Here is a 56,417-nt window from a genome sequence, read left to right as displayed (position 1 = left end):
ACTTCACCTTTGATGATGGGGGGGGCACGCCCCCCCCATCATCAAAGGTGAAGTCGACAGATATAAAATGCAGACATCAGCATCATCTTGCCCCCCCCAGCAATAATGATCGTGCCCCCCCCCTCCCACCATCAGACTTCCAAGTTTATCTCCACCTATGTGCCCACCCTGTATCTACTCCACATCTGCGCTCTTCCGAGAGATGTAAACATTTCGGAAAATAAAATTTCTCTTCATAGATAAAGGCCCGCATGCCATCAAGAAAACGCGTGGCTCTTCTCTGCACCTCCTCGACCAACTCAATGTCCCTCCGTAAGTATGGTTTCCAAACCTTATGGCATACTCCAACCAGGACGAAAAATATATTACTTTAGGAGAACACGAAGAGACCATTTTGAGTATGATTGATTGCTATTCGTGATTGAATTGATTTATTGCATTGAGTTGTGCTCATTGTCAATTAATATTTCCCAGAGTTTCAAGGTAATTTGTGGCTGCTTACGTATTACTATTATAATTTAATTTCTACTTTGTTTTCAAAACTAACGCCAATCTGATTAAACCAATTCGAGATTTGGAAGCGGGTCCTCAAACTTACCTCAAAATCACTGAAATGTAATATAAGGCAATAAAATCAGTGTTGAGTAGTGTGATTGCATAGCAATTAACTGCTGCAAGAACAATATCACATAATGTGACTATCACGAAATCAAAAGAACATCTTTATTTGGTATTTCGAGTTGAAGCATTCTGCTTAGCACATTTCCAAATGAAGCTGTCAACCATCTTAATCACATTATTGAACTGAAATTCAATGTTTCTTTACTAGTACATGTTTCTGTATCGCTGCTACGTAACGTTTTAAAATTTCTGATGAAGATGGCTATGAGTGTTTGCTTAATGATTCTGCCTACGAGTGAGTTTCGGATGAGCTTTCATTCCATGATGTCGCCCATGTTTAGCAGGGCTATGCAAAGCGTTATGAGAAGATGATGGTTGTACTCTTTTGCAAGGCCACAGTGAGGAGAGACGCCTTTTCTTCTTGATGACGTAATAGTAGTAAGCCCAAGCCGCAATAGCAGCCAACGAAATCAGTGAAACAAAAACGTATGCCACAACAACTCCGGCATTGATTGGATACACGCCTGTGGGTGAAATACAATACCCGGTGCCATTGCACTGGAGTTGATGACCGCAGATTGTACCATAAGGCAATATTGCTGAAATACCACTAGGCACAAATCCCAATTTCTCGGCGGAAACACACACTTCATCTTTCAAACAGCAAACTCAGCAGCTATTTTCGTACGAACAAAAGCATACATCGAGATCGTGGTCTCGGCAAAAGCTGCTGTTGCACGAACCTGAGGAACAGGTTTTGACCCCACCACTTGTGCTTACGCAAGTTTTCCCATCAATAGCACGCATCTGGCTCTTGCAATCTTTGGAAACTCCATTGCAAGTTCCAATAATGCAACCTCCATTACCAGAAAAGCAATTCTTTCCAAACGCTGCCACTGTACAGTTCGTGCAGCATCCATCTGCCTCATCACTGCATGTGTAACCCTTGGTGCGGCGGTAAGTGCATTCTTTATCATTATCCAGATCACCTTTCGGCGTACAGCACCTGTCTATTCAGACAGACAGACAGACAGACAGACAGACATAATTTTTATTGTTAGGCCGTGAGCCTATTACAATGGTGGTGACATTTGAATATATATCATACGCTGAAGGGAGAGAGACAATACATCAATTTGAGATTGGGGATTATGATTGCATTGAGTTAGTTACATTCGTGACAAACGTTACAAACAATATATTGAATAAAGCAAGAAAAAAAAATGCATAAAAATATTTAAAACAAAAACGCATTGAATAGGAACATAAGAAGATTCTTTGAATAGGAAAAAAAAAAAAAAACACACACACACACACATATATGTCAAAGAGTGCATCAAAATATATTTATGTCTCGGATTCATTTGCATACTCGCTTTCTGTGAGAATAAAATTTTTTAGTCTTTGAGCAGCTACAATGAAATTGAAAATTGGATGATATTGTTTATGGGATAATTTTAAGAGACCATTCAAATCAAAATGACTTATGAGGTTAGACAGATATTTTCGTCTATATGAACGATAGATTGAACAGTTGAAAAAAACATGGTGCCAGGTTTCGAGTTCGTTCAGATTACACATATTGCAGAAATTGTGGGGAGATATTGCAAAGATTTTTCCATGAAAAAAGATTGAATTATGTTTTATTCTAAGTTGAAAAAGGACTCTTTTCACTGTGATATCAATTTTTGATGTCATGTAATCCTCAACAAATGTATGCGATTTGAGAAACTTATAACGAGGGTGGTTATTACTATTTTCCATAGCACTCATGTCAATTTGGAGATTCTGGTCTACAAGTGTTTGCAGAATCTGTGGCAGAAACTTAACAGCTGTGTTGGGATCCTGAGCAAACCAAACAAACTCAAAGCCAGATTTTTCAAGTAACAGTTTGACGTCTGAAGCCCAGTTAAATTTTGACTCAGTGGACGAGTTGCTATATTGGTGTAAATATGATTTCTTACTAAGTCTAGAGTCCGGCATTTTGAGAATACGTATCCAGAATTTAACAATCAACTTTATAAATGTAATAGATAAAGAGGTATATCCGAGTTCCAATCGCAATATGTAATTTGGAGTATATTTTGACAAATTAAATAGTTTCTTAATAAAAAAAGAGAAGCATTTGTCGAGTTGTAGAAGGTAATGCATTGACCAAATTGGTGAGCCATAGATCAAGACAGAGGTTACCATACCGTTAAATAGTTTAAACCAGCTATAAGGTGAATTAAGTTTGGCTCCAAGAAGAATAGGCCATAATGCATGTATTGCAGATATACCCTTCGCTTGGAAGTGATTTTTTGCCAGATGGTATGTTCCAGAGGAAGAAAAGGGAATTCCGAGGTAAGTATAAGAATTAACGGTATCCAATTTTTTATTTTGGTAGAAGAATGTATCGCTTTTGGACTTCTTCCCCCCCTTACGGAAGACCAAGACTTTTGTTTTGTTCACATTGACCGTTAGTTTATAGTCCTTACAAAATTGCTCTAGAATATCAATTTTTCTTCTTAAATTCATAGGGGAGTCCGCCAGTAACACTGCGTCATCCGCGTACAGCAAGATGTTGAGTTGTGTTCCATCAGGGAAAGACAAATCTTTTATTTCTGCAGAATTTAAGCGAATTATGAGGTCATTCAAAAACAATGAGAACAAAATGGGACTCAGAATTTCTCTCTGAAGAACACCATGTCCCTCCGTAAGTATGGTTTCCAAACCTTATGGCATACTCCAACCAGGACGAAAAATATATTACTTTAGGAGAACACGAAGAGACCATTTTGAGTATGATTGATTGCTATTCGTGATTGAATTGATTTATTGCATTGAGTTGTGCTCATTGTCAATTAATATTTCCCAGAGTTTCAAGGTAATTTGTGGCTGCTTACGTATTACTATTATAATTTAATTTCTACTTTGTTTTCAAAACTAACGCCAATCTGATTAAACCAATTCGAGATTTGGAAGCGGGTCCTCAAACTTACCTCAAAATCACTGAAATGTAATATAAGGCAATAAAATCAGTGTTGAGTAGTGTGATTGCATAGCAATTAACTGCTGCAAGAACAATATCACATAATGTGACTATCACGAAATCAAAAGAACATCTTTATTTGGTATTTCGAGTTGAAGCATTCTGCTTAGCACATTTCCAAATGAAGCTGTCAACCATCTTAATCACATTATTGAACTGAAATTCAATGTTTCTTTACTAGTACATGTTTCTGTATCGCTGCTACGTAACGTTTTAAAATTTCTGATGAAGATGGCTATGAGTGTTTGCTTAATGATTCTGCCTACGAGTGAGTTTCGGATGAGCTTTCATTCCATGATGTCGCCCATGTTTAGCAGGGCTATGCAAAGCGTTATGAGAAGATGATGGTTGTACTCTTTTGCAAGGCCACAGTGAGGAGAGACGCCTTTTCTTCTTGATGACGTAATAGTAGTAAGCCCAAGCCGCAATAGCAGCCAACGAAATCAGTGAAACAAAAACGTATGCCACAACAACTCCGGCATTGATTGGATACACGCCTGTGGGTGAAATACAATACCCGGTGCCATTGCACTGGAGTTGATGACCGCAGATTGTACCATAAGGCAATATTGCTGAAATACCACTAGGCACAAATCCCAATTTCTCGGCGGAAACACACACTCCATCTTTCAAACAGCAAACTCTGCAGCTATTTTCGTACGAACAAAAGCATACATCGAGATCGTGGTCTCGGCAAAAGCTGCTGTTGCACGAACCTGAGGAACAGGTTTTGACCCCGCCACTTGTGCTTACGCAAGTTTTCCCATCAATAGCACGCATCTGGCTCTTGCAATCTTTGGAAACTCCATTGCAAGTTCCAATAATGCAACCTCCATTACCAGAAAAGCAATTCTTTCCAAACGCTGCCACTGTACAGTTCGTGCAGCATCCATCTGCCTCATCACTGCATGTGTAACCCTTGGTGCGGCGGTAAGTGCATTCTTTATCATTATCCAGACCACCTTTCGGCGTACAGCACCTGTCTATTCTCTCACATACATGTTCATTGGGACCGCAGTCGCATTCTTCTTGTCCTTCCTTGAATCCGTTCCCACATTCAGCTGGTAAAGGCTTCATGCATTCTCTGACATAATCCAGCTTTAACACGGGACGAATATTATCGATACTGCACGGAGATAAGCTCCAGTAATTCTTCCCATGAGAGCCGAATGGCCTCATTGCGTAGTTGTAATTCCCTTGTGGTGAGCATGTAGCGTTATCGTCTTCGTCGTGTGGAGCTCCGAAAGAATGACCAAACTCGTGAATGAACGCTTGGTATGAGTAAGGATTTATGTAAGTTGTGACAACTCCGAAGTTTCCATTATGTTTCGAGCAAACAGTTCCTTCAATTGCCAATCCTTTAGGGCTTAATGCTGTTCCCGTCACGCCAAATATCAAACATGATTTATCGCTGCGAGCGGCGTTCATATCTTTGAAAGCAGCGAAATATTTGTACATGTCTTTTGTGTTTTTAGGGAATGGATAATCTGGTCCATTTTTGTCCTTATAAATTTTAATCTTCCACGGTAGTATTCGAACGATATCCTCTCCAAAATCTGTAGTGCGAAATGTCTTGTCTACCACCTTCAGCATTAGATACATAAACTGCAGAGCATCGTCTTTCAATTGTTCGTAAAATTCTACATTACCGATCATCTCGACCCTACACTCAAGAAAATTATCAGAACCAGAGATTTGTTTCTTCATAAATGAAATGTCTTCCGATGAATCAAATTTGTATTCAGTATCAGAGCGGTTGCCGTATGAATCGTTCGCGTTCCTGATTTCGTTTCCAGTAAACGTATGATTTGCTTCTGCATTGAAGTTTGGATTCAGGGCACAGATCGGAGTAGTCATCTCTTTCATATCGACATCTCTATACACAATCGTCTTTGGTTTCATGTAAGTGCCGTTAAAATACGTGGACGCTTCAATCAAATTATATTTGACATTCTGCACTGCTATTATTCCCACGAAACCACCATTTTGAGTTATGTATCCCAAAATTGAAGTCGTATCGTTTTCGAACTCGTAAAACTTGCCTTGGAAAGGTCCGATGTACTTTTCTCCATGTCCGTGTATTTCGACCGTAGTCCTGTTCAACAGAATATCCGGAGATTTATTGGCGGAAACTTCAACTTTTTGTCCAAAATAGTTGAAACCTATGTGCAAGATGTCTTTCGGCAAGTCCACGGATTCCCATCCGCCATCTTCATTTTCATCAAAGGATATGCGCAATTGTGTAATTTGATATCGGAGCAAAAATTTCTCCAGATCAAGTATTGAAGCATATGAAAGGCAACAGACGCTTAATATAATCAAAAAAACACTTTTTACGAATATTTTTGAAAAGCTCATGATTTTGAATGCGAATTTCAATTCAGTTTGCACACTAGCTCCCTTCTCACTAACAAACGCAACTCTGAAATAAAGAGTATACGAACACTACGAAATTTCTTGTTCTGTTTAGATTACGTAATTGTTTCTATTATGATCTCTTGTTGTCTCTTTATAATCAAATGAAAATAAACATTATTTACAAATTAGCCTTAAGGCTGAAACACAAGACGCTGAAGTGACGTGTTACCACCAGTGGCGTAGCCAGGTTTTGGTCCATGGGGGAGCGAAATTGGGGAAGGCGCCATTTTTTTGTTCGTGCTTAAGGCGCAGACTTAAAATTATGCATTAGTGTATAATCGAACTTTAAATTTTTCGATCTTCCGAATCGAACTTTAAATTTCCCAATTTAATAAAAATCAAATTTATTTCATTTTCAGTGGATGTTATTTTTCAAATTAAATTAATTATCTTTCAATTTGAACAATAAATTTTAATTTTTTAATTAATTTAAAAAAAAATGTAAATCCCATTTTATGTTTTGTGTACTTATACAAATGCAAACACAAAAAACAACTGGGAAGTCACCCTAACAGGTAGTTTGAAAAAAAAATTAGATTAACATAAAAAATGATAGGAGATAGTAAAAAAGATAAAAAAAATGGATGATAAGAAAGGAAATAATATATATTTTCTTTCTCTCTAAAATTATTCCAAGATATGAAAGTACAGAGAAATCTTCATGCTTCCATTTAATCGTTTTTATCATCTTACACTGTTATCGTAAGCACGTATCCCATGTACACTACTTCTACTCAATCGTGCATGTACTTCCAAGACATTTCTGTTATGGAATTTCTAACAAATTAATGCATGCCGGAAAGTTCTTTCTTATATTATGCGTGACCATACCGTATATATGATGTCATAGTTATGCATGGTTTCAGTTCGAGAGGTTTTGCCCTCTGTCTTCCATATTAGAAGTAAAACTGGCAGATGCCTGAAGTTTCGTGTTATGCAAATACCACGGTGGAAGCCTGTCTGCTCTCTGCGGGAAGTCTTTCCAAACGAAAGATGGGCCACCATTCGTACCTAGAAATTGAAGAAAAAGAAAAAAAGACTCGCTTCAGTCAACCGCTACTGTGCCACTAGTGGGGTTCAAACCGGAATGAATCCATCATGATGCCCACACGATCGCAGTGGTTATCACATACTACTAGATTGCAGACGCACAAGCGGAGGGTGGCCTGAATCCAAAAAGGTTTAGGAACCACTGCTTCAAACGAATTAGAGTGCCATAAATTGTCGCATGTGTCTGTAATCTATTTAAGTATCTCTGATGCGTGTTTGTAGTGCAACTGTGCTCATCTTCCGAATCGAAGTGAAAGTGGCAGGTGTATGAACAGATTGAAATATTTCTTATGTTTTATTATCAACCGGCTTCCTTTGGAGATACTATTTAAAGGGGGAGTTCAGCTCGAAGTTCAAAAACTTAAAAAGGCATTGCGCATAGTATATGTATATTTATTTCTAGTGAAATAAATTCATGCGATGTGTTTTATAACAAATCAGAGAAGAATGAAAATATATGAGTGATGAATGGTACAGACTAGCGCAGGGGTTTTCAAACTTTTTCCATCTGCGGTGCCCCGTTACTTTAATCAATGCTTGCCCGCGGCTCCCCAGAGCAGTTTAACAATCTCTTTGAAAAACCTTCGGGATGCTTAGTGGTGGACCCGACAAAGGTTTTTCGAAAATATATTTTGTTAAACAGCTCTAGGGAGCTGACGGAGCTCGCGGATAAGCATTGAATAGGGGAAAGGGGCCCTTCGGGAGGAAAACGTTCGAGACCCCCTGCATCAGGCTATTCTGGGCAGTCACGGATAAATTATGATGAAGTCAGGGGGGCCACGGATGCCGAAAGTTTAAGAAACACTGGATTAATTGGAGGGGAGATATACATGCCATGAGTTAACAAACACACCGGCCATAACTTTTTCCAGGGAATAATTTCTCCGATTCGGTTCACTGCTGTATATGCATAATGATGAAACACACAGTGATTCATAGAAAAGATAAATTACACCATGAAAAAAGACAATGTTTCTGAAATAGTCACATTTTGACATAAAACTATGCACTCTATCACTGTATATAATATAGTGCAATATATTATCGTACAAATATAGGAGACTATAATTTCCTTTCCCCTTCTCTGCATATCAGAGCTTTATTGACTAAAGATTATAGGTTTTTATTTACCCACCTTTAAGAAACTCTTCCCGAACCCCCTTTTGTGCCCCAAAATCTTGGGTTTTTAGAGCTCGAAAGCCCATAGCTATTTTCCGCCTTTTTCTAATATTTGACACTGCCCTATACACAAACTAGTAGCTCTTGCCAAGACACCTGCAGATAACGTGGCATTTCTAGGCACTATGAATCTAGCTAAGTCCCCCATACACAAAGTGGTATTTCTAGGAGCTCAAACTCTACCTAAAACGCCCAAAGAAAGGGCGATACTTCGTGGAGCGTGAATCCTGGCCATTACTTCATACGTTCAGTGGTCTGTCCACAATAGGTTCCTGTGCCTAATATCTTCAAAAGGCCCTCTTAGTCAATGCTGGCCCTTCAGAACAGAATGAGCCTTTCGTGAACGCCATATCCTCACACCTTTAAAAGGTATTTCTAGGAGCTCTACCGAGAACGACCAATAGCAAGAGAAAAAAGTTAGAGCTACAAGCGGGCAAGATTCTGCCTTTTTATAAAGGTGGGGAACAGAGGCTGATCTGAACATGCTTCCAAATGAAGAGCTTGAGAGCAATTGTCAAAAATTGTTAATGAAAAAACCTCCATTTTCTTTTTTTCCCTTCTTCTCTTAAGGATTGGTACAAACCCAATCACTGTGAAACTGCAAGAGGCGCAAATATAAATGTAGATTTTTTTTTTCCTTACTCAACACTTTAGTCAATGAAGTTAGAAAATGAAAAATTCAATACATATTTTTTTCAAGTTTTTTTTAAAGACCAAAGTCATTTAGAAAAATGGGCGCCAATGTAGACAAGACTTCGATTGGGGGAGCAATCGCTCCCTCTGTTCCTACCCAGCTACGTCACTGGTTACCACACGTTAATGCGTGTGATATAAAGTTCCACCAATGAGTCTTCTGTGGGTGCATTCAAACTAAGCTGACGTAATGTAAAGTATGTGATGATGTAATGTGACGTAACGCGCAAAAATCCGTGCACACTACTCTGACGTGACGTGGGACAACGTAGAAATGCGGGCGATATAAATTCCACCTATCAGTCTTCAGTAGGTACGTTCACACTGTGGGAATGTGTCGGATTGTGAAATCCGACGTTACACATCTTATTACGTGCCAAAAACAAATCAAACCTTTCAGATTTTCGTGCATGGCATGTGAAGACGCCATATTTGTTTTTATCGTTCTTTTTGTTTCGTTCGTGTTTTGATCAATTTTGTTTTTGGTTCGTGTTTTCATTTATTTGTTTGTTGTTCGTGTTTCGACGATGAAAGAGGCACTAATCGAACATGTTCGGTTCAATTCTCTATTGTATGACCCCCCTACCAACGGGTCTGGGTTATAAACCCGACGCAGTAAAGTAAAAATTCAATTTCGCCGTATAACTTCACGCTTTCTCTAAGGATTTGCATTTCTCGCGGCGTGGGGCGTTGATAAGAATAAATAAATTGCATCAAATACATTCTATTTATTTGTTCGCAATTTATTATTCTTATCGACACACCAACGCCCGTCACTGTAAGAAATGCAAATCCCGCCAGAAAGCATGAAATGCGGCTTATACGGCGAAATTAAATTTTTCAATTCGGCTCTGTCGGAATTATGAACAGAACCACCTACCAACTCCGTATATTGAACACATAGCAAGGAGCCATGAATAATATAATATATATGTTTTGCTTAATAAAATGGGAGGATAAACTCCATCATTAATAATTTTTAATGTTGCAAGAGGCAATAAGATATCCACCTTTTCTAGGGCAAAATATGATACAATTTTTCTTTTTATCCTCATCAAAAAAATTGTGAAAAGAGTAATGCATAACATTGTATAATATGCAAAAGAAGAACCTTTGAAAATTCCCTGAACAATTGCTCAATATAAAACACTATAAAAAAAGGGGGAAATTAGAATGGAATTGTGACATGAATGTCGCTCTTCACTTGTTAATACAAGATATACAGAAGACTGGATGTTGTGAAGATATTTATTATTTGAGATGTTAATTTTTTTTAAGCAAGGGAAAAACTCATCACTGCCTCTACCGTGAGTCGAACCCGGGTCCGGCAATCGAGGGACCCGAAACCGACCATGGCCCCCGCTCTGTCCCCATAGGGGATATAAGCTGAATCGAGGGACCCGGGTTCGACTGACTAGAATGAAATTGTAAGATTGACCGATATCCTACGTGATGGCTAAGAGCACTTTCAAAGGTGTACCAAAGCCAAATTTATATGGAGGGGTTTTAAATGACAGCAAGAAAAACCTAACGTTTAGTATTAGCTATCACGCCAATAGTGATCTCAAAAATGGGGATCTTTAAAAACTTATTTTGATCTGGCGCTCTGTATAACTTAGTCGTGGTAGTGGCCATGGTCCCGGAATCAACCCATGCGTTGAGATGGCTCTGCATCACGCCACCTTCGAATCGCACAATCAACTTGTATAATTTCAATTTGGCATGCCAGATCATAGTTTCATACGATCCCCCCTCCTATTTTCAGCTGCGCAACTGCCTGGTATAACTGGAAATTAGATTCCATGCTATTTCTTCCTGATTGCCGATATCCCTTTCACTAAGTTTTCTAGACTACAGTTTCTATAGATTCCCATTATAAGCACCTTAGTCTTTCTCAGAAAAATATTCAATGCAATGTCTTGCTTTCAGCCAAAGTATCCTTAGAGTTTGCGGCTCCTGAATTACATGCAGTCCATATACACCCATACCAAACATGGCTCCCACTCTGTCTTCTTATGGGATATTAACTAGATACCCCTAAGTATGTAAGCTATGGTGGAAAGACTTCACATGTTAACGCCTAAACCACACAAACACCCGAACGGAGGAGATGTTATGTCCGCCGCAGTTGTCATCCGATACGACCATCACGTCCGAGCCACCGACGCACAGCCAAACGGATGACTCACACCCCACCACCATGACCGGACACAACCACCACAGACAGACTCGAACGCCATCGCACAAACAACCCGACCGTGAGCCGAGACAACTTACAATTATATAACAAAAATTATTTCGTCAGGTTACAAAAAAAAATTTCTCCATGAGGTAAAATTTCAGTCAATTCAAGCTCTGAAGCCCCATCAGGAAGAAATCACCATTATCATCAGTCCAGGGGTATTTCCCGAGGGTAGTGCCAGATTTAATCGCATCTGCTCAATGTCGATCTGCTTAGTCCTTAGATGAATGGAAAGACAAGATGAAATATGTGCGTGGCCCCACATAGCCTTACATATATACTGACAGAAGAACTATTGCCAAGCACAATTAAATTTGGGAAAAGAACAATCAAAATATGATGCAATCACAGGATTATTCAAACATAGAAATTCATCACAAAATAGTGAGCTGGCTACATTGATGTGTGCGTATTCATTGTTTTGAATTGGTTTTTTAACTATTATGGGGAGCAGTGGATAAACGTTATAGCAGGAGAGCAAAAGTTTGGTAACCACTGCTTTACTGCCCTCCCAATAATTAATTAATGTAAAATGCAATGCACTTCATCCCCTCCTGAGTATGTGCTAGAGTCCCATATACACCGAACGACTTTCAACTTTCAGCTCCCTCCCTCAATGTTTTCTTCATATGTCAGCACCTATGATATTGCCCACTATGGGAGAAACACGGGTACTGACAACGTTCATAACAACCATATTTTCAACATGCGAGTCGCTGCAATGTATCTTAATTGTATTTCATTTTTACGTCCCCATATCCAAATCAAATGTCCAACACAACCCCCCCCCCCTACATACCAAGGTGGTACATTAGGGAGTCTTAAGGCTCCCTATAAAAAAGAGTGAACTCGTCATCCATCTTTGAGCAAAAACAGGTTTGCTGCTATAAATGATGTCCCGGAAATCGTTGAAGAAAAACCAGGATAGGACAAGCATAGCGATAATACTGACGTCACAATAAAAAAAAGACAGATGAGTCAGCCTAGTATCTCAAGGAGCTCAAAGGAGAATGTCTCAAATTTAGAAAGGGTTTCGTGTTATATATATTATTTGTCCTCAATTCATACATCGCAACAATTTCAATTCAATTAAATCATTTAATGTTTCCTTAAACTGCGCAAAAATTCACAAAATTCATGATTCTAACAAATTATAGGTATGTTCTAAAAAGTTCAACTTTTTTTTACCCACGCTAACGGGTACCTAGTCTCGGGTGTACAGAGATTCGACAAATAATGGAATTTTGTTTTTGGACATCAGTATTGCACAACGATGATATTTATTTAAATACGTAAGGTCTGAAAAAATTCAAGTTAAATTCGTAAAATTTGACATTTCGGCCCGAAATTCACATTTTTACGAGCACACTAGAGTCTATCACGGTACTCTGACAGAGGCTCACTGATTCGTTTCCACCCACAGGATTACCCGTAAGGCAACTTTCGGCGATGAAAAACGTCTCGAACGTTGCTAATCTTCCCCCAGGAAGACAACAGCGCTCGAAACCCCGAAAATCCTTACACGGTCTGTTGTATAGTTCCCTAACCATAGAATCACCGATGATTAAACCCCTATCACTATTCCCCCCTCTACCACAACCACCCATTCACCCTCTAAACTGTCGTTGTTCGTGGATATTGCTTCTTCATCTACAGGTGGCTCCGTAATAGCCGGGCCCTCTAAACCCCTAACTCGATCTCGAAACGCTTCGACCTCGAGTTCCAACCTTGCTCTATCCGAACAGCCCTTAAAACTAATAGTATCAGCTACTATCCGCCCCGATCAGGGAAACCTCCCGTCGCAAGCTCTACACAACACTTATCGTGGTCGAGGCATACTAACACTATTGCTACAAACTAGATAATAACACTTAAAAAATAGGAAAATGAGAGACGTTGATAGGAAATTAAAATAACGTGAATTACATTACAATGCAAAATATACGTAAAAGATTGCACGAAAAAAAAAAATGCTCAACACTAAATCAAAGAGAAAGAAATATATATTTATATAAGTATTAGCTAATTATCTATTCACTAGCCTAAAAGAATAGGACCCAAAATGGAAAAAAAAATTACTGAGAATACCCGCAAAAAAGTTCACTAACACTAATGCCCAAATACTCATGAAATTGTGTCAAAGAAACGGGAAAACCCCGAAAAATGTCGAAAAAAATTGATTATCGACAAAAAAGCAACGGTCACAAACCTGATGAAGGTACACTGAAAATGAAATGGGAGCGAGAAAATAAAATTCAAACCTACCAAAAATACCAATGAAAATTGAAGAGATTGCTCGCAATAAGAAAAAAACACTTCTCTTGCAAATTCAGCAATGGACGTCCAAAACATTTAGTGACAAAATCAAACTACAGAGAATAAATTCACAATCTAGAAAAATAAAGAAAGCACCGCAGTGTGTGTTGTTTGATCCAAAAAATAAACGCGCTAAAGAACGTTGAAAATACGCTAAAAAGACGTTCATCAACGGGACATATTACATCATCATTTGAATCTTTAGTCATACCAGAATGTTTACGAGTAGTGTGTGTAGTAGTGAGTAAATGTGGGAGGCATCTAGTGAAATGATGCTCTTGGACTGAAAGAACAGAATTTATTTTTTATGCTTTTCGATATTTTTTATTCGCATCACAGCTACTGCGATCAAACTTGACAACTCGAGTTATGAACGCATACAGTTTTTGTATTCTTAATCCCTATCGGACACGAGTATTGAAGTTTTGTAATTATCTAGATTTTTGTGTATGCATTTTGATTTTCAAAAAATACATTAAACATACTTATATGTCAGCAATTTTTTTTTTCAAATTTTTGATTTTTTACAGTATATATTTTATAAGTTTTATTTTTTTGTGAAGAAATATAATTCCCTTCATTTAATTTTTTTCATCCAAGCTGGTGCAGGGTATATTCATCTTCACATATATGATTTTCTTGCTAAATTTTATGTAATAAATCGCATTTTTCCCGGAAGCCATTTTATAAACCTTCTCAAAGTTCAACTTTAAGTGCTTTCTCATGAAGCCCCCCCCCCTTCCACCCCAAAGATCATATCACTTCATTTCGAACTCAAAACTTTCATAATCCTTCAAGTCAGGGCTCAATTCTCAGACGTTAAAAAATTGAGTGAGAAATGCAACCATCATATTTGTCATGCAGGGTCTGAAAGGGTTTAAAGCCCTTTGGGATGTTATCATAGGATAAATTTTAAGGCAGGGCACAAAAAGAATTTCTTTCAGAGAAATTCTGCTTCACCCCTTCATAAAAAATAAACCTTCCTTTAAATTAACAGAAATTGATTGAAATAGCACAAGCCTTTTCTTCCAGTAATCTTCAATTCAATTACAATCTTCAATATTAATAAAAATCTTTAATTTTAATAATAATTATCTTTAGTTTTAATAATAATAATCTTTGGTTTTAATAATAATATTTAGTTTATTAATAATAATATTTAGTTTATTAATAATAATATTTAGTTTATTAATAATATATTTTGGTCGACACGGTGAAGTTCCGAGAACCCTCATGCCAATTCCTCTTTGTACGCCTCCGTCCTTAACATTTTAGCTAATGGTAAGGTGCCTATTTCAGGATTTTAACCAGTGAGGCTCTTTTAATTTCATAGAAAATACTAAATCGTAAAGGAACTTAATTTATACTGACAGGGCTGTCGAATTTAAAAAAGAAAAAAATACACACAAAATTGGTATATTATTCACAATATTTAAGCTAAATACGGTAAATTTTATTGATTCGAACCTATCCCGCGACCACGGGCAAAGGGGTGTTTCGCACCTCACGCGAATATATATTACGAAATTTCTAACTTTTCTATTTTTTAAGTTTTTTTAACCCAGTGTAGCTGCTTATAATGTCATCTTTTAGTACGGGGAACATGCAAGATGCGAACTTTTCTCTTTTGTTCTCTTGAATGCAGCTACTTGGGTGTTAAACACCCCCTTGCGCGTCATGGTGTTACTTTACGTGTACCAAAATGTCTCTCTATTTGAGTTACGAAGATGGGATCAAATTCTTACAGAAGTTTTTGAAGATGTTTCTCCGCATGAAAAATCAATAAATGAGTTGGTATGTGTTGTAAGAGTTATACTCTTTCTTCTGAGAAAAATCTTGCAAAGACATTGTGGATGTCCTTTTTTTTTTTTTTTGAGTTGTGCCGGAAGTGTAAGTATGTGTACCTAACAGTCTGAGTGCGTATCTAGTGTTGTGTATGATTTTTCTGTGCTGCCATCGACATCTCAGAAGTGAAGTGAGTGAAGTGTAATGACTGAATATTTGTACTGTTTGTAGGACTGTGGCGAGACATTTTAACGGGGAGATCGGCTCGCATTTGCGCCTTGAAGTTGGGAACCACAGAAACCCAACTTCAGCCGACCACCACTGTGGTGACGGTGGGGCTCGAACACGGGTCCCCGCAATGCGAGTCCGTCACTATGACCACTCGACCACCATAGCGGCTCGTGGATGTTCTAGATGAAATGGTCGTTCCATATTCTACTGCTTAAATTTTTAAAAGATGGCTCAAAACCCTCAACGATATTCAAGTAGAAGACGTGGAGGCCCTAAATCTTGTAAGAAATGTATGTGCAAGCAAAGCACCAGGACCAGATGACATCTATCCCAGGGTTCTCAGGGAATGTGCTAATGAATTGTTGGGGCCAGTCGCACAGATATACAGGAGTAGTGTTGCTGAGGGTATCGTCCCAAGAGATTGGAAACTTGCTAACGTTGTTCCGATATTTAAGAAGGGTAGTAGAGAAGCGGTGTCAAATTATCGTCCAGTGCGTTTGACGAGCTCCCTCTCGAAAATTTTGAAAATTATCATAAAAAGATTTGTGAAGTGGATAGACGAGAATAATGTACTGTCGGATAATCAGCATGGGTTCTGGAAGTCATGTGTAACTAACCTCCTTTGCTTCTATGATCACGTGACTGAGGCTTTGGGTGAGAGCAAAAATGTAGACGTTGATTTCCAGAAGGCATTCGATCGGGTCCAACATGGCAAACTCTTGAAGCGTTTACACGAGATTGGAATTTGGGGCAACTTGCTGAATTGGATAGAATCGTGGTTAAGAGATAGGTCGCAACTAGTTATGGGGAACGGGGAATTCTCTGGTTGGACAGACGTCACAAGTGGAGTTCCTCAGGGAATTGTCCTTGGCCCCATACTTTTTTCACTTTTCATCGATAAACTCGATCAGGGTATCGATGGGATTACTAGCAAATTCGCAGATGATGTGAAGCTAATGGGTGTAATAGGAATGAAAGCGATAGGGAGTTGCTCCAGACCAACTTAAACAAGATTGCAGCATGGGCAAATGAATGGAGCATGACGTTTAGCGTTGATAAGTGCGTGGTCGCTCATTTTGGTTCGAACAACCCACGGTTCTCTTACGAGTTGAATGCTGTCACTATCCCGGATGCAACTAGGGTCACCGATTTGGGAATTCTCATTGACGAGCGACTTAAGTTTTCTGAACATTGTTCAGCGGTTGTCAAAAAAGCGAATAGAATGCTTGGTCTCATTTTCAAAAAGGTCTCTTCGCGTTCTCCTAAAGTCATTCTTCCGCTTTTTCGAGGCTTAGTTCTTCCTGGACTGGAGTATGCTGTAAGGTTTTGGAGACCATACCTACAGAGGGACATAGACTTCGTTGAAGGGGTGCAGAGAAGAGCTACGCGTGTCTTTATTGGCACACAGGGCTTCAGTTATGAAGAGAGACTTCATGTTTACATTGGATGAACGGCGGTGTCGAGGAGATATGATCGAAGTGTTCAAAATTTTCAATGGGATGGATAGGATGGACCATGAACTTTTAGTACAACGCCAATCGACTGCTTTTACAAGGGGACACCCGTATCGCTTGGTGAGGGACAATGCAAGGCTATACAAATATAAATACAAATACAACGCCACAACAGACAAAATGCCCAACGAGGTGGCTGATAAAAAGATGGCCATAAAAATATGGATGTGATATATTTCAAAAATACAGCAACCCAATTAAAAATGCAATTAACATTTATGGGTACACAGTTATGGTGTCGCAGGGAATTTTTCTATAATAGGGTTGCTAATAAATGGAACAGATTACCCCCGGAGGTAATAAATTGCAACACAATTTATATGTTTAAGAAGAAATACGATAAACATGTTGGGGTAAATCGAGAAGCTATCCATTCTTAGAATAAGACAACCGTAAGTATTCTTTATGGGCATTGTATAATATTTTAGCATGTGTATATATTGTTTATAATTTATGTTAATTGCAATTTTAATTGGGTTGCTGTATTTTTGAAATATATGACATCCATATTTTTATGGGCATCTTTTTATCAGCCCCCTCGTTGGGCATTTTGCCTGTTGTGGCGTTGTATTCTTATTTGTATTTGTATAAATAATATTTTTCTTGCATTGCTGACCATCGCTGCAATCAATGCAAGGGTGCTCTTGTTATCAACGAAAAAAACTTCCAAAAGAATTCAAGAAAAGAAGGTTGTCTTTCATGTAGAAAGAACCCACTCCTTAAACTAATCAGATCCCAAATAGTAAAAGAGTCTGCACTCCAACTAAAAGGCAGGTTCTGAACAAAATTTCCAGCTTCCAAATCATTCGCAAACAGCTAAAAACTTTATACAAGCGTTTTTTTTATGTGCATGAGTAAAAGACAAAAACAAAAACAATCTACTCCAAGTACAACAAGAATATTTGTCAATTTGTGAATAATATACTATCAGTCTTTTTTTTATATAAATAACGTGATCTTCACGTATTCCCAAGGGATCAGCATGATCCGTCCAGGGAATTTGTTAGTGTTAGTAGACATCTATGCCCGAACCGGGATTCGAACCCAGCCCTGCACAGTGAGAAGCTGGTTCCCTAACCACTCGACTGCCAGGCGTCAAAGTGTGTGGAATGCGCGGAGTGTGCGGAATAATGTACGTCTTCATATCAAATAAATGCTGGTATTTAACTCATGATCTCATTCATTTTGATCAAATGTAGTTTTCAAGATATTTATTACTAAAATTTTTAAATAAAAAATGCGTTTAAGAAGAAATTTACTTGTGGGGTTCAAAGCACCCCTTGTGCGTTCTCGTGTTCTCTCTGTAGCGCGCGTGCTCCCGGGTTAATAGATTCTGAAAGCAACAAATTTATGCTGTTCAGATATCCCATTTTCAAGCAGTGGTGGACAACAATCCCATGATGGATTGTTGTCTACAAACAGCTATGCTGTCCGTTATTTAGAGGGAAATTCTTCAAGAGTTAAAAAAATGACCACACAACATATATTGATAGCGAATTTACATTTCGTGACATGTTCAGAGTGATTGGTAGAGGGGAAAAAAATGGATATTTCAAAAATCTTTAGGAAAGCAGCGTTCTTGTTGTTGTTTCTGCTTTGTGGATTCTCAATGGTTTCATCTCAACTGGAGGAATTTTTATTTCAGTACAAAATTACGGAAGTACGCATATCTGTTGGTGAGTATGAAGAAGGACCAGCCCCAATGGATACTCCAGATAACATAAAAATAAGTTTCGACTATTTTCGACACAACGTTGAGGTATCGGCTGATAAACTTGCGGATTCACTGATGAAGAGAACCACAGTTGAAATACACGGGAATGGTACAACATACATCGAACCTTTCAGAGGTAAATTTTATGAATGTGAAAACGACAAATATTCTGTTTCTGGATATCTTACGGACAGCGGCAGTTTCGAAGGTATAATCAATATGCAGAGTTTTACATATACTTTGGTACAAGCATCCACGTATTTCAACGACATGCGGTCAAAGACGATTGTTTATAGGGATGTTGATATCAAACCTACGGGGACTCTCAATAGTTCGAGTAACGGACATTTTATTGCAGAACAAAAGTACACTCCGAGTGATCGTGAATTGAAGAGCATTAACGTTTCAAACTCGAGCCTCACAAATAATAAAGACATCATTGGAATATTTGAAAATTCAAAGATGAGAAGAAAAGAAATCTCGGGTTCTCATAACATTCTGGTGTGTAGAGTTGAGATGATCGGCGATGCAGGGTTTTACGAACAGAAGAAAGAAAATGCTCTCCAATATATGTATTTCATGCTGCATGAAGTCGACAAAGCGTTTCGCACTACAGATTTCGGAAATGATGTCGTCCGAATATTACCTTGGAAACTCATTATTTATGAGAGCAAAAACGAACCAGGTTATCCATTCGGTAAAGATCTCAGTCACATGGATGCATATTTACGTGACTTCAGAGTTATTTATGGTAATACTCATCATGCATATAACTCTTGTTTGACATACGCAGCTACTGGATACAGGTTAGAAGGCCCTCAGGGAATAGCAGTTGTAGGAGGACTTTGTTCGAAACATGGGGGGAAATTCGGTATCATAAGAACTAATCCGGATGTAATAATGAAGACAATTTTCATCCATGAATTTGGTCATTCCTTTGGATCAGATCATGATATAGACGAAAATGCAACTTGCAAGCCATATGGAATATACGACTACGTGATGGGAGGCGCATATGGGGAAAATGAATATCGCTTCTCGCCGTGCAGTCTCGATCACATGCGCCCTATGCTCAAAGAGGATTACGTAAGAGAATGCATGAAGCCCTTATCTCCAGAATGCGGGAATGGAATAAGAGAAGGCGACGAAGAATGTGACTGCGGCCCCGATGAACATGTGTGCGAGGAGTTAGACAGATGCTGTACTCCAAAAGGTGGCAACAATGATGGAGATAAAGAATGTACCTACCGTCGTAGTAAGGGTTATAAATGCAGCGACAAGTCGGATCTGTGCTGCACAAATTGCACAATATCAGCAAGTGGAAAGAATTGCTCCAGAGAAAATTTTGGATGTATTGTAGGGAAATGCGATGGTATTTTGAAAAACTGCTGGAACAAGACCAATGAGAAAGACGGAACAAATTGCTCAGATAGTGGTGGAGGCATCCATACCTGCTCTTCAGGCTTCTGCAACAGTAGCTATTGTAGAGATCACGGACTCGATACATGCATATGTAAATATGAATATAGATGCAGAGTTTGTTGTTTGAAAGATGGAAAGTGTATATCAAGCGATACACTAGGATTTGCTCATTACGGAGTCAGACCAAAATTACCTTATGGTACAATATGTGGACATAAACTACAGTGTAATGGCTACGGGTGGTGCACTCCACCCACAGGTGAATATCCGAGTGAAGCTGTAGTTTGGCCGTATATTCTTGTTGCGCTGATACTGATAGTCATCACTGCATCTAGTGGTGCATACTATTATTACATTATAAATAAGAAGAAACATTTGCCACAAATATGGCTCTGCTGCAAGCAGCAATCTTCTACTCGCCAGACATTGCATAGCACAGGAAGACACCACACAGGTCATTCTCACCCGAAACATAATGTTGGAACACATCGTCAACGACACAATTAAAATTTTTTCCGACCGAAAGTTGCAGAAAAATTCAAGATGTAGAGAAAATTTTTAGAGAACAGATGGATATATATATATATATATATCCATCTGTGTACAGAAGACGTACACTTATTATTGTTTTTAAAGATTTGATCTAATTTTCTGATATTTTCAAGTAACTGCAATTTGCATTCATTTTTACTTTAGCTTCGTTCGTCTCTTTTGTTTCCTCCAGGCCGTTCAATAAAAATATGATTTTTTGAAACATTAATGAGAGATTGTGCAATACTATAATTACAAAAAATGCTAGATAGATTGAACCGCTCACACCCCCAGACTGATACAAACATTCGTTACCTCATTTGAGGCGAGGTGTTTGCGGAGAAAAATTAGCAGTGTTTTATAACAGTGACCCTTGTCTCGTTCTTGCTTGAGTGCGTGCGCGCACACTCAGACACACACACCGTGAGAAATGATCAGAAACCACGGCCTGGCAAAGCAAATTCAGAGGAAGTGTGAAGGCTACTAGAGTAGGAATAAAGAACAATTTCTTTGTTAATATAAATATTGAAAGAGCAAATTTTTTTATCTCGGGTGCTTTATCCCAGTACCCATTGAATACCATCCATCCAAAAATTTAAATTTGAATCAGTTTGACGTCGCACGTAATTACATTCAAAATGCGTTTTTTCCTATTGCCGTTGATAGTTGGTGCAAAGTACCGAGCATTCGAATGTGGCGACAAATAATAAATCCACCCTCACTACCCGAATTACTACCCTGTTTTCTTTGATAATGCTAGACTTTTCTTGTGATATAGTGAATAGGTCATAATACCCGACGCCAACCATGCTTATATCAGACATGTTGCCAATCCATTCAGTCCATAGTGAATAACCAGGAAAAAATACGTTGAAATTCTTCTTAGCTCCCGATGTTGAGACTATATCAGATCGCATATTTGAAGAAGCAGCACAACTAAAAAATTTTACGCCAATTACGGTTCCCTGGGTGATGATGATCCGTTGTCGTTACATGCGTCAAAATTACAGAAAATCTTTACCTAATTTCAAAAATGCAACAGAACAACTTTTTCGTTGTAGGTTGATGGCGAATGGACAAATCAATCCAACTATTCAATGGCTTTTGAAGTTTTTTTAACCTGTGGGTGATCTTCTTGAGCTTTGTGTTAGAAATTTATTGGCGCAGGGATTATACAAGGAACTAAACCCTTCGCTCACAAGCGATTGGCAAGAAATTCAGATGCTCTCTATTTAAGGAATCGGCAATAAATATAGTAACCTTGTGCTAACCTAACCGCACGTTAAAAAACGAAGGAAACGAGAAAAAAAGTGTAAGAGAAAAGGAAGAAACAAAAAGGTACAACAGTATAATAGATATTGAATAAGGGAGTAAGTACAAAGTAGATTTCTCTTTTCACTTTCGCCCTATCTTTTCTCTTTCCGTCTTACATGTATATAGCAGAAAGATACATCATGTGTGGGGAAAAAAATCACTGTCAGGGATGAAAAAACGAAGAGGAAAGAAAACTATAAAGGTTTGCAACACAGCTTCGCGATGATGAGAAGAGAGAAAAGAAAACAGAGAACTTGTGTGAATTTAATCCACTGGTATTTGGATGTAATATTGTCCAAAGTAAAGTTCATATAGTTTAGTCCAATTACACACGAGTAAATAGGGTGTATGTGTGCATAAGTTTCGTACAAAGTCTCGAGAGATCTGGAAATGTGCCACTAACCACTCAATAGGATAATCTGCAAATGTATCACGATCCACTTAAGTGAACTGGAGGTGTGCCGCTAGTCACTCAAGTGATTTCGAAATGTGCTTGAGACCACTTGCGAGGTTTGTTGTTTTTTCTTTTTGTTGTCACGGACCACATCAAATGCTTCCGAGGGCCGCATTTGGAGCACAGGACATGGGTTAAGCATTTATGGCTTAACATGTTGCATCTGATGTGAGTACCAAATTTAAAATGTCTCCTATATTTTCTCATAAGAAAAACAAAAATTTTCGAACCGTTTTCTGTTTATATAATTTATGTTAAAACCAAAACAATGATTCATTTATAGAGCATCGGAAATTAAACCCAGTTACTTTTCCAAGTTTACATTATTATTTTAACAAAAATCTCCCCGGCAGAATTTCGTTATATGCAATGAAACATAATTTTGAACTTTGTTTTCCCATCAAAGTTGTGAAAATGCATATGTTTTCTACATATCACGCTAGTGCCACAGAACCGGGGCCAGGTGCGTCCAAACAATTTCGGGGCACGAAAAATGTTTAGGACACCCGTTCCCTTTAACAAGATTTCATATATTTTGTGGGAAGAGGGAATCGGCATACTGAATATACACGAACGCTAAAAAATACCCCCATACAAAAAAAAGAAAACAACAACTACACAAATGTGAATTAACACAAAAATTAATGGAGGTAATTTTAAACTAATGTGCGAAACCGTTTCCGAAATTAAGGAAAACTTTAGAATCGATGGATTAAAAATAATTGAAAGAAATTACTTTAGTACCAATGAAAATTAGAATTAACAAAAGAAATAATTTCGGAATTATATTGAAAATTCAGAATTAATGAAAATCAAGAGAAATAAATGGAATTAATAGTTCCGCTATTGAGAAGCGAAATAAAATAAATGAGCTCTTTTATAAAAAAATATATCTGCTCTCTCTCTCCCGAGACCACACCGTCAAATGTTAATTAACACAAAAATTGATGGAGATAATTTTAAACTAATGTGAGAAACCGTTTCCGAAACTAATGAAAAATTTAGAATCGAGGGATTAAAAATAATTGGGAGAAATAATTTCAGTACCAATGAAAATTCCGAATTAATAAAAGAAATAATTTCGGAATAGATTTTAAAATTTAAAATTAACGGAAGAAATAATCCCAGAACTATTGAAAATTCAGAATTAATAAAAGTAATAATGCGGAAATTGATTAAAATCAAGAAATAAATGGAATTAATAATTCAGCAATTGATGAAAATTGAGAAGCGGCATAAAATAGATGAGCTCTCTCCTCTTTTATAAAAAAAAATCTGCGCGCCCACTCTCTCTCCCGAGACAGCACCGTCACCGTAAAAATATAAAATAAACTAGTTGGTGACGGTGCGGTGACGGTGCTCGGCTACGGTGCGGATATGTGTGAACGGCTGCATTGCTTAGCAAAGAATTATTCTTTGACCGTGTGATGACCTACACTCGGCCGACGCACGTGTCGGGCACGGTGCGGATATGTGTGTCCGGACCTTAATGAGATGGGTTGGAAATGCAGGCGCTGTGTAGTGATGGTCGCCTCGAGTGCGTTAGGGAAAATATCTTGCCTATATATATTCTCCTTTGGGTTCTAACCGAAGACCGTGACAGCAACCTTCACGGTGGTAGCCGAACATCTAACCACCAAACAACTGTGGCGCTCACGATCGGGCTGCTGGTGCGCTACATAAATTCTCCTTCCCACTCAGAACATTTTACACTTACATTCTTAGTGTTGTGTTACATCTTCATAATCACTGTGTCACTCTTGTCGTATATATATGTTTGCTTCTAACAAGAACTGTTCCTGTTACTCGTGTACCCACAAAAACTGACCTAGCTTAAGTGACTGTGTTCCTTGATTTTGCATTGTCGCGCATCAAGTCGACTGTGCTTCACCTACTGAGTGGTAACTGTCGACCGCCGAATAATTACACATGTGATTCCTTGTGAAAAACTGATGCAGAAAAATGTTTTCTGTTTTTGCATCGGTCGAACGTTGAGTTATAAGGTTTTGAAATTTTGCATCCTCTGCGGTATACCAAATCTGGAAAACCAGGCTGCAATTAAGGTTTTGGTGACTCTGACCTTAAGCAGATACCTCGGATTCCGACATCATATGACTTCATACCATCCGCAGGTGAATGGACTCACCGAGAGAACACTGATCGCTGAAAGCTGCCCTAACATGCAAAATTCAATTGCATCCAGCTTGGGTTGACGCTCTTCTACAGTTCTGCTAGGCCTAAGATCCGCAGTAAAAGAAGATTTGGGATACTCTTCTGCAGAAATTCTCTACTCATCACCATTGCAACTGCCTGGTGAGTACTTCTCCGCAATACCAGACATCAAACAATTTGATTTCGTCCATCAACCACAACAAATAATGTGTTCAATGAAGCCCATACCTACAACAACTCACAGATGTCACCAAAATATGCATGTTCCTTCAGATTTACAATCTACGTCGCATGTCTTGCTGCGTAACGAAGCATTACAACATACTTATAAAGGCTCATTTCTGGTCAAAAATCGACGAGATAAATTACTCTACATCGACTTCAACGGGACATCCAGGAGAATCTCTATCGATCGGTCGATCCTAGCTTAGTGACCACCACACCCAAATGCCTTCGACGTCGCTCGCCCGTGCCCGTCTAACACGTACTGTACCAGCAACAGTGACTCGTACCGTTCGTCATGTCCGCTTCCTTGACAGAGACTCGATCACAACATTTCGTTGACAGTGGGGGGGGGGGGTGTAGCAATCTCTAGTTGAACTTTCCTCACGGTGGCAAAATGACGACGTCCCGCTTCGCATTTTTCCCCTGAAAATGGATTGTTACCTAGCAACGCAAGTTGCGAGAAAATATAATGGTTTTCGGAGGAGATGGAAAGAAATAATGTGTATGAGAGGTCCTAAATTTCTGTGTCCGTACTTAATAAATATTATGTTGTTTATTTATTTATTAAAACCTTCTGTGATCGCCATTATCTTTTATAATGGCGCTCAACATCCGTCAAACAGATAAGCACCCAAACTAGTGCCTATAGAAGGTGTTTGCAGGGCTATTGGTTAGATCATTTTCTTTCTTAATGGTGAAAGATGGAAAATAGAGGGAGTACACATGAAGAGTTATTTTAATAATTAAATATATGTTTCAACGCGTAAATATTATTCACGAGGATATTTCAGCATTCTAGTTGATTTATCGAAGTTCTTTAAGCCGTACAGTTCACAAAAATCACATAATTGTCACATAATTTATATTGTTGTCTTTCATTGCCTATTTTGATGGACTTGGCCTTGGGTGATTATTATTTTGCTTCATTTATTCTTTTTCATGTATATAATATACTTTTAGGATGATAATAACTATATCCATTGGAGTACGCAAACTGGGGGTTTAGAGTTCTAATTCTCCCCCAAGCCGTAATTATAGTATTATTTTGCAAGAAAGAACGTAAACCCTCTCCTTCAGAAGAAAAAGAGATTGACCCCCCCCCCCTCCCGAAAAAATTCTTCATACTCCTATGGTTATGTCATTGAGTAATATGCATTGAAATCTCAATATAACGATATTCTGGGGACAAAGAAAAAATATCGAGATTATCGTTATATCGAGAGGCAGCAATTGGAGTATAAGCATTTTCAAACAAGACTCGAAAAAATGTAGTTGCAGAGAGATTTATCGTTATATCGAATATCGTTGTAACGAGATTTAACTGTTTAATACACATCGTAATGAGTAGATTTCTAATTAAATCCAATCAATTGTAAAAGGCCGTCGAAATTGCATAGTTTGCTTCCAAGAAAAAAACACTATACTTATGTCATTCACGAATAGAAAATACTGTCATCCGATGCTGATGGAGTGAGTCTCCCCGATCTGTATGTTCCACCGAACATTCCGAGAAAAACAATACTTGTGTCCGAAGGGGGAACGCCGATAGTACAAAAATTTCCCTTTTATTCTTATATTGTCATAATCGGCGCGGATACGGATCGGATTCCTAATAAGCATGAGTAGACAGTTCAGCTCCTGTAAATATATATATTTCAATATCTTTATAAACAGCTGTCATCTCGCCATTGTGTGATTAATGTCTCTACCCAAGTAGAGAAACCAAGAAGAGAGGTACACGGAGCTCAATGCTCGGTACTTCGCAACAACTATATCAACGGCCATCTTAAAAATTACACGTTTAAAGATGGTATGGAATGGGTATGGAAAGAAAGAGCAAGCGCCAAGATAAAATATATATATTTTTTTCAATACTTATGTTCGCATAAGAAAACTGTTTATTTCTAGCATTTTTTGTAATTAGTGCACAATCTCTCATTAATGTTTCAAAAAATTTGATACAAAAAAGTATTTTCATTGACAGACAATAAAATCAAGAACAAATAAAGTCAAATTAGAAAGGGATATGTATCTGGGAGTTATTGGAAAACACATAAGAAAATTAGATCAAATCTTTAAAAAATATGATAAAAGATCACGTGTTCTCACAATGCTTGAGCACTATTTTCGATGGATTAGTTACACTTGTTATGTTCACTAAAATTTGTAGTCTTCGTTATAGATTATATACATATCATCTTCGCATTTCCTGCACAGTTTCTGATCAAAATAATATCATTTTTGTTGTTGGCGATGCGATCCAATATTATGTTTCGGGTGAGAATGATCCAGGCGGTGTCTTCCTGCGCTGTGTAATGTCTGACGAGCAGAAGATTGGTGCTTTTTTTTGCAGGGCCATATTTGTAGCAAACGTTTTTTCTTTTTGATAATGTAATAATAGTATGCACCAGATACAGTGCTTACTATCACTATCAGCACAACAAGAATATACGGCCAAAATACAGCTTTGATCAGATATTCACCTGTGGGTGAGGTGCACCATCCGTAGCCATTACACTGGAGTTTATGTCCACATACTGTACCATGAGGTAATTTTGATCTGACTCGGTAAGGAGTAAGTCCTAGTGTATCGCTTGCTATACACTTTCCATCTTTCAGACAACAAACTCTGCAACTATATTCGTCTTTACATATGCATGTATCGAGTCCATGATCTCGACAATAGCTACTGTTACAGAAGCCTGCAGAACAGGTACGGATGCCTCCACCACTGTCTGAGCAATTTGTTCCATCTTTCTCGTGGGTCTTGTTCCAGCAATTTTTCAAAATACCGTCGCATCTTCCTACAACACATCCAAAGTTTTTTTAGAGCAATTCTTTCCACTGGCTGATATTCTGCAATTCGTGCAGCACAGATCCGACTTGTCGCTGCATTTGTAACCTTTGCTACGGCGGTAGGTACATTCCTTATCTCCATCCTTGTTTCCGCCTTTCGGCGTACAGCATCTGTCTAGTTCCTCACACACATGTTCATCGGGTCCGCAGTCACATTCTTCGTCGCCTTCTCTCACTCCATTCCCGCATTCTGGAGATAAGGGCTTCATGCATTCTCTTACGTAATCCTCTTTGAGCATAGGGCGTATGGCATCGATACTGCATGGCGAGAAACGATATTTATTTTCCCCAATTACGCCTCCCGATATCATCACGTAGTTATATATTCCATATGGACTGCAAGTAGAGTTTTTATGTGTATCATGAGGTGCTCCAAAGGAATGACCAAACTCATGGATGAAAACGTACTTCATCATTACATTGGGGTTAGTTCTTACGACACCGAATTTTCCTCCATGTTTCGAGCAAATTCCTCCTCCAACTGCTGTTCCCTGAGAGCCTGATAATCTGTATCCAGTTACTGCATATGTCAAACAGGAGTTATATGTATGATGAGTATTACCATAAATAACTCTGAAGTCATGTAAATATGTATCCGTGTCACTGAGATGTGTACCAAACGGATAGCCTGGCTCGTTCTTGCTCTCGTAAAGCTTGAGTTTCCAAGGAAGTATTCTGACGATGTCTTTTCCGAAATCCGTAGTGCGAAATGCCTTGTCGACTTCGTGCAGCATCAGATACATGTATTGGAGAGCATTTTCTTTTTTCTGTTCGTAAAGTCCTGCATCGCCGATCATCTCAACTCGACACTCCAGAATATTTTGAGAATTTGTTTTCTTGTCATCTTTAAATCTTCGAATATTCTAATGATGACCTCAGTATTTGTGAGGCTTGACTTGGTAAGGTTGGTGCTTTTCAATTCGTGTACACTCGGAGTGTAGTTTTCTTCTGCAATAAAATGTCCGTTACTCGAACTATTGATAGTTCCCGTAGGTTTGATATGAATATCTCTATAAACAATCGTCTTTGATCGCATGTCGTTGAAATATGTGGAAGCTTGTACCAAATTATAGGTAAAATTCTGCGTATTTATTATCCCCTCGAAACTGCCACTGTCCGTAAGATATCCAGATACAGAATATTTGTCGTTTTCACATTCGTAAAACGTGTTTCTCAAAAGTCCAACGCGCTTTGTTCCATTCCCATGTATTTCAACCGTGGTCCTCTTCATCAACGAATCTGGAGGTTTATCGGCAAATACCTCAACATTGTGTCCAAAATAGTCGAAACTTATTTTTATGTTATCCAGCGTATCCAAAGGTGCTAGCCCTTTTCCTTTCTCATCGAAAGATATGCGCAACTCCGTAATTTGGTACTGGAATAAGAGTTCCTCCAGTTGAGATGAAACCGTTGAGGATCCACAAAACATCAGCAGCATCAAGAAAGCCCATCTCTTGAAGATTTTGTGTGTGGAAGTATTCATTTTTTCCCCATTCCAAACTACTAATATTACGAAGCGTTAATTCACTTTGAATATATTGCGAATATTTTTTTACTGTTTTGTTACTTTCAGTCCAAATGATGGACAGCGTGACGGCTTGTCGTCAACAATCCAGTAGGGAATCACTACTGTTTAAAATTGCAAAAACTCAACAGCATGAATATGTTGCTGCTGGAAATAAACAAATTTATAATACAAATGCAAGGTCACAAGAGACAAATGCCCAAATATGGATGTGCTGTATTTTAGATAATTTCTAATATACAGCAACCCCAATTTAGAATGCAATTACAAAAACTATAAATATTATATATGTAAATGATAAAATATTATACAATGCCCATAAAATGTATTTATATGGCTGTCTTATTCTAAGTATGGATAGCTTCTGGACTTACCCCAACATGTTTATCGTATTTCCTTTTAAACGTGTCAATTGTGTTAGAATTTACTACAGCAAAGGGTAAGCAATTCCGTTTATTAACAACCCCTATTTGAGATAGTACGTTTGAATCAATTGTGAAGTTAACTGTATCTAGCTTAAACACTGTAAATACATCGATGGGTGGGTATCGCCCCCGCTCCACATCTCCAAAAGGGGATTTCGAACCGTTATCCGGAAGTCCAACTCTGCATCCGGAAGTCCTAAAAAACCTATGTAAAATTTTGAAGAGGTATAATGAGAAAGAGCAAGCATAAAAATTGGCGAGCAATAAACATAAAAAAATGACATAAGAATCGTTTATGTATAAATCTGAATAAATAATTAAGGACCGTCTATACATAAATAGAAATCAATCAATCGTTAATAATATACAGGGTGCATAGCTAACACCCGGTGCCGCAAATCACTGGCGAATCGGTGAATTAAAAGGCGTACTTCCAGAGAGAAAAAAGTATCCAAATATCATGTGGACCTCAGATACGTAATTACTGCTGCAAGAGTTTGTATAGTTAATATAATGAGGGAAAAAAAATATTCTAAGTGGACTCCCTGCGCTAAAAAATGCTCTTGGAAAGTTGTTGTTCTGTCACTCCTTAGGCTAAGCAAACAAATCCAGCTTTCTAGGTGCAATATTTGCCGAGATATTTGAATTAAAAAATCGGAGAAAAGTTTGAAACAGCATAAAATGTAAAATGAGCTAAAATGACGGAAAAATCATTTTCACGTCAGTTTATACTTTATTTCTTCATTCTTTCAAGCCCAGCACAACTACAGTTTACCGCCTTGGGCAATTTATTACCCAATGAGTTGCACCGGAAATGAGAGTGCGTGTACCTGATAGTCTCTCAGTGCCTATATGGTGTTCTTCCTGATTTTTCATTGCTGCTATCTATATTTCAGAGTTGTGATGATTGGATATTTGTACCATTGCTCCCCTTGTGACGAGACTTTTCAATGGGGTGGTAAACTCGCATTCGCTCCTCGAAGTTAGTTTATACAGTTTTCTCCCTATTTCCCTCCGACTTTTTGAATTCAAATATCTAAGCAGATATCACATTTAAGGCCGTATTCACCTACATGGTTTAAACTATAGTCACAATTTTTTAATAAGAGATCCACACGGATTGGTTAAATTCAGATTTTTAACCAATCTATGTTGATCTCTTATCCAAATATTGTGACTACAGTTTAAACCATGTCGGTGAATACGGCCCTTACAGACGTTGAATTTGTTCAGGACAAACAGGCAACAACTTCCCAACTGAGTTTCTGGGCACGGGGTATCCATATCAAATGTTTGTTTTTTTATAATAACTATACAACCTCTTGCAATGTGAATGAAGTATCTGAGGTTCACAACGTTATTTGGATACACTTTATAGTTGAACTAGTGGTTTAATTAATTAGTGATTACGAAGAGGGCATGATTCCAGAAAAGCTCATTTTCAGAAAACAACAAAAAACTGATTTACAGACAAGTTTTCACTAGACTTAAGGGATGTTTTTCTTCCCATTTCATTTCATTTGCGAAATTAGTAACACATAAACAGTCAAATTTCAATGTTTGTCGTCTAGTGGCCTAAGCCTGTACAGAGCGACTAACTGAAAATGAAGATAAAAAATTATAAATGATGTGCAAAAGTTATAATAAAAAATGAATACAGCTAAAACAATAAAATGATTTTGGTTGATTTTTTGTAATAATTATATTCAAATACATGTTCATATAACAGTAGCATTTGATACAAAAGAATTGATATGATGCAACTACAGGCATATTGATAATAAGGCAATTCTCTTCTGTATTTGTGAAAATATACATCAATATCGTCTATTGTTATTAGAAATTCAAAAAGTGATTTTTTAAATGATGCAGGCCTAGATAAATTCTGTATTACCAATGGTAAAGCATTAAATAGTTTAGGAGAAAGGTAGTAAAAATTTTTGAGAAATATTTCTTTTCTAAATAAGGGTATGCAATAAATTTCATTTGGTCTTCTCAATAATATAGACTCTCTTTGTGCGCATATTGATTTATTACAACTTATGTAGAGTATGATTCGTAGATGGCATTATGTCTTATAGGGGGGTAGATTTAAAATTCTATAAGTTGGGATTTGAGAGCGACTACTGCAATAGTTTTGAAACATCTGTTTTGAATAGAACAGATAGGCTGTATATTTTTCTTGTAATCGCCTCCCCTGATGATTATACCATAATTCACAACTGAATAAAACCTATATTTCTCTAAGAAATTCTGCTGTCACTTTTTGTTTGAAATAATAGAATTTATATACGATAGAACATAGTTTTTTTTTTAGCTATTTCCAGCGCATGAAGTTTCCAATTTAGATTGTTACTAATATAAAGTCCAAGATATTTGATATTTTGCACTTGCTGAATTTTTTCGTAGGAGCAGTCGAAGTTCATCCCACATATTGGACTGTGAAATTTTAGATTAAAATCAATTTCGGAGTAAATTAAGTTGAAATGAATTTTAGTCTTTCAAAGATTTATGGTTAAATCATTAACTAGAAACCATTTTCTGATTGAGCACAGGTCATGATTTATTTGAGTTGTTAGTGTATTAATATCATTGGAAGAATTCAACAGAACTGAATCATCCGCGTAAGTGATCATAGTAGCATTGACATTTAGTTTATATAAGTCGTTTATAGATATCATAAACGCAAAATTTGATTCCTGAGGGACTCCTCTCTATGTTGTGATATAGTGACTTAGAGTGTTAATTTTAACTCTTTGTTTACGATTATTTAAGCATGAAGTGAACCAGTTCAATTGATTCCTGCAGTACTGAGTTTCTTAATTGGAATTGAATGATTTACATTGCCATAAGCTTTCGAAATGTCTGAAAATATGACCACAGTAAATTTTCAGCTGTCAATACTGCTATAAACATATTTAGAGAAGTTCAATAGAGTGTTTTCTGCACCACGGCCTTTCATGTAACCATATTGATTTTCAGCAAAGATGTTTGTTGGTTAAGGAATTTATAAGCTCTCTAGATGATGAAACTATTCTTATAACTCTCGAAAAAATTGGGACAATCGATATTAATTTGTATTTGAAAAGGGAATTTTTCTGTCCAGTTTCGTAGATCGGAGTGATTGTTGCTCGATTTAAGGAGTCTGGTAATACGGCTAAATTAAAAAATGCATTAATAAATTTTGTTAGAAATTCCACATTGTTTCGTGCAAATTCTTTAATAATATATATACTGCTACCATCGAAGTCAGATGTAGATTTCTTGGAGAAGCTGTTTAGATTGTTTATAACCTCGTTATTATCAACATCAAACCGAACAAAAGAATTTTCAGTTGGGTATAAATAATTTTTGAATTCATTAGTATCATGAAAAGCTAGATTATCATTGTTGATATCTTTAAAATGGGAGTTAAATCGATTTGCTGGTTCTATAAGCTGTCGGAAAAATTGAAGTTTGATTTTCATGATTGATGATAGTATTATTAATGAATTTCCATTTCTGATGGTTTGTGCTACATTTGATAAATTACTTTCTATGATATTCGTTTTTAGTGTTTAAGACTTTCAATTTCACCCTAGCTACAAAATTATAAACAGTTTTAAATTGTGCACCGTAAGTATGTTTTATAATCTAGTGTATAATTTTACTTTTCGCTTGATCAAGATCTAGATTTCAATTGTCATCTAATTTTTTTTTTAATTCGTTGTTTCGCTTTAAGTAACAAACTTAATATTATTGTTAATTCAAATTCATTGTTAATTAATTGTTAGTTCAGAGTGGATGTAAAGTACTGAAATTCTAAATTTTAAGTCAATAATATTCAACCAGAGGTAATTATAATTGATAAAATAAGTGTAAAGTTTTTTTTGTGTGTAATAATATGATATTTCAAGAGATTTGGAAATTGGGACTTAGAAGAACTTTTTTTGGGACTTTTAGAAGAATGGGATAGTGATCGGTTAAATCTTTGTTGCAGAGTCCGGAACACTTTATTTTGTGTCAAAAAAAAGAAGAAGAAAAAACATAATATACAAGATTTTTACTGCATATTTTCCCCGGACAATTGTGTACTGCCGGGATTAACAAATTTTGCTGTGATTACAGACGAGATGGGGTTCGGAGTTGGAGAAAAGTTTCTGGGTTTCGTAAAGACGGATGAATGTACACATTATTAGGATGGACGTATATTTTAAAAGCAATTGGTGCTGACCCTATGCCATCTCATCTGTTATCTTCGTAGGCCGGGGATGGAATCTAGACATTTTTGGTTTGTCTTGATATTTTCATTTGTTTTTTGGAGGGGAGGGGCCGAAAAAAAATAATTCTAATAATAAATTCTTAATAATAAATTAAAGTGTGCATTCATCTCGCCTCGAAACACATTAAAACAAAAAACAAAATAGCGGCGGATTTCAATTATTAAAGCCACAAAAATTTATTAAAAATGATAACAGTTTGTTGCTTGCCACCCCTTGCGCTTCTGAGCGATTAAAGATTTTTCTTGCATTTTTTTCCTTACTTCCTACAGCTTTTTCTCCCCTTAAAACTCATTCTTTAGTAACAGGACGTCGTTTATGCGACATTCAAGAAGCCGAGCTAAAACGTCCTATAAATATATATCTGAGATTTTTTAAAGGGTGCAAAAGACGTATTCCCTCCCAAAACACACAGGGACTTATATAAATAAATAAATAAATATATATATATATTTTTATTTTTCTATTATAAAATGCATTTAAAATCTATGTATATAATAATTTATTGTGTGTGTGTGTGTTCGCCATACAAATCTACAATTTTAGATCTATCGTCGCCAAACGACAGACTATTTTAAAAGTTCGTCAGAGCAGGGCAAATGCCTGAAATGGGCGAAAAACTGTCGGGCAACAATGGTTTCTGGGCGTCCAACAAACACTTTCGGAATATTTCAGTTACCGTGGTTCCCTAGCAATGTGTTTCAGACGTGTATATGTTTTTTACAATGGTTTGTCACTTCTTTAATGCTGCCAGTATATGTATAGTACTTTATGCCTTTATAATGGTTAGCCACTTTTTCAATCCTGCCAGTAATTAGGCCTTCCAGGAATTGGCCGGGCCTACTTTTGAGTTGGATATCCATGCAATAGCATTGGTTTCAACTTTTTATTTATATCTTCTATTTTTATAGTTACAAGTTATATCTTCTCAAGCATTAAAATTAATGTCTCCGTATTGTCTTTTAATAATCAACTGCCTAAATTCATATAGTTTAGAATAGCTTAAAATTAATTATTTGCCTGTAAAATACATCGAACGTATTTCTCCACAGCTTTAATTAAGTATATTTTGAAGCAGAAATAGCCAGATGGATAACTTGAAGTTCAGGCGGGGAGAATCGAAACACCCAACTCTGCTTGAAAAAGGGGAGAAAATCAATTTCTACGTTTCTTTAACCCAGAAATCCATCACAGAATACCAGAACATATTAGAAGATAGAAATCACGTGCAAAATGCAACTATGGCATTAATATGATATTGTCAAAAGGCGACAAAAATGAAATAATACTAATTTGTTTCTTTCATGAGTCGCGCAGGAGGTCGCCATATTGGTAAACTTGGACACGGTCCATACGTCCCTCAAAGAAAGATCAGGTGATTCAAAAAGCCTCATTGAACAAAACCCGCGCAGCACCGGGTATTATGTACCTAGTTATTAATTGCATCTCCAACTCTAATAAAAAAATATATTTCAATAACACTTGAGGAAAAAGTAATTATATCGCGCATTTCAAATCGCTTAAAGAAATAAAATTTACTGGAACATTACCTTTTTGCCGTACGACATTGGGTAAAAAAAACAGCAAAGAAATCTTCTCGACTTTTTTTCTCATTTTGGACTCTCATTTTTTGGCGGTAGATGATTTGCAACCAGGAGGTTGGTATTTAATTTTGTTTCTCTTTGATTTATAATTGTTTTCATAGTTTCCACAGATATATTGAACTGATTTTCAAGATCGAATTTTGTCACAAATGCGAAATTCTTGTTGAATTTTTCAGTTTTTTTTTTAGTGAAAACACTTTTCGTTTTGTCTACATTATAATGACGAATTTGACACAGCCAGAAAGCAAAGCCGCTGTGTGGGCGTGTGGGCATCGTGCCGGACTCACGTCGGAGGCGTAATTACAATCCCTACTCTATTTACTGTTGCGAAACAACGAGGTGAGTGGACTGGATACATCGGTTAAATGAAATACACTAATCACACAAGGAAACGCACGTCCTTCATCATCGCACTTTATTTACGGGAAACATTCCACTTAACATGTTGCCAAAGGGAGAACAACAATACTCTTCATGCTTTTGGCATAACCAGCCATTATAAAGGCTTCACATTTATATCGTAACATTTACTACTAACACAGGAAGCATTAGCACGCCGGTGATTGGTTACTGCGAGCAAAAATGCAAGCAAGACATCACAAGAGGCAGAGTTTTGGGTGAAATTGAATTTCAAAGTTCATTGACGAAAAATAAAAGCATCTTTTTATTGAATCTGTAAATGACAGCTGTGGGCACTCGCTTCGTGAGCCGTTATTATTGTCTTCTCGATACACGTGAACCACATTTGATTAAATCAGAAACAAAAGTGGAAACAGTTTTTATTAAATCAATGAATGACAGCAAAGATGGAGAAAAAAATCTGGGTGTGTTTCAGACCAAACCGAACACACAACCTTTGATACGTGAGTCTTGTACTATAACCATTACTCCAACGGTGGATGTTGGGTTATATCGCAATTAAATATATCTATCGTTAAACGTCGCCAGCAAAAATTTCACCAGGAGTGATGTAATGGTTCATCACTCATTTCGGCCAATCACGATGCGCTAAATTTCTACAATGTAGCTAGAAATGTACGGATTGTTTATAAGCCGTCCGGAGGATCCAGGTTCAAATTCCGTTGACGGCACAGTGGGGGTCGGCTGAAAGCTTTTATTCTCCGGTTTTCCACCTTTGAGGTGCGAATCATAGCAGGTCTCTCCTTTTAAAACTCGTTCCACAGAGAACAGGTAGACCTACAACACGATACTGACATAACATGAAAATCCAAGCATTTCCATATTCACTTCAGAAAATGGAATGCAGAGAGCAATGTGAAAACGAAACAAGTACAACTCGACAACATAAATAGGTGCCAAACATACACTCAGAACACACATTCCGGCACGTGCGAATTCGTTAGAAATTCCGTAGAGGAATGTGTACGAGGTGCATGTTCGGTTAAATAGTAGTAGATAGCAAGCAAGGTCCCACAAGGAAAGAAAATTCCAAAAGAGATGATCGAAAGAAATCATTATGTAAGTGCGTCGTATGTGCCTCTTATAGGAAGACCTATACTCTCCAAAGGTTCACAACGTGTGGACTTATCATTTAATGATAACGCTGAAAACATAGGAAAAAGAAAAATTCTGAAAGGACATATAGCCGTCGAAACAATTGAAACCCATTTCTTTTGAGACTCATTTGAAATGACCATCAGCCAGTTGCGGTGACAATATGCAAGAAGAACTGTTGCAGCAACGCGTTTTCACCGCATACAAAAATTGTGTGCGTTTGATGGACATTTTTTAAAAAGATTCGGAGTAAGAGTGGAAGTGAAAACGTCGAATAAATTAATTATTTCAACATTAAAATGTATAGGAACATATCATGAAAGGGACTAAATGTCGTGAAACGTGAAAGTCGTATAAACGAGCTTCCACACTCTTGTATTTCTCTTTTTTTCTTCCTTTCTCTGAGCTGTACCTAATCATATTTTGAATGAATCACGTCAGTCTAAACCTCTAGGGTTCTGGGTTTGCGTTATTTTAAAAATTATTCTTGGCCCCGTATTGCCATTCAAAACATTAATATTTACAATTTTTGTTTGAGTGACCTGTGATATGTCCGCCGGATATTTTTATGTTTATGTGCATATTTAAATGGGTAGAATTATAAGTAATTTTATTACGGACATCCCCTGTGCTCAAGAAACCAATCACAGAGTTGTTGCCCAGTCTCTCCTGATGCCAACAGAAAACATTCCACGATTCTAAGTGCAATATTCACTGAAATATTTGAATTTAAAAATTGAAGAAAAGTTCAAAAATATTAGTATCAACGGGGGGGGGGGGATCGAAGTGCTGTTCGTTAGTTTACGCTGTTCTTTCAACCATTTCCCTGTTCTTCAATTCAAATACCGTGAAAATTCTGAATAAAAATTCATTAGATATTACACTTTGTAACGTTATTGATCGTTTTTATCGCACCACGGCCATTTTCTGCACTAGAGAGTTAATTAGAGCGGGACCTACAATTTATTTTCAACTCCGAACGGCGCGGTTCTTATACTTATTCAGGCGTTGGTGCGCCAACTGCTTGGTGTCGGACTCTCTGCGGTAGCAATCATTTTTACGTGTTAATGTTGTCGCCGTTTCTATTGTACCTCCACGTCAGGAAAATTTCTCACAAGAAGGCATCGGGTATGCAACTCGCGACACATCTAGACATTTGTTGGTAGATTGGGCGAGTGTTTATTCGATGTGGGCTACAGCACCCACTTAGAACGAAGGAAAGTTTTTGTTGACCTCATAATAGACAGAACAACTTTCTAATTCGGATTTGAGGGTGTCAACTGGTGCCCGAGTGGAAGATGCTCGTGGTGGTAAGATGCTCGTCTACCACCGTCAAGGTTGTTGTCAGGGTCCCGGGTTCGAACCCAAGGGAGGATATAGATAAGATATTTCCCCTAACGAACTCGAGGCGACCACCGATAGACAGCGCCTTCACTTCCAACCCATCTCACAAATGGCAGTAAATTGCAATATAGCGATATGGCCAGAGTTGGTGTTTGGTGAAGTAGGGTGTCAACTATAGAAAACTTTTAAACATGAACAACATATTTAAGTTCTACAATCATTATTTGAATATATTTTCCAGTTGCAAGTATGTTTCTAGGATTAACGGTTCGCCAGTAAAAAGTGGCAAGGGAAATTATGGAATCAATGCAATTGCATATTAGATTGAAGTTTCGTGTTCAATTCTGATGGTGAGATTCTAATTTATTATTAATATTTTGATTCCTACTTTTCAAAAACAAGCGAAAAATGACTTTTTCCCCAAGACGTAAATAGATATAATTCAATTAATAATAAATAAAATAATTAATAAATAATCATTGACCTAACTGTATAAAAAAAATACCACCACGAGTGCATGTGTGTTGAATTTCATTAAGATCTAAGAAACACTTTTATTACGAATCATAAATATATTTCCCGAAAAGAAACAAATTGAAACAAAATTGAGAATACATTTCGGAAAAGTTTCATTTTCAAATAAAACTTGTCGAATATTGACCATCCTATAAAATACCTATACTATACGGAGATTTAGTGTTTTGTGGATTCGAATTAGCTCCAATGTAAGTGATTTCCTGATGGGAACTCCGCGTATAGCTAATGATCTGTTCCAAGCCGATGCTTCGGATGAGCTGGAGTTTTATGATGTTTTCCTTGAATTCTTGACGTATGTAAAGCCTGACGAGCGGAGGATTTCTGTGCAGTTTTGCAAGGCCACACTCGTGGGAGATGGTTATTCTTTCTTTTAAAGAAATAGTAGTATACACCAGCCACAATAGCAGTTAATAGGATAAGTGCTGTAAGAACATACGGCCAAACCTTTGCTTCACTTGGATATTCACCTGTGGGTGAAGTACAATCTCCATAACCATTGCACTGGAGTTTAGGGCCACATATTGCTCCATAAGGTAATTTTGGTCTAATGCCACGTGGAACGATTCCCAGTATCTCGCTTGAAATGCATTTTCCCTCTTTCAAACAACAAACTCTGCATCTCCATTCGTGTTTGCATATGCATCGATCGAGACTGTGGTCTCGGCAGTAGCTGCTGTTGCACGACCCTGAAGAGCAGGTATGAACACTGCCACTCACACCTGTACAAGCTGTCCCATCTCTTGAAAAAACTTTTTTCCAGCAGTCTTTGGAACTACCATCGCATATCCCCACAACACAACCACCGTTTTCAGAAGCACATCGTGTCCCATTTGCGACCACTGTACAGTTTGCGCAACACGAGTCCGTTTCGTCGCTGCATGTGTAACCCTTACTACGACGGTAGGTGCATTCTTTGTCTTCACCCAGGCCACCTTTCGGTGTGCAGCACTTGTCCATTTTTTCGCAAACATGTTCATCAGGACCGCAATCACATTCTTCGTCACCTTCCCTCACTCCATTTCCACATTCTGGAGATGAAAATCTCATGCACTCTCTCACGTAGTCCAGTTTTAGCGTAGCTCGTATAGCATCGATACTACACGGAGAAAACTTTCTGCTGTTTTCACCAATCGAACCATGAGACATCATCACGTAATTGAATATCCCGTATGGTACGCATGTAGCATTTTCATCTGTATCATGGAGTGCCCCAAATGAATGGCCAAACTCATGAATGAACGCTTCATCTAAGCGCGGTACTTCAATTCTTAGGACTAGGAAATTCGCACTATTTCTAGAGCAGACAGTTCCGTCACCTGCTATCCCATTGGCATTCAAGGCCGTTCCAGTTACACCAAGTATTAAACAAGAAAAATTACTACGTTTTTCGTTAATTTTTTGGAATTCATCGTAATATTTATAAATGTCTTTTATGGGTCCAGGGAACGGATAGTCTGGTCCGTTTTTATTTTTATAAATTTTAATCTTCCAAGGCAATACTCGGACGACATCTGATCCTAAATCTGTATTGCGTAACGCCTGGTCGACTAACTTCAGCTTTAGATACAAAAATTGAAGAGTATCGCCTTTGTAAGATTCATAAAGTTCTACGTCACCAAGCACCTCCACTCTACATACCAGGGAATTATTAGAACTAGGGACTTGTTGTTTAGCAATTGGGAAATCTTCAAATACACTGAGTTTGTGATCAAAGTTTGAGCGGTTGTTGCACGAATCGTTATTGTTTCTGGATTGTTGATCAGTCGACATATATTTCTCTTTGGCCGTGGATAGCTGATTCGGTGCACAAATCGGAGTTGTCTTTTCCTTGATATCGACATCTCTGTACACCACAGTCTTCGTCATCATGTTGGTGTCGTTGAAGTACCTCGACGCCTGAACACAATAATAAGTGACATTTTTCATTTTCACATTTCCTTCGAAACCACCACTTTCAGTCAAGTATCCTAACACTGACGTTGTTTCGTTCTCGAACTCGTAAAACTTGCCTTGAAATGGACCGTCGTATTTCTCTCCATCTCCATGTATTTCCACCGACGTCCTTTTCAGCAGCACATCTGGAGTTTTATAGGCTGATACTGCAATGGAGTGTCCGTAGTAGTCGAAAGCTATGTGCAAGGTGCCGAATGATTCAATATCATCTTCATTCTCCACAAAGGATATGCGTAAATCGGTGATTTTGTAGTTGGTAAAAATTTTCTCTAGTTCGGGTGAGGCAACTATGAATCTGTACAGATTTATTGCGAATAAGAAGACACTTCTCCAAAACGTTTTTGAAAAAGCCATTTTCCATGGTATGATTTGTTTTTTCCTGGAGAGTGTTAATTTTTATTCCGATTGCTCAGCAACAACTTTTTCACAAACAAACAAAGAAATCACTACCTGAAACGATGAATAAATTATCTCGTACTGTTACATGCTTCTTTTGTCGTTCTTAACAAAGATCTATCAATATTAATTTTTTTTTATATACTTTTTCTACTCCCACCCCAATTCCCTTTCAAGTATGCTAAATCAGACAAAGAATATGCGCCGTGAAGCTATTTAAGAGTACTAGAAACAATATCCGGCCTTGCCCAGGATATCCAAATATACTGAAAGCAAAACTAATTAAACCATTACAGAGGAATAAAACTGTCTAAAACGTATTGTTGTGGAGCCACGGTAAACAATTTAAACATTCCAAAAGTAATTAAAGAGACCAGTGGAGATGAGCCAATGAAATCTTAAGCAAAGACATTAAGAAATCCGTGTACCCAGACACAGAGCTATCACAACTAGCCGACCATTTTAACCAGTTTTTCACCTCCGTATATCAACCTAGAAACATTATTAGTGATAATTTTATGACATATATTAGAACGAATATACATTCCTTTTATATTCCACGGAAATCGAATCTCGTGATGCTATTCTTAGACTAAACGATAAAAAAATTTTGACACGGATAGAATTGATGCAAAATTGATAAAAATTATTGTAAAAACACATACTCCTGTATTGATGTCTCTTTAATAAACTTATAAATGAAGCTTCTTTTCCTAACTGTCTCAAAATTTCTATCGTTACTCTTATTTTCAAGATAAGAGATATAAAAGAATTGAAAAGTTATAGACCTATATCCTGTTTTGCCTTTACTTTTTAAAATACCTTTTTCCGAATTATCACCCTCGTCTTTCTCGTTTTCCAACATTCGCAAGCCTCCCCCCCCCCCCCCCGTTATCTGCTCGTTCTTCCATCTCTATACTTCGGAATTATATACAATAGTTTGAGTTTTCCTTTGTCGTCCAACTATCTGAAGAGTCGGTTATTCTTCAGCTCGTGCACAATAACTAATTGTATTTCCTCCTTGGTCTGGTCCGCATCGGTTTTCTGTAATATTTCTATCATTTTATTCAGTTCGTCATCTGTGTGCTGGATTATTAGGATGTGATTCTCCTCAGTGAGAGTCAAACGTATTTCTAATCTCTTATCGATAAATGAGTCTAGACCTAGAGTATCCTTTGGCTCTTCTACAAGTGCTCTACTTAGAGAGTCTATATGCGTGGTTTTTGATCCTGGTTGGTGTCTCACCTCGAAATCATATTCCTGAATTAAATTAAACAATGTGGTTATCTCTGGATTTCTGCATTTCTTCCCATTCATTTAGATCAAAGCTTGACAGTCAGTGACGATATTGAACTCTATCCAATTAAAAACTGTCACAATTTGTTCAACGTCTAAACAATCGCCATCAACTCTAATTTACGCGAGGGATATTTACTCTAACTTTCTGTGCTCTTCTTGCTCACACAATATACTAGATGTGCACTTGCTGTCTGTCCTTTTCAGCAATAACATTCCTGCTAATCCGCTTGAGCTCGCGTCACAATGGACTTCGGTTTCCGCTGTCACATTATAGTGTGATAGTATGGGTCTATCACACTTTAACACATTCTTCAGTTATTCAAATGCTCTCGTCTGTTCCTCTTTCCAAGTAAACTCTTCATTCTTTCGTATCAATTGATCTGCTTTCTGTGCATAGTTCTTTGTGAATCTTCTTTTCAAATCAAAGTGATACTCAATCCTTGGTGACGACTTGATACGACCATTGGGGGTTCACAAGATGGAAACATTCCCTCGGTGCAAGTATTGGCACCTTCTAATTTTTCATTGGCGATTTTCTGTGCTCAGTTCCAGAAGAAGTCGACGATGTCAAGCATCCGTCAACGAGATGACTTGTCCGGAATCTGAAGAACAATTTTTGTAAACAATGGCACATTGAAGTTCTCCATTCTTTGCAGCAAAGGCATAAATGCAAGAACACCTACCCCAATATCACTAAGATCAACCTTGCGACTCTAATCGATAATAATTAATGGTAATTAATTAGGGCAGAAGTATGTACAGTAGGGTGGGTCGAAAAAAATGAAATGTTTATTTTCAAATCGCTATAGTGCGGAAAACTTGCTTCCTTTAATAAGAAAAAAAAGACGCAAAAAAATTTAAAATCGGTTGATATCTTCCGGTCGCGCATTGAACTTGAATTTTATGGAAATTGACGAAATCGAACATTTTTCTTAAATTTTTTAATATTAGATAAATTTCTATGATCGACACGCAAAAGTTTGTTACACCTCTTTTATGGTTCAATAAATTAAAATAAATTAAAACATCATTAATATTTTAATGTTTATTGGTCGCACAGCGTGTTCGAAAAACAGGAATTTACCAAATTTTTTGCAATATTCATTGTGCAGCTTTTCGTCCGTTTTGTCAGAATAAAACGACCTCAGAATTCATCACTAGGACGTGGCTGCATGTCGAGTTCCAACCACAAGCAACCCAATCAACCATCCAAACTAGACGTGTGCGTGTGCAATTCACACTATATTTGAAAAATAGTTACTACAATTGACTAGAAAATTCGGAGGTTTATATAGTTTCTTCAACTGTTTCTTTTCCAAGTATACAGGTTTGAAGTCTGACTTTTGGAAGAAATCAAGCATGACTGATTTTGATAATAGCGTAGATTGATGTAACTACCTCTATCTCCATGTCACATCCTTTAGTTGAGGCCTCGGTAACAATTTAGGCATATCCCTCAACTGTCTGACTCTGACTGGATCAGGTGGAAAGACCACTACAATGAATCGTGCATCTACTTCACATTTCAACGAAATTCCTCTCTGTCATATTTTTCCACATATAGATGGTGCAATGAATCAATGAACGTCAGGACTCCGCCATCGGACTTATCCCGTTGCCGAGATCTCTTTCAGCTCAGCTTCGTTACGGAGTCTGGAACAAAGTATGTGCACCTGACAATCTGAGCCGTATGTAGTGTTGTGCGGGAATGTTTAGTGCTATCATCTAAATTTGAAATTGTGAGTGAAGTGAAATGATTGAATATTTGTACCGTTGTAGGCCTGTTGCTCTCTATGGCAAGATTTTTTAACAGGATTCGGCTCGCATTCGCGCCTCGAAGTCGGGAACTACAGATATAAATGGTGCATCTACAGGGCCAAAATCTTTTTCTGGGCCTATTTGATAACAGCTTACTGGATGTGAAAGCTCTCTGTGTTAGAGTATGAATCTGCAGATTGTTGGTTTCTAGAAGTAGACAGAAAGATGCTGAGAAAAGACCAGTAGTACTGTATTTATTAGGCATATCCAAAACAATAGAGCCAGGAAATTTTCCAGGGGATTTGTCAATTCGAGATCCTGGTCGTCTTTCACATTCTAGATGACTAAATGCGGCCAATAGAGTGCTAAGGTTGAAGGACTTCTTAAGTTAGCCAAATCCTTTTGCGAACCAGAAGTTCTCTTCATCTTGAAATCGTACGTGCCTGTGTGGTTCCACCTCAAAAAGAACAAGTATTTCAATGACGCGCTAAACATGTTTTTCCAGCAGTTCAAAAATTGTGGTATTTATTTAATGAGAGAGACTTACTTAAAGTTGTTAATCCAATAGTTGAACCCAATGCGTTCTTTGGACACCCTGAAAATTTACTGTTGGCTATGATTGTTGATGACATTCACGAGAACTTGGATATAGAAGAACTTTAACCCTTTTTAAAAAATACTCAGACGGTACGTGAAAATACCAGGGTAAATAAATTTGTTTCGAACTAACTAATTGTTTCAAAAACATTGTTTTTGTTTTTAGTTTCCTCTTTAATTAGAAGTAAAATGACCTACCAAATAATTTGGTAGGTTAACTATTTGTTATTTCCATCACATATATGCTTTTATTTTAATCTATTATAATTTTTCTTTTATTATACTTTTTTCAATGTCGGGTATAAAGGGTTGAAGTAAGACAATCCGCCTCTAAAGGAGAAACCATTAGACACTTCGTGCTACGTAAGGAAAACTTTAAAGTTACCGAATACACTGGAATTATTAACCGGAATACTTGCCTCTTGTATCCTTCCCCCAATGCTACGGGAAGTGTGTGACGATATTATATCATTCTTCAATTCCGACACTAACCACATCAGAGGCATCGAAAGGTTTATCCGACGGACTCAGAACAGTCCAGGGATGTATCAAACTTATTACCAAGACCTGAACAAAAGTGTATAGACATGAGAAGCTTAAATGTATATCAGATATACGCTATTATCAAGATCAGTTATGACTGATTTCTCCGAAAAGTCATATTTTGAACGTGTTAATTTTGGTGACTAGTTTTGATATATAATGTAAATTATGTGCACACGCCTATATTGGATGGTTGATTGGGTTGCGTGTGGGCGGAACTGGACGTTCAGCCCCCTCTTTGTGATGAATTCTGGGTCGTTTTGTTCTAACAAAACCGGCGAAGAGCTGAAGAACGAAACCAGTAAAAATTTGGTAAATTCCTGTTTTTCGAACACGCTGTGCGACCAATAAACATTAAAATATTAATGATGTTTTAATTTATTTTACTTTACTGAACCATAAAGTAAGCGTAACAAACTTTTGCGTGTCGATCATAGAAATTTATCTAATATTAAAACATTTAAGAAAAATGTTCGATTTCGTCAATTTCCATAAAATTCAAGTTTAATGCACGACCGGAAGATATCAACCGATTTTAAAAATTTTTACGTCTTTTTTTTCTTATTAAAGGAAGCAAGTTTTCCGCACTATAGCGATTTAATGAAATAAAAATTTCATTTTTTTCGATCCACACTAATGTACAGTTCGGTAACGTGCCACCAGATGGCGATGTGTTCACTTTTGTTTTAGATATTTTTTCTTTGTATTTCTCGAGCGGATGTATGGGCCTCGGCGCTTCTTGTGTCTGTTTGATATATATATAGTGTTGTATATAGAAATGCCCTTCTCCACTTGTTAATACAAGATTCATTGAAAGACTGGTTATTTATGGAGATGACGATTACAACGAAAAAAATTAATTGAAATTCAGAAGAATTTTTCAAAAAAAAAAACATGATCCCAAGGGGACTCGAACCCCGGTCTCTCACTTCCCGGACGAGTGCTCTACCATCGAAGCCAGCGGTTCTCAGCCTCTATTGACTCGCGGAGCACTTTTCACTACATAATTTTTATATCGGAGCCCTAATTGACTCGAGAAGCCCTTTTTGTACATAATTTGTACGGCAGAATATCGTAGGCCTCTTTTTTTTTCATTTATCTGTCAAATTTACTTATTTATTTTATTTTCCTTAAGTCGCCGCGGAACCCCTGTACCGAAGGACCGGTTGAGAACCGCTGATCTAAGCTATGAAAGCAGATAGAATATTTCAACCTTGGAGCGTATATATATATACAGGGTGATTATAAAAAAAACTATCCCGACATATGGGCCCCTAACTATCATACCATTCACAGAAACTGAATGAAATTTTGGCATAAGGTATTTTGATGTATGCGCTCAAGAATGATATGGGAAACAACAGTGTCACTCTAACAGTTACGGTTACAGTGAGAAAATTTCGAAAATATCAAATGGCAACACCAAGTTTTTTGTATTGGAATGTGATCTCCATTGTGAGAAACCCTAAATAGCGTTCGAACGGCAACTGAAGCATGAAAATCACCGGCGGTAGATAGGCTAAAAGTGAGGACAACCAATAAGGACAGAGAAGCAGCATAAAATAAAGCATTTTATTGTGTTTCACAAATTTTCCACATGACCTTGGGGAGGACTAATCATCCCAGCCGAAGAAACGGTGTGACGAATGAAACGAACATTAATGCTCTGGTGCACGGCAAAGTCCTTTTTCCTTTTTCCTTGCCTAGCTCCGGGGATTTTCGTGCTACAGGTGCCATTCCAACGCTATTTAGTGTTTTTCAGTATGGAGATCGCATTCCAATACAAAAAACTTGGTGTTGCCATTTGATATTTTCGAAATTTTCTCACTGTAACCGTAACTGTTAGAGTGACACTGTTGTTTTCCATATCATTCTTGAGCGCATACCTCAAAATACCTTATGCCAAAATTTCATTCAGTTTCTGTGAATGGTATGATAGTTAGGGGCCCGTATGTCGGGATAGTTTTTTTATAATCACCCCGTATATCGAATGTTTCCTTAGGAAAGCCGCGCGGATTTCCTTAGGAATAAGGTGCGCGTGTAGGAAAGTTTCCTACACGCGCACCTGAATAAATTATCAGCGAAGAAAAACTAAAAGACAAATTAAATCAATCGAGGGAAAAAAAATTAATTTCGATTCAATCACGTGACATTCGAACTTTGTGCTTCTAGGTTCAGATGAACTTCTCAGATGCGTTATTACCTACACCAATATGAAATGATAGCGTTTTAAACCTAAAACTATTTTTACACTATGTTAAAAATTAACATGGATATATTTTTTTGATTATGTTTATAATTACAATTTACAATGCTAAATACAACTTTTTCTTTTCAGAAGAAATAGCTGCTTTTTACCGAAAAAGTATACAGTATATAATTATACTTTTAGTAAAGCGCTCCATAAAAATTTCGTCTTTCGTTGTGTGCATATTACTACCTTCATCATTCACTACTATTTAAAAAAGCATTTAATTTTTCCCTTGGGCGAGTCATATGGATTTTTATATATTTCGCGCAATTTATATTACAAAATACAATATAATAAAATATAATTATTAAAGCTCAGATTTCTATCTCCATAATTTTTTTGCTTGTTTCGCTATTTTTGCGCGATAGAATGCCTTAAAATTTTGAAAATTTGAATGCATATTTCGCACATTTCGGTAACAGCGATAAAAATAACGTCACAGTTTCTGTCAAAGATAGCAGATCGGTCCGTCTGGGTTTATAGGAGCTCTAGATAAATGAAGTTTGTAAATCACTCGCAATAACGAGATTTACTTTATAAACATCACAATAAACATCATCCTTATATACAGGTATGCACTTGCTCTAGATGAAGGCTTCTTAACATTTTGTTTCTTCCCAGACCCATTTCGCTGATTAGATGAAGACCTCAGAACCCCTCACAGAACAATATTCAGTATGAAATAATGTTATAAAATAAGTTTATTGTTTTTTCATCCAAGTTCATAGATTACCCTAAAACTGTGGACCTTGTTGAAGAACCTCTGTTCTAGATACACACGTTCAAGATTTTAACAAATGAGATTGCTGAAATTTCTTTGAAATTCCATGTTATACAGGATTTCCACCCATTTCATATTGAAAGTGATGTGGAGATTTAAAAACAATAGCATATTATTAATTATTATTCATAAAGTTAAAAAAGACGATTTTGTAGATTCAAACTTTACAGATTTGTGTCTTTCGCGAAACAACAGATTTATGCTGTTGAGATATCACAAGTTCAAACAGTAGTGAACTCATGATGGATTGTTTGAAAAACCGTTGGGCTGCCCATTCTTTAGATTGAATTTTGCTGAAAAGTAAAAACTATCCATAATATGTTCATAGCAAACTGACATCTCTCGTAATATTCAGAGTGATTGGTAAAGGGAAAAAAATGAGCATTTCTAAAATCTTCAGGAAATTGACGTTCTTGTTGATGCTGATGATTTGTGGCTCCTCAAAGGTTTCATCTCAACTGGAAGAATTATTATTCCAGTACCAAATTACGGATTTACGCATAGCTTTTGAAGAAAATGAAGATGGACCCGCACTATTGGATATGCCGGATAAGATAAAAATAGGTTTCAATTATTTTGGACACAACGTTGAAGTATTCGCAGATAAATATCCGGATTCGCTGATGAAGAGGACGACGGTTGAAGTACACAGGAATGGAACAAAGTACGTCGGATCTTTCAGAGGTAAATTTTATGAACTTGAAAACGAGGAATATGCTGTTTTTGGATACATATCGGACGATGGCAGTTTCGAGGGGATTATCGAAATGCAGAACGTCACATATAACTTGGTAAAGGCTTCCACGTATCTCAGTGGCATGGGGTCAAGGGCAATTGTTTATAGGGATCTTGATATCAAACCTATAAAACAAATATCAAAAGCGGGAACTCCCAATCGTTCGAGTGACCGACATTTCATGGCCGAAGAAAAATACACGTCGATTGATCATGAATTCAAAGGCTTCAACATTTCATACTCGAACCTTTCAAATACCGAGGACATCATTAGAATATTCGAAGATTTGAAGATGACAAGAAAACAAATCTCGGGTTCTCAAAATATTCTGGTGTGTAGAGTTGAGATGATCGGTGATGCAGGATTTTACGAACAGAAGAAAGAAAATGCTCTCCAATACATGTATCTGATGTTGCACAAAGGCGACAAAGCATTTCGCAGTACGGATTTCGGAAAAGACATCGTCAGAATACTTCCTTGGAAACTCAAGATTTACGAGAGCAAGAACGAGCCAGGCTACCCGTTTAGTACACGTCTTAGTGACCTGGATACATATTTATACGACTTCAGAGCTAATTACCGTAATGCTTATCATGCTGATAACTCTTGCTTGACATACGCACTGACTGGGTATAGATTATCAGGTCCTCTGGGAATAGCAATTGTAGGAGGGATTTGTTCAAAACGTGGAGGAAAATTCGGTATCGTGAAAACTAATCCGGATTTAATAATGAAGTACGTTTTCATTCATGAGTTTGGTCATTCCTTTGGAGCAGGTCATGATACAGAGGAAAATGCAACTTGCTTGCCATATTGGAATGACTACGTAATGCTATCAGGAGGCGCAGTTGGAAAAAATAAATATCGTTTCTCGCCATGCAGTACCGACAACATGCGCCCCTTGCTCAAAGAGGAATACGTAAGAGAATGCATGAAGCCTTTATCTCCCGAATGTGGAAATGGGATAAGAGAGGGCGTCGAAGAATGTGACTGCGGACCCAATGAACATGTATGCGAGAGTTTGGACACGTGCTGCACCCCGAAAGGTAGCAATAAGAATGGAGATAAGGAATGTACCTACCGCCGTAGTAAAGGTTATGAATGCAGCGACAAGTCAGATCTGTGCTGCACGAATTGCACAATATCAGCACGTGGAAAGAATTGTTCTAGAGAAAATTTTGGATGTATCGTGGGGAAATGCAGTGGTGTTTCGAAAGACTGCAAGGACAAGTTCCATGAGAGAGACGGAACAAATTGTTCTGATAGCGGTGGAGGCATCCATACATGCTCCTCAGGTTCATGTAACAGCAGCTATTGCCGAGATCACGGACTCGATACATGCATATGCAAACTTGAATGGAGATGCAGAGTATGTTGTTTGAAAGATGGAAAATGCATATCGAGTGAAATACTGGGATTTACTCCAAGCGGTGTTCGACCAACATTACCTTATGGTACAATATGTGGACATAAACTCCAGTGCAATGGCGCCGGGTATTGTACTTCACCCACGGGTGAATATCCAAGTGAAGCTGCAGTTTGGCCGTACATTCTTGTTGTGCTGATCCTGATGGTCATCACTGTATCAGGTTCATACTATTATTACGTTATCAAAAAGAGAAAACGTTTGCCACGAATGTGGCCCTGCAAAATTATGCAACAATCTTCTGCTCGTCGGACATTGCATCGCACAGGAAGACGTCACGCGAATCATTCTCACGCAAAACAAAATCTTGGATCCCATCGTCATTAACACAAAGCACATTACTTTGATGAAAAACTGCAGAAAAAGTGAAGATGATACGTGCACAAATTCTAAGAGAACAATGTTTGAAGAACATATAGGTGTAACGACAGAATGGAAATGATTTCACAAGCATTTTGAGAACACGTACATTTATCTAGATTTTAAAGATAAGATCTTTAAAATCTCGGTTATCTGGCCTGGCAACGGATTGTTCACCCAGGCATACATTCGTTAGCTATCGATAAAAAAATTGTGACTCGGTGAAAAAGTGCTAGAAGAAACACACACACGCAAAACATCTTGGTGTATGAGAGCCAACTGAATTAATATTCAGTGAATAGAAAGGATTTGGTGGAAAATGAATCTGATGCTTCCACGCATATTACCGAAATTAACAAAGAAAATTATTGTACGTTTCCACCTGTGGAGCAAAATATTTTTAGTACAGAACAATGCTGGGATTACCGTTTACCCATTTTTGGTACAAAGTTTAAATACGCGAAGAATTCACGCTAAGGCGTGTATCGGTCGTCGAAAAAAAAAATACAATGCCGGATTATATTTGCCATTGTCAAAAGTTACCTGTTATCAGGACACAGGAATCAAGAGCTCAATCAACACCCCCAAAGAAGAGGGAGGGTTTTTTTGGGAGTGTTGCTTCAATACGGACGAAAGTATTTAGGGGAAGGGGGAACGCGAGCATAGAAATGAGTACGTGTTCGTGTGAATAGTTTTGAAGAAAAAGAGAGAGGGGCGATATTTCTTTTCTTATACAAAAGTACGTTCGTAAATGAGGACAATACATGTCTCTTAGTGAGCATAGAAGCATCTTCTCGTTTTTCTCAGTTCGGTTTCATACTGTGTTTGCTAAAAGGAAACAGAAATGGGAAATATTTATTTTTGGTCGGGCCACAAATTATAAGAAAATAATTTTTGGACGAACAAAAAGTTAATGACAGAAATAAACCGGAGACAAATAAATAAATGAGAGAAATAATTTGCAGTTCTGCTGACGAGTAAAATGGGAATAAAAACCAATATAGAGACAGTAATATACTATGTACTGTATTTAAAATTAAATTGAAAATCAAATCGAAAAAAAGGAGTGGCTATATGAATTGGACAAAATTTCCATGGACGAGATCAATGTTCAAGATCAATTGTGAATATCGAACTCAACGATTTCCTGTTCCTGCCATCAGCACATCAAGCATTGGCCTGGGATCTCCAGCCACTTTGCGAAATACCCGCTCTAAGTCCGAGTCATTTTTGCAATTCAGACGCAATTTGGCCAAAACTCTCGGCCCATTCGCGAAGTGGCTGGGCCCGTCTCAAATCGGTAGCGATTCGGGCTTTGACAGTAATATGTATGTAGGTGTACTGCTTATAGATGGTTTTTATAAAAAATCAACTGCATATATTAAACTTTTAATTTTTTTCCCTATCTCTCGGTCATTTTACGTGTATGCATTATTTTGAACGGTAATTTTTTTTAAAATACCAATCTGGTGCACGTCAAATATTTCAAATTGTTTCGACACCTCTTATTATTTGGTGCTCAGTGCAATCGCACAGGTCTCACTACCCTAAGACCGTCAATGGCCGTAAACTGTTCTGGTGGCCTTTGTACATCATTCACGATATTATATCGTCGCCTTCACGTTATTGGCACAAAGGATCCGTGAAACACCAAATGTTTAGAACCCTGACTTATTTCATTTGTTTTAATTACACGGGACATGGTCTCAAAAAGGTTTAACACTAGCACACCAAACCTTAGTAAAGTTATTTTCAACTCAGTTTTTTGTAGTTCATTAAAATATATTGTAAAATGTGTCTATCATAGTAATGAAAGAATGTTTTTACTCTTCGCTGCTGACTACAACACAGCTCTCATACCAAAACTGATAAGAAAATTCCATTTACTTTCAATACATGTTGTATAGACTTACGGATAAGTCAATGAATAGAAGAATTCAGTGTGTACTTGTAGGGGGGTGTTTTTTACAATGTGTTCAATGGTTTCTGTGAAACGGTTTATCTACTACAGAGGTACACACCTATCTCTGACATTTTCTTTTTTTCTCTCTCAATACACGGCTAGTCACGTACAAATACGGCTGTACAAAACCTTCCCCAATTTAAAAGGATTCCAATTATCCGGATTATTCTTTTAATCCACAAATTACTTTCAGCACTGCACATAAAACGCCGTTTTATATACAGTGTTGTATAATATTAATTAACTGCATCACAATATTCCTCATTCTCATATCATTTTGCTAAAATTAATGTTACTGTAAATAAAAGAAGTAAATTTTTGTATCATTCCTTACTTCAGAGAAAAATTTTCAGTCTTGCGCGGCATATTCCTTTTTGTATAGAGCATTTTCTACCAGTTTTTAGGTCATGAAAACCCTAGCCCTAGTTATAAGAGTACTTGCCAACAACTATGGAATTTACGTAGGGACAGATGCAGTATGGTCCGCCACGACTTTGGCGACTTTTTTTCCGTGAAAAATTACGGAAATATGGTTGTTTTAGAAACTTCTTTTGTTCAAGGATTTCCTTGAACTCCATTATCCTATCGTGTATAAAATGACGTCACACAAAGACTGCACTTCCGAAGAATAAATATCAAGTTAATAACAAATCAAAAAGGTGCGATTTACACTAAGATAACTTATCGTGCAGGCGGGTAACTAGGCTGGGGCGACCGGAACTTCCTCAGTGAGAGGGAACACATTACTATTAATATATTTTTTATAACTAGCTGCAACATTCCCCTCCCTTATATTTATTACCTCATCATAATATTATAAATTATAATGCACCTTTCATTCGGGAAGAAGCAAATCTCTGGTTCTGATAATTTTCTTGAGTGTAGAATCGAGATGATCGGTAATGTAGAATTCTACGAACAATTGAAAGACGATGCTCTGCAGTTTATGTATCTAATGCTGAAGGTGGTAGACAAGACATTTGCACTACAGATTTTAGAGAGGATATCGTTCGAATACTACCGTGGAAGATTAAAATTTACAAGGACAAAAATGGACCAGATTATCCATTCCCTAAAAACACAAAATACATTTACAAATATTTCGCTGCTTTCAAAGAAATTAACGACGCTCGCAGCGATAAGTCATGTTTGATATTTGGCGTGACGGGAACAGCATTAAGCGCTAAAGGATTGGAAAATGTAGGAACTGTTTGCTCGAAAAATAATGGAAACTTCGGAATTGTCACAACTTACATCAATCCTTACTCATACCAAGCGTTCATTCACGAGTTATGTCAGAGAATGCATGAAGGCTTTACCAGCTGAATGTGGGAACGGTTTCAAGGAAGGGGAAGAAGAATGCGACTGCGGTGCCAATGAACATGTATGTAAGAGAATAAACAGGTGCTGTACGCCGAAAGGTGGCCTGGATAATGATGAAGAATGCACTTACCGCCGCAGCAAGGGTTACACATGCAGTGATGAGGCAGATGGATGCTGCACAAACTGTAAAGTGGCACCGTTTGGAAAGAATTGCTTTTTCGGAAATGGAGGTTGCATTATTGGAACTTGCAATGGAGTTTCCAAAAGATTGCAAGAGACAGATGCGTGCTATTGATGGGACAACCTGCGTAGGTACGAGTGGCGGGGTTAATACCTGTTTCTCAGGTTCATGCAACAGCAGCTTTTGCCGAGACCACGATCTCGATGCATGCATGTGTTCGTACGAAAAAAAGTTTGCTGTTTGAAAGATGGAGGTTGTGTTTTCGCCGAGAAATTGGGATTTGTGTCTAATGGTATTTCAGCAATATTTCCTTATGGTACAATCTGCGGTCATGAACTCCAGTGCAATGGCACCGGGTACTGTATTTTACCCACAGGCGTATATCCAATCAATGCCGGAGTTGTTGTGACATACGTTTTTGTTTCACTGATTTCGTTGGCTGCGATTGCGGCTTGTGCTTACTACTATTACGTCATCAAGAAGAAAAGGCATCTCTCCTCACTGTGGCCTTGCCATAGAGTACAACCATCATCTTCTCATAAGGCTTTGCATAGCCCTGCTAAACATGGGCGACATCATGGAATGCATGCTCATTCGAAACTCACTCGTAGGCAGAATCATTAAGGAAACACAGTTCACAGCCATCTTAATCAGAAATTTTAAATCGTTACGCAGCATGCATACAGAAAAATTTGTTAATAAAGAAACATTGAATTTCAGTTCAATAATGTGATTAAGATGGTTGACAGCTTCATTTGGAAATGTGCTAAGCAGAATGCTTCAACTCGAAATACCAAATAAACATGTTCTTTTGATTTCGTGATAGTCACATTATGTGATATTGTTCTTCAAGTAGTTAATTGCTTTCGGAGTTCTTTAATTTCTTCCTCCGTATATTATGATACGTCCATTGAGGAACATTGATTATATGTGAATTTATATGTGCAATCTATATGTAATATTTTTATTTATTATTCTGAAGATATTTAATAAAATTTCCCCAGGAACGCTTCGATATCTCAATGGGATGGGAAGCGGGGTGTGTTTGGTTTTCAAAGATCAAAGTTAATTTCTATACAATCACACTGCTCAACACTGATTTTATTGCCAAATACATTTCAGTGATTTTAAGGTGACTTTGAGGACCTGCTTCCAAATCTCGAATAGGTTACATCAGATTGGCTTTAGTTTTTAAAGCAAAGTAAATATTAAATTATAATAGTAATACATAAGCAGCCACAAATCACCTTGAAACTGGGAAATTAAATTATGGACATAAATTAATGCAATATATCAATTTAATCATGAATAGTAATCAACCATACTTACAAAAATCTCTCTTCGTGTTCTTCTAAATTAATCCTTCTACTTTTCGCCCTGGATTGCAGTATGCCTTAAGGTTATGAGACCATACTTACAGAGGGACTTGGTCGAGAAGGTGCAGAGGAGACCCACGCGTTTTCTTGATGGCATGTAGGCTTAATTTATGAAGATAAAATTTATTTTCTGAAACGTTTACATGTTTCGGAAGAGCGCAGATGTAAGAAGATACAGGGTGGGTAAAAAGTCCGTAAAAACGTTAAAAATGCATAAAAATCGGAAAGATAACCGAAAAAAAACAGGTTTGCAAGGTTAGCATCGCTAGCTCACGGGGATTTTATTTATATAAACCAGTAAAAAATAACTCAAAATACAGCCGATAGATAGCGCTGATGTTCACCTCTCTTATAATTATCAACATATATCTCACAATTATTGAAGTCTTTTATATCTCCTTTCTTGATAATAGGAGTAACGATAGAAATTTTGAGACAGTCAGGAAAAAAAACCTTAATGTATAAGTTCATTAAGGAGACGTCGATACAAAAGAGTG

The 56,417-nt window shown here is 37.4% G+C and overlaps 4 protein-coding genes across 4 annotated transcripts; 2 read left to right on the top strand and 2 right to left on the bottom strand.

Annotated features, from left to right (window-relative positions):
• Positions 1–3,901: 3,901 nt before the first annotated feature.
• LOC149078721 (disintegrin and metalloproteinase domain-containing protein 29-like) lies at positions 3,902–6,010 on the bottom strand. The gene has a single exon (XM_089240447.1). It carries the CDS (start codon positions 6,008–6,010, stop codon positions 3,902–3,904), a length of 2,109 nt encoding a protein of 702 aa, XP_089096573.1.
• Positions 6,011–18,689: 12,679 nt separating this feature from the next.
• LOC149078720 (disintegrin and metalloproteinase domain-containing protein 10 homolog) lies at positions 18,690–20,723 on the top strand. The gene has a single exon (XM_089240446.1). The coding sequence runs from the start codon at positions 18,690–18,692 to the stop codon at positions 20,721–20,723; it is 2,034 nt and encodes a 677-aa protein (XP_089096572.1).
• A 6,993-nt stretch (positions 20,724–27,716) lies between these two features.
• Positions 27,717–28,565, bottom strand: LOC149078719 (uncharacterized). Its single transcript, XM_089240445.1, has one exon. It carries the CDS (start codon positions 28,563–28,565, stop codon positions 27,717–27,719), a length of 849 nt encoding a protein of 282 aa, XP_089096571.1.
• A 20,367-nt stretch (positions 28,566–48,932) lies between these two features.
• Positions 48,933–51,044, top strand: LOC149078718 (disintegrin and metalloproteinase domain-containing protein 10 homolog). Its single transcript, XM_089240444.1, has one exon. The coding sequence runs from the start codon at positions 48,933–48,935 to the stop codon at positions 51,042–51,044; it is 2,112 nt and encodes a 703-aa protein (XP_089096570.1).
• Positions 51,045–56,417: the final 5,373 nt, after the last annotated feature.

The sequence above is a fragment of the Pholcus phalangioides genome, unplaced genomic scaffold (assembly GCF_987345545.1).
Source record: "Pholcus phalangioides strain wild (caught in Gottingen) unplaced genomic scaffold, Ppha-v1.0 ptg000013l_1, whole genome shotgun sequence".
Classification (NCBI taxonomy): Eukaryota; Metazoa; Arthropoda; class Arachnida; order Araneae; family Pholcidae; genus Pholcus; species Pholcus phalangioides.
This window is presented reverse-complemented; position numbering and strand designations above follow the sequence as displayed.

Excerpts from the sequence above, each read along its gene's own strand:
- LOC149078721 (XM_089240447.1), bottom strand. The coding sequence starts at position 6,010 with ATGAGCTTTTCAAAAATATTCGTAAAAAGTGTTTTTTTGATTATATTA.
- LOC149078719 (XM_089240445.1), bottom strand. The coding sequence starts at position 28,565 with ATGATCGGCGATGCAGGACTTTACGAACAGAAAAAAGAAAATGCTCTC.
- LOC149078718 (XM_089240444.1), top strand. The coding sequence starts at position 48,933 with ATGAGCATTTCTAAAATCTTCAGGAAATTGACGTTCTTGTTGATGCTG.
- LOC149078720 (XM_089240446.1), top strand. The coding sequence starts at position 18,690 with ATGGTTTCATCTCAACTGGAGGAATTTTTATTTCAGTACAAAATTACG.